Here is a 57,143-nt window from a genome sequence, read left to right on the forward strand (position 1 = left end):
CCGGAACGGGGAGGAACCAGGGTCTGTTGTGTCTATGCTGCTCAGGACGGGCTTTGTTTGCGGCCGCAGCCCGAGGGACTGAGACCTGACTACAGGGTTCGGGTTGTGTGTCCCGGGCACGGTGGGTGCTTTTCGGCAGAGTCGCTTTGGACACAGTCCGTGCCCACGATTTCCAGACGTGTCCGGTGGCCGGCTCATCTGCAAGGAGTTGGTAGTAAGCGATCGAGGGCGGCTGTGTATGTGGAGAGATGAAACCCGTCATCGACAAGGGACAGATGGCAGCTGGCCTCAGACTCGGACGTTCCTCAGCTTGAGTTGCCGGCCTGATACTTCGCGTCCGCGTGGCCTGGGTCCCTCGCCCCCCCCCCCCCCCGCTGCTGCTGCGTCGTCTGTCCCAACGTCCGCACTCGGCACCCGTGACGTTGTGAGACCAGGGATGCCACGGAGGGTCTCCGTGTCGCGGCGAGCACTCCGTGAGCGCTGCGAACACGCTAGTAATAAAAACTGCAGAACGGATTAGAAGGCCCAGGAGGCCATGGGAGGAGGCGGTGAGGTGCCTGTCACCAGAGGGACAGGGGAGGGGCCGGGAAGCACGACCCCTACAAGGACAGTCAGCTGCCCCGGGTGCAAGGGAGCCTCGGTAACGGCCCCTTCGAGTCTCCCACCGGCAGGAGGCAAAGCCACTGGTCTCCGATGTGCCTGCTTCCGGAAGCAGAGGCTGAGAGGCTGAGAGCGGGCCTGGCCCCGGTGACACCGAGGTGACCTCGCGGCGCTGACGGAGCAGAGGACGGGCCGGGGCGGTGTCGGAGCCGTGCACCTGCCGATGGGCGAGCTCTCCCTCCGCCTCGCGTCGCCTCGCGTGGACCGAAGCTGCCTGCACGCTCTTCTTTAGTCCCCGCTGGTGAGCCCTTCCGGAGGGCGTCCTGGGAGCACGTGTGAAAGCCACGCCCCCTGCGTCTGCTCCAGGTGACAACTTCCTCCACAGGCAACCTCAGGAGCCAGCTGGACATCTTTCTTAAGCTGGAAACCAGTCATCACGGCGCAAGAGATCCAGAAAGGGGGCTCTCGCTCGCCAATTCCTGTACGCGTTCCTGTCTGCTGGGATCTTGGCCCTCCGCTCCCGGCCCTGGGGACGCTGTGTGAGCTCTGCCCTCGCGTCCTCATACGGCATCATCTTAGGGGTCTGACTCTTTAAGTAGCCCTTGGGCGCTTTTCCTCTTTCCCACTAAGCGACCCCACTATGGATTAGTGGGGACACCAAAGTTTCGGCACAGCCGTGTCTGTTTGGGATTCGCTCTGCTTCATTTCGCCCCGTGATGAACAGGCATCGGGACAGAGCCCACGGCAGGCTCATCTAGGGAGGACAAAGCGCGTCACGGGGCCCCGAGGCGGTGAGGTGGCAGTTACACCCGCCCACCTTCTGTGTCTGCCCTGGCCCCACCGACTGTCGGGCCAGGGCCTGGGTCTGCGTGTGAGCCTCGCATGGCCTCACGGGGCAGCTGGCGGCACTGTGCCTCCTGACTCACGGGGGACGATGGCCTCACGTTGCTGTCATCTCAGTGGGGACACACAGGCCGCAGGGCTGACGGGCACCGACCGACCACTGTGCCAAGTACGGAGTTGTTCCCACCCAGAGATGCTGCCTCCTCGGTGTCCTGCTCACGGGGGTTTCTGAGACGAACCGGGGAGGGGAAAGGCGCCGTTTCTGAGGCAAAGACCGCCCGCTGCAGCGCACCTGCCGTGAGAACGCCGAGGCCAGACGGGAAACCGGGACGCTGAGAGGGCTCGGCGCTCGCCCGAGCACAGAGCTGTATCCGGGCGGCAGGTGCAGCGAGGCGATGGCTGTCCTCGTAGCTCAGGGACATTTCTGCCAGGCTGGCTCTTCAGGGAGGAATGCTGGCTGCTTCTTCCGCCTTCCTCGGGGCGACGAGCTTCCGTCCACTCCGCCCGGCGCCCTCCCGCGCCTCCCGCGGACACATCCCGGGAAAGGCCCTGGTTCTCCGCGCTGCAGTCAGCTCGGGAAACAGATGTGGCAAAGCAAACGGCCACGGCGTCCCAAAGATCCAGCGTGAAGGCACCTAGAGACTCCACTTACAGGCCAGCCAGACCCCTGCATGGTGGGGAGAATCCAGGCCGTCCCCCGGGTTAATTTAACCCTCAGACGAGGCTCTTGGCAGCCCTCTGGGTGGGTTTGCACAGCAGATAATCGGGATAGAATTATTTGAGTGTTAGCTGTTAGAACCCTGTCATTACTAAATATGCATCGTTCTCTTTGGTCTCCCGGCTTCTGTTTGACATCTTCCGTAAGCACAGGTGCGTAAACTTACAGATGGTGAAAATACGGACCCTAGACACAGCCTTGCAAGGCGCCAACTTACTCTCCCTCCTTTCCCCCCTCAGGCCCCCCCAGACGGCTTGGCCCCGGTGGGATGAGGCCCCGTAGGGGTGGGGGACAAAGAGGTCCAGCGCGGGTGTCAGAGCGCACGCGTGGGGCCCGGCAGGACACGGACCGGTCCCGGCTAGCTCTGCTGACATCAGAGGAAGTCACAGGTGTGGAGAGGGAGAGACTGTAGTAACCGCCGTGGCGCTCGACTGGCATTGGCGCCTTCAGCGTGAGCTCCTTGACAACACGGGTGGGCCAGTATAGACATCGATGTAGAGGTCAAGTGTCGAAGGGCGTTTTTCTGTGCCAGAAACCGAGGAGATGCTCAGGCAACGGCAGGGCCGCGTGGACAGACACGGAAGCCAGCCCGAAGGGCTCCCACCGGCCAAGTCGGGGGCTATTTGAGCACCAAATGACGAAAAGTACTGGGTAATAACTCACGGGAAAAGGCAGGAAGCCCGAGCCCACGCCGACCTAAATGACTAAATTAGTAGATTGGAAATACAACGATACTTATGTAACCGCAGAGTCCGTCCACACAAAATAGTTACTAACAAAGAGGAAGAAACGAGAAACCTGACGGTGCGGAAGCTGCCAGATACACGCCCGCCGGGAGCCGTGGAGATCAGGTGCCCCAACGGGACGCAGGAGACCAGGCCCCCCTCTCCCGCGGGCTTGACAGAGCAGCACACCCTGAGGAAGCACCAGACGAAGCCTACATTACCATCTGCCACGTGCCAAGGACACAAGGGTCACAGAAGTCCCGAGGAACCTTCCAGATCGAAGCACACCAAGGGGCAGGGCCACAATATGCAAGGAGGGGTCCTGGGGAGATGCTTTTTCTCTAAGGTGTTGGTGGAAACGGAGCGAGGTCTGCAGGTCGGGGGGCAGTGGGCCATCATCCCAGTGGCGGTGCAGTGAGAACCTAAGAGAACGTCCTTTGTGGGAAACACACCCGAGGGTTCAGGGGTCGATGGGCGTCATGGTGGCATCTTACCCTCCAAGGCCTCAGAGGAGAGGCATTTTGCACCGTTCTTGCCAACCTTCCCGTAAACTTTCAACTCTTCAGGAGGAAGATATAAGGTACAGGTGGCCAAGTGTCTCCGAGCGACTCGGGGACGGGGCGGGGGTAGTTCACTGGTCACCACATTTTCGGCTCCGCATTTGACGATTCCTCCACTTCTGTCCATATTAGCAGTAACCCCTGTGTCAGGGGGTCTGCAGAGAAAGCAGGAGGTTTATGACAGGCCGAGGCCTGAGAACCTTCCTCCCGTGTCCAAGGGCAGGAAAAGGACTTTGCCCTTCTTTTGGCTTTATATTCCATCAGGCCCCCCAGGGATGGGGCAGTGCCCCCCACGGACGGGACGACGCCCCCCACGGATGGGACGCTGACCCCCACGGACAGGACTGTGCCCCCCACAGATGGGACGGTGGCCCCCACGGATCGGACCGTGCGGTGGTCCCCACGGGTGGGACGGTGCCCTGCACGGTGGCGAGGGTGCGTGTCTTTACCCGTGTACGAGTCAAACGCTCACCTCCTGCACAACCACCCTCACGGACACCCCCGGTGACGATGCTTGCCAGCTCTCCAGGGGCCGGTTGCCCATTACAACCTGTGTCTGTGCGTGCTTGTTCTTTCTTGGCAGTGGAAACTTCCGGGGAGCCCCGCAGGGAGTCATATCATTAACTCCTCATTCGTTCCTGAGAAAGAGAACAGCAGAAAGTCCGTCAGACAGAGACCCCAAGAATTCGGGTGGGTGGGTGGCTCGCATGAGCCAAAGCTACCTTCACTCAAAGCATGCAGGGGCGCCTGGGTGGCTCAGTCGGTTAGGCATCCAACTTCGGCTCAGGTCATGATCTCGCGGTCCGTGGGTTCGAGCCCCGCGTCGGGCTCTGTGCTGACAGCTCAGAGCCTGGAGTCTGTTTCAGATTCTGTGTCTCCCTTTTTCTCTGACCCTCCCCTGTTCATGCTCTCTCTCGGTCTGAAAAATAAATAAACGTTAAAAAAATTAAAAAAATAAAGCATGCATATTAGTCTGAGTTCTCCAGAGAAACAGAACCAGTAGGGTGTGTGTGTGTGTGTGTGTGTGTGAGAGAGAGAGAGAGAGAGAGAGAGAGGAGACCCCTTCTCGCTCCAGGGAGGTCAGCCTTTTATTCTATTCGGGCCTCAACTGACTGAGTGAGCTCCACCCCCTTTAGGGAGGGCAATCTGTGCAACTCAACGTCTACCCATTTAGAAGTTAATCTCATCCAGGAGTACCCTCATAGCAGCATCCAGAATAATGTTTGACCCCATCTCTGGGCTCCGTGGCCCAGCCAAGTTGACACAAACAATTAACCCTGACGACGGATCAAGACGTTTGAACGCAAGACCCAAAAGGAAAGCAGAACAATTTTTCAATTCTTTGGGGCCACGGTTTCACGCAAGAGTCTCATTATTTGAATACGGAAGTGGTAAGTTGCCTGAACGTCACAGCTGCGGTCCGCTGTAAATGCCGGGTCCCCGTTCTCCGCGTCACCGTCTATGACAAAGGTGCAGTGGCCCACGGCAGCTGTACAGACGACACAAGGGCAGGCCCGTCCCGAGCTCAGCTTAAAAATCAGCGAGCAGCCTACGGAAATTAAGCGGAAGATGTACCGCATCCTTGAGAGGTTGACGTTCTCCCGGAAAGTCACCGGTGGGGGAAACGTGGATCCCATCGGACAGGGAAGGCACAGATATTACCAGGAAGGCAGAGGCGAGCTTTATAAAGGACACAACCTCGGGACGTCGACAACCCCTGCTTCTGCATACAGACTAACACAGCAGCCCCGGAGAGGGATCAAGAGCTCCTGATTTTAACATTCGAGAAGCCTTGCCGGCCTGAGTGAAAGCTAGCTGCCATCTGCCCGCCTGTCATCACCTTGGAAACTGTCATCCCGATTTACAAACACGGTCGTCGTCGCTGGGAAGATTCCCTCTGGCCACCTGCCTAAGCGGTGCTCCCTCCCAGCCCCGTGATGAAGAGGAGAGGAGAGGACGGGGCTCCGCACACACTTTCCCAAGTTCAAGTCGGCTCGCCAGGCTTGGGCGCCTCCACACCCAACAGACGCACTGGGCAGAAGTCAGATTCGGGAAAACCGAAGTGCGACACGAGGCAAACGGGGCACAGTTTTGCTTCCAGGAGGGCTCACGTTGCCTCGGGGCCTCACCCCCCAGAACGCGGACGTCGGTGAGCCCTTCCCGAGCTTTCTGTGTCTAAGCAGGTGTCCGTGCAGTCCGTTCCCGCCGCCCGGGACTTGGTGACCGCAAGGCCACGCGGAGCTTGGGGGGGCGCAAAGCTGGCGTGACGAGGCCTGAGTCACCACGTGCCCACCTTTTCTCGGCAGGAACAGCAGAGAAAAAGGCGTCGCACAAATGCCTTCGCTCTAAGTGAGAGAAAGTGCTCAGTAATTGAATGCGTTCCTGGCCAGCGGGTCCCCAGAGGGAGCCTGGGTCTAAGCAGGAATAGACTCCCGGCCTCGCCGTGTCCTCTGGCCCTCGGGGGGACCGCACTGCCTACCCCCCACCCGGGGGTTGAATGGCACGGCTCCCCCACCGAACACCTTCCTGGAACTCGTGCGCCCGGGTTTTGCTCCCCGGGCAAAGAGTCACCCCTCATGCTCTGCTTGGGGACGTGCCCAGGGTCCGAGGCCCTCTGTATGTTGGGGACGCGGCCCCTGGGCCCACTGTGTCCACTAAGTGGGGGCAAGGCCGCGTTCTGCTGACTGCCGTCCTCTGCTGGCCCAGGACGGCCCTGCCTCTGCCCTGCCCCATGGCGGCCTCCCCACCCCTGTCACCTCTGCAGGAGCGAGGGACCAAGGGAGCCGGTGACAAGGCCACACCACAAGCCCGCCTCACCGTTGAAGGAAGCTGGAGGATGCCAGCCACCGGCGGCTCTCCACGTTGGCCTGGAACCTGACGATGCCCTCAGTTCAACCGGGCAGGCGCCGGCGGATTGCACGGCGCGCGGGTGGGTGTGGGGGGCCACGCAGCGAGACGCGGGTGCCATTATTTACCCATTTACGCCTTTCACAGCAGACCTGCTGTGCGATAGGGGCGTGCTCAGCTGGTGTTTTCAAAGGTTCAAGTGCCTTTCTTAACGCCAGTCGCCATCTGTGTGGTAATCAAACTGTGCCCCTGGATCAAACTATACCTGAAGACAGAGTTTTCAATTACTGGAGCCAACTAATTCACTTCAATTTTTTAAAAAATATCTTTTTTACTTTATGTTTATCTATTTACTGTGAGAGCGAGCGGGGGAGGAGCAGAGAGACAGGGAGAGAATCCCAAGCAGGCTCCACGCCGTCAGCACGGAGCCCAACGAGGGGCTCGATTTCATGAACCTTGAGATCATGACCTGAGCCGAAATCAGGAGTCAGATGCTTAACTAACTGAGCCCCCCAGGCGCCCCTGACAGCTGCTTTCTTCCAGAACCTTCCCAGACCGCGTTCTTTAAAACACAGCCCTTCCCTACCCCCCCCCATACTCATCACCATTAAATAGACCAACCACAGTCCTTATTCATTGTCTGTTCCTGTAGGGCCCAAGAGGAAGGGCTTCTGTCTATCTGTTCACAGCTGGGTCCAGGCGCCGGAAGCCTGCCTGGCTCACGGAAGCGCTAAAACGTCTGTTGAGTGAATGAAGAAGCCCCTGGTCTAATGGCAGGTGAGGTGCAGCCCTTGTCGAGGTGAGACCCCAGATCCCCAGACACGGGGGCAGAGTGCTGTCCAGGAAGTCGGCAGAAGATTCTGAGGGTCACAGTGGAGCTGGTGTGAAAGTGGACTTGTGGGGGGGGGGGGCGGTGGTTGGGGGCTGCAGGAGAGCGTGCCAGGCACACAAAGCAGGGACACTTCAGGCCATGGGGACGTGGTGGCCAGACCCCTCCAGAGCCCGCCGAGTGCTGGTGCTGCTGTGGTGTTACGGCGGAGGGGACTGGGGGGGTCCCTGGTGCCCACACTAAGGACCGCAGGCCTGACCCCATGGCAGAGAGCCCCCTGCTGTGATTAAGTCAGGTGACACAGTCCTGAGGTGCACTTGGAGGAAAGATCGGCTTGGAGCCAGTAGGGGGGGGTGTCTACGTGAGGAATCCGGGGGCTCTGAACCAAGTCCTGCTGGAAAGGAGAAAATGAGTGCAATTCAGACACTTTCTGACTGAGGGCAGCAGAACGGAGGACAAGAAAGTTCCAAGTTAATGCTGGGGTTTCCTGGAGGCAGAGGGGAGGGGACGTTCACGGAGGGGGACAGCAGGCCTCCACGGGAAGCAGAGGCCGGACACCATAATCACTCACAGATGATGCGGGGGGGGGGGGGCGAGCACCAGGGGCCAGGGCCCTTCCCCGCGCTGGGGTGCTGGCGGCCCCGAGGTCACTCCCGGACTTCACTGTTCGTGTCTTCCCCTGAGTCCATTCGCGGGCCCTCTTCCCATGGTGCTTCGGGCAAGGGGGTCTCCCCGACGCCGGCCCTCAGCTCTGGGGTGGGGGGAGCGCCCTCGGCCGTGAGGGAGACCCCTGTCCCTGCCCTCCCGGCTTGCCCTCTCCCAACCGCTCCTTCCCACCCACTGGGCGCTGACTCTCCGGGGTGGGGGTGGGGGGGCCCTTGGCCCCACCGCCCAGGGTCTGCAGCGAGAAGGGCGTGGGCAGAGCTGGATCCGGTAGACGAAGCTTTGGGCTGATGGTTGGGGTTCGTGGGGTCCAGAGCCGAGGGCCAAGAAAGAATTCTTGAAGATGTCTTTGGTGTATAAGGTGATTTTATTAAAGCCTGGGGACAGGATCCGTGGGCAGAAAGAGCTGCCCTGTGTGTGTGTGTGGGGGGGGGGGAGTGGCCATTTTATGGAGTTGGGGAGATAAAGCCAGGAGGGAGTTTCCAAAGAGGCTTTCACAAGCTCAAGGCTTCCTGGAGGCCTGGCTCTGGTCAAGCCAAGGTTGTTTTTCCCTCTAGCAAAGCATCAGCATCAAGACAGCAGGGAGTCCCTGGACTTGAGGCTGTGATGGGATTGCCTTTTCCTGGAAAACTGGTGGAGACCTTATCCGCTTAACCTTCTGTTTTGTGTCCTTTCCTGGTTTGGGGGGACGGGGGTGCCGTCAGCCTGCCCCACGCTCCCTCATCACAGTGAGCGATGCGCACACACGCTTGTGTGTCTCTGGACGGGACCGAGCCCTCGGAGGGCGGACGTCTGCTCCTTCCCGTGTCCTCGGCCGCCGCCGGGCCGGTACTCGCTGGCATCGACCCAGTCACCGAACAGGTGACCGCCACCCTCCACCCAGCTCCAGGCCGGGAACAGTCACTCCTTCTGTGCCCCTGACCCTACTCGGCCACGCGGCAGCCCGAACCTGGGCCCGAACCTGGGCCCGGCCTCGCCGAAACCCCGCCGGGTCCGTCCACCCGCAGGCAATGCCCACAAATACGCCCTAAGTAAAAAGATAACGGCTCATCAGAACAAAGAGAAGGCAGACTTTAGATCCGAGGGTGTCTGAGCCGCAACCGGTTTCCTTGATTCCCCGGGGCTAGAAAATAAATACAATTCAAACGTGAAGTTTGCTCGAATTCACTGGCTAGGCCGGAAATAATGAAGTTGAAACCCTAGCCTCGAGCCGCGTCTTTGCAAAACGACTCAAAGGAACAATAGCCAGCTTTTCAATGACCCTCTGGGGTACGAAGTTTCTTTGTCTACTAAGGACAGTGCTGGAGGCGACCAAGGTGATGAGGGACTCCAGCCAGTGTAGACACAGACAAAATCCCGGTTTCTGCTTCACCCTCTGCCTTTGCACAGACAGGAGACACAGCCGGTCCAAGCAGAAGAGAAGCAGAGACACGGGCCAGCAGGCCGACAGGAAAGCCTGGGGCGAGGGGCGAGGACCACCCACCCCTGCCTCCTTCCTGGGAGGCTGAGCCTGGGCCCCGCCCACAGCTCCTGGAAGGCAGCGCGCTGTCCCTCTCCCCGTCACAGAGACAGAAAAAGGGGACTGCTTTTGATCAAACTCCGGATACGGCCACTTGACCACCCAAGCAGAGCCATCACTTAGCCTTTAGCATCTTTGTCTTGGGAAACCAGGTCTTACTTAGCATCATGCTTACTTTTATGCATTCCCAAGTACCCTGCCTTCCGCAGGGCCTTGAATGCTTCGGGGAGTCCAATTTCTGAGGCTGGGGCACCTGCTATCACACTGATGAGGGAGCCTCAGGCAGGCTGAGGACAAAGTACCCCAAGGTGGGATGTGTGTGACATTCCTCGGGCTCTCCTGGCTGCCCAAGAACAAAGGAGAGGAAAGGAAACAGAAGGTTCACTGAACAGAGATCACAGTCATGCAGGACAGGAGTCTCCGTCAGCTTACAAATTAAATTACAAGAAAAAGGCAAGTTTATCAATAGCCTCATCTCCAGAAACTCCTAGAGACTCAGTTTCCTGGAGCCCAACGTCACCCTCCCCTCCACAGTGATGTGGGGAAGAAAGGCAGAAGGAAATGGCAGTTAATTAAAGTCCTTATAACCTGCAGCCCATTGACAGATACTCGAGGCAAATGGAGCGAAATGTTTCTCCAGACCTCCCTACTATTGTCGTAATGCTAATGCTCCCCAAGAGGGAAAAACAACCTTCGCTGGACAAGAGCTAGGTCTCCGGGATCCAGGTGAGCCTTCCTTAGCATGCGAAAGCCTTTTGGAAACTTCCCCTTATGTTTACCTCCCCCAGCTCCCAAATATATAACCAGTCTCCCCCCTGGTCCTCCAGCGGGGGGGGGGGGGGGGGCCTCTTTCTGCCCAAAGGTGCTGTCCCTGGAATAAAACCACCTTTTTGCACCAAAGATGTCTCAAGAATTCTTTCTTGGCCATCAACTCCAGACCACCCACCCACACCCCCCCCCCCGCCATCACCCCAAAACTTCACCAATACCGTCTCCCTTTGCCCGGTCCCTCTCTGTCCCTCCCTACCTGTTGCCTTTCAAATCGCTGCGTTTCAGGCGTGTCTCCTTGACATTGTGGAATTTGGGTTTGCTTCTGAGCCATTTAAAAAAGCTTCTTTTTCAATGGGTAAGTGATGTGCACCCATGTGTATTCATATGACCGGTATGTGTGGTCTCAACTCGGTCACTTATATCATGTGGCAATTACTGCGGGGGTTATGCTACCGTTAATGTGTCCTTACCTTATTTGGTGTGTCCTTTTTGCGAGAAATCCATTTTGGTTCTTGGGAAGGTTTGTGTTTCCGCTCTAGCGGTCACCTTTGGATTAAGACGTCACAGCGTTCACGTGGTGTGCCTGAAAAATAAAGCTTTCACAAGGTAACAGAACTCACCTCTACAATTACATCCCTCGAAGACATTCCAGAGATAAACGATGCGAATGTACACACTGGAAAGGACCCGCGGGGTGCCAGGAGAAACTGGCCCAGAATGATCCGCTGAGACGTAGCCTAGCAAACCTCCACGGAACTAAGTAAATACCATGTCCTCTCTCAATCCGTTGCCAGGGTCTGGCTGTCTGTGCCCTTCTCTGCCTTCCAGAAGTTTACTGATACATCTGTCAGCTGTCCGGGAGCAAGCATTCTTGTCCCCTTCAAAGGTCCTTCTAACTGAACTAAGAATCAAATTGACATGAGACAGGTTAACAGGAGAAAATCAAATTTAATAGCGTACGTACGGGGAATCCACACGGACAGAAATCCCAGACAGGCCAAACGAGGTATAAATGTCATTCTGAACTAAGGAGAAGCGGGCAGGCGTCTGGGACTTCCAGGAAAGAAATTCCATTCACAGGAGATGTACGAGAGTAAATGTTTGGTAAAAAAAGAAAAAGTTTTCATGGCCACACAGACACAGTTGGGACACAGAGGACTTGGATCAAACCGGCTGTGCTAGGTTCCTGCTCCCCATCTACACCCCTAGTTCATGGTAGAACTGTGGTTATTTACTGTGAGCCCTCCTGGAGCAGGGCCTCGGTCTAAATTCTTTCTTCCACCGTTGAGGGGGACTTAAAGAGCTTTCCCTGAATCTTGTGTGTTTTGATTTTTTTTTTTAACGTAAAAAAAAAGGTTTACCTTTGGGGGGGGGAGGGGCAGAGAGAGAGGGAGACACAGAATCTAAAGCAGGTTCCAGGCTCCGGGCTGTCAGCACAGAGCCTGACGTGGGGCTCGAACTCACAAACCACGAGATTGTGATCTGAGCTACAGTCGGACGCTCAACTGACTGAGCCACCCAGGCGCCCCTTGATTGCCTTTTTAAGTCAAAATAATCTTCATGCCAACGTTGATGTGGAAATGTTGGGGTTTGTTGTGAATGGCTAAGAAAGAATTGTTGAGACATCTTCAGTACAAAAAGGTGGTTTTCTCATAGCACCGGGACAGGACTGGAGGCAGAAAGAGTTGCGCTGGGGTTGCGGGGAGTGACCAATGACATCCGTTCAAGTTGGGAGGGGTTAGGGACAGCACAAGCTTTCAAGGAATTTTGGAAACAAGATTTCCAGGACCCTGAGGGGGCTCGCTATCGTTAGGAAAATGTCATTTATTACTGTTTACTAAGAACTCAGTCATGAGACCCTTCAGATGTCTATGAGGGGGCCATGAGCTTAGAGTATGATTGTCAACATATATCTAGAGGGACTAGAGATAAAGAAGTTTCCAAAGAAATTTCTAAATGTTTCTAAGTCCTCAGAGGATTTTTGGGGGGGTGGGGGGTGGGGATAATGTTAAGCTAAGGTCACCTCTTGCCCTCAGCAAAGTGCCATCATCATCTAGGGGCTGAGCTCCTAGAGAGAGGCCACTCTGCCTGTTTCACGGACCCGGACTGGGCTGGAAACTGTAAGGAAATTTAATTTTTGCTTTTGCTTATGTTTCCCACATCAAAGTGACCCATCCGGTTGGGTATTAACTCTTCACGTCTTGAACTGTACCTGTTGAGAATCTATTAAGTGCTTTCTCATTTGTAGTCTTTGTGTGTTGCCAGAAAGGCAAATGTTACAAAGGATAACCTCAATCTTGTTTAAAAAAAAAAAAAAAATCCCTGTAGCCCTGATCAAGTCAGCCAACTTTACTGCACGGTGTTAACTGTGCTGAGATCCTTCAGAGACCTCCCGTCCAACAATTCCCACGGTCCTCGTTTTGGTAGGAGGACCGTTTTCCAGTGGGCTCCTCTTTGGAGTAATGGCGTCACAGTGTGTAAGCCCTACTCTACAGAATCCAAACACCAGCAGCCAGACCAGCGTTGTCCATTGGGGTCCTGGGTCCCCACCCTTGTCCGGTTGGTAGGGGTCTTGGGGCCCCATCCCCAGGACCTGTGAACATGACTTCATTTGGAAGAGGGTCTTTGCAGATGTAATCAAGTTAAAATGAGGTCGTCGGGGTGGCCCTCGTCCAAGATGTCTGGTGTCCTCCTCAGAGAGAGGAGAGGGGGATCTGACATGGAGACAGGCACACACAGCGGGGAGCCACGGGGAGAGAGAGGCAGGGGCTGGAATGATGTGTCCATTTGCCAAGGACCGGCAGGAGCCACAAGAGACATGGGAGGACTCTCCCTCCAGCGTTCAGAGCAAGCGCGGCCCTGCCCACACCGTGGGCTCAGGTATCTGGCCTCCAGAACGAGAAGGCATTTCTGTGGTTTTAAGCCCCCCAGTTTGTGGTCCTTTGTACGGTGGCCATGGGGACACGCACAGAGCCTTAAAGATTCACCCTGCAGGGAAACAGAATCAAGACTAGACTCTGATGAGAAACTCAGCATCTTATTAAAAACCTTTTTGCAGGGCGCTTGGGTGGCTCAGTCAGTTGACCATCCGACTTCGGCTCAGGTCATGATCTCACTGTTCATGAGTTCGAGCCTCGCATCAGGCTCTGTGCTGACAGCTTGTAGCCTGGAGCCTGCTTCGGATTCTGTCTCTCTCTCTCTCTCTCAAAAATAAACATTAAAAAAATTAAAAAAAAAAAAAAAACAAAAAACCAAAAACCTTTTTGCTGTTGGAATCGATCGCACCCACCTGGCAACCAACAATAATCAGAAAACGTGAGAGGAAGCATCAGTTATCCGAACAGCATCACCTTTGACGGCCACTCAGTTCGGGGGGCTTCTGTTATAGACAAGGTTCGGAACGTGTGGGTGGTCTTAGGGTCAAGTAAGCCAACGTTCTGAAGGGTCGACCACAATGCCCGGCACCGAGTAAATTCTATGTTAAGTGTTTGGTAAGGAAAAGAACCAGGACAGATAGATGGGTCGGATTTCAACCCACGCGGCCAAACACGTGTGAAAAGGGCCGAGAGCGAGGAGGAACGGCGTCGAGGGTCCCCAAAGCTCGGGAAGCCCATTTCACAGAGCCCTCCGTGTCCTCCGTTCATAGATGCGCCAGGTGGCGAGTCTGGGGAGCGCCTGCGGCCCCAACCGCCCAGCAGCAGAGCCATTTCGTCCTGCACCCAACGGAGGGGCGCGGTGTCCACGGGGGGAGCCCTGCCCTCGCGGCTACCCCCATCATGGTACTTCTGAGGACTGATTTGCCGGTGGCCCCCGCACTTCTGTGTCTGGGCTACGTCCTCACAGAAAGGAACCGAGGCAGGATTTGAACCGGTCTTCAGTCTGCAGGTCAGAGCACCGACGGGGCGGGCACGCCGGCCGGCACCTCGTCGCGCACCCAGTGTCCCCCGCGGCCCCTCAGAGCATCTCGCCTGCCAGCACCAGGCCCTCAGGGGACACACCCATGCGAGGCCATCGAGGGGGAGGGGGGGACGCAGGTGAACGTGTCCTGCCCCCTCTGGCCCCGAGGAACAAGACGCGTCCCCCTGAGGCAGCTGGCGGAGACACCCGGCCTGACGTCGGATCGTCGGCCTGATCCCGGCGTGAGGGCAGGAGGCCTCCCCAGCCCCCGGCAGGTGCCCGAACTCCGAGGGCGCCCGCCTCGTCTCGGATGCCGAAGCGCTCAGTAAGGGAGAAACAAGGAAAATCTGTATCCTTTATTCCAACCGCAGAGTGGGCGAAGGCCTAAGCCATTTCCTCCCCTCCGTGTCCCCACGCTGCACCCAGCCCTGCGGGGCCTGCGGATCGGCTCCCTGCGGCGAGGACGGCGAAACAGACAGGCTCCTGGGACGGCCATGAACAGACACTTCCGCTCTGGAGCTGCTTGTAGACATGCGGCCGTCTGTGACTCTCCCGCTTTTCAGTGTTTCCGAGTCTCGTCGGGTGGGGGGTAGAAGGCGGGGCCGTCCTCACAGACCTCCAGCCCCGGGCCCCCCGCTCCGGGCCGGCGGGACGCGGGCTCCTCGGGCTCCCCGGGCTCCGTGCAGTTGCGAAGCTGCAGCCCCTTGGTGAAGCACACCTCTATCTGGCCGATGGTCTGCACCTCCTCACCCTAGGAAGGGAAAGGGAAAGACGGAAAAGGATTCTGATCTCAGACGGTCATCGATGGCGTTGGAGTCCCAGGCCCTGAAGAGACAAGGGGTGACTGCAGACCCGGGGCTCCAGGCGCCAGGAACGAGCCCCTCTCTCCAATGGCACCACCCAAGGTGACGGGGCAGTGGGCCGCGGGGCCCGCCATCCGGCTCACCACCCAGACGCTCCCCGTGCCGGCCCGGCAGCCCTGTGTGCAGAGACACTGCTTAGACCCAGACACGCACACCTCTATGCACACAGCGGGTGTGTCACGGCATCGGGACGGGTGGTTTTGTACAAGAACTGGGTCCCTGGCATCCTGGTAAAAGGATTTAAGTCTTTACCAAAGCCGACGGAAAAAACTACAATTCACCCATGAGACAAATACCCACGACTGACGTGACCGAAACTAACGTAAACCCTGAGAAATTTTCTGACTCCGAACGTTCCAGACGCCCACCTCCCTGCTCCTGTCCCCCAGCAGCCCTTGCAGAACGCGCGTGCTCTTCTGCCGGGACGAAGTCTCAAGAAAACAAACCCCATCCTAGTGTGGCGTCAAAGAACAACCCGCTTTACGTATGAACAGAATCCCGGGTGGTTAACACACAGTGTCACATCGATTTCTGCTGTGCGACAGAGTGACTCACAGTAATGTACGTCACCCGGTGCTCATCACAGCAAGTGCCCCCCGTAACCCCCACCCGTGACCCCCCCACTGTCCCCTCTGCTGACCATCAGTGTGCCCTCTATAGCGAACACTCTTTCTTGGTTCGCCTCTCTTCCTTTGCTCGTTTGTTTCCTAAATTGCGCATTTCACTGGAGATCATGTGATATTTGTCTTTCCCTGACTGACTCGTTTCACAAGGCATCACACACTTGCACACGGCAAGATTCCATTGTCTTGTGGCTGTGTGATACTCCACCGTATAGACGCTACGTCGTCTTTATCCGCTCGTCAGTCGACGCTTGGGCTGCTTCCGTGATTTGGCTAATGGAGCTAACGCTGCTAGAAACATCCAAGAACATGTGTCCCGTCCGTGATGTGAAAACAGACATGGAATGTGCCTGTGCGCACGCACGCCCACGCCCCCCAACACACGCACACACAAACACACACACGCACAGCTCTGGCCCTGGGAACTCCGTGGTGACCACAAAGATGTCAAAGGAATTGAACTTGTCTCCTTGATAAAGACAGAAAGGACAACAACATGTAGCATATCTGACCGATTCTGGTGGAAGGCACTGGACTTTAGGGATGACTCCATATATGCTGGCAAGGGCGTCTTTAATGTCTGAAATCTGAAATGACACACGGTGCATTAGAAATGACACTTGGAAAAAAAAAATTAAAAAGATTCTGTGTCTCCCCGTCTCTCTGCCCCTCCCCTGCTCATGCTCTCTGTCTCAAAAATACATAAAAACATTAAAAACAAAGAAATGACCCTTGGCAAGAGGCAGTATGATGGCTCTGCCCCACGCAGACGTCGCTGATGCGCACAGCTGACACCAGGGCTCGCAGACGAGGCTCGGAGGTGCCGGGGAAGGGGCTGTCGCCTGCTTGGGCTCCACCCAGTGGCACCCACAAGTGCCCCCCCACAGTTTCCGTCCTCCCCCCGCCCAGCTCTTCTGTCCACACCCAGAGCCTGGGTGCTGCGCCCAAAAGCAGAGTCTCCCGAGTGCGGTCAGATCAGCTTTCGCCGCCCGGGGACTTCTGTCTGGGTCACAACCTGCTGCCTCTGCCACCTAACAAAGCGCCTGCAGCACAGACGTCCGACGTCTGTTGTCCTCGGTGCCAGTATGTGCTTGAAATCAGTTCCCCGATGGGCACATTCTGGGCAGAAAGGAGCCCAGGGGACCGACGGGGCCCCGCAAACACCCTCTCGCAGGCGCAGCTGACGCTCTCGCCGCAGGGTCACCTGCCACCCCCGCTCTCACTGGAGGGAGGAGAACAGGGGAGCAGGAAGCCGACTGCGCAGGGGAGCCGGTTAATTTCACAGTCAAGAGACCTGCGAAGCGGCCCAGGACGCAGCCATGACGCTGGAGACAAGGAGCCGCTGAAACCAGTCACTTCACAGCTTTGTGTTAACCCCCGGGGACCCAAGTAGTTTAAATAGCGAAGATAGGCCCTCTAAAGCGGGAGTCAGCAAGCTTATTCTGCCAAGGCCCAGAGTGAGCGCTTCAGGCTCCGGGGGTCACTCAGACGCTCCCCGTCCGACCCCTGAGCCGTGTGGGCGACCGCAGGTGGCCGCGGAGAAACGGCTGTGGCCGCGAGCCGGGAGGAGCCTGTTTATGAAAACGGGTTGTCCTGAGCGACGACACTTAGCTTCCGTATTTGCCTCCCAGACAGCACGATCTGGTCGCGGTTACACGACTATCGTTTTACTAGGACAACAAAATCAACTCCTGGGCCTTCTTCTTCACACAGAATACCGCGAAAACCGAATGTGCTTCTCAAACGCATCCGGCACCTGCCCTGCGCGAGCCCAGAACTCGCTTCTCACCAGGGGACCGCGAGTCCGTGCTTCAAAGTCATGGGCGTAAGCCGTTTTCAGTTTACATTCAACGTGCACAGGGAAGCAGAATTCACATAAAATCTATCGGAAACCTAACAGCGGAATAGGAGGGGGCCTGTCTGGGTCACTGCAGAACCCCAGTGTCACTCACAGGAGGCAGTGACGCGGGGCCGCTGCCGGGTGTCCCCGTGCTGGGTCAGGGGGCTCCACGTGAGACTTACCTGGTAGTAATTGATAGACGGCTTTATTCCCAACTTTTGGAGCATGCTAAAATTTAAAGGTAGAAAAATTACTTGTATCGTGCGGTACGTTTTCCTTTCTTGTTCTTCTCAAACATCCTATTTCATAACAAAAATTAAGACAGTCGGCACAGAGAGCACTTGCCGTCTACACCCTGGGCGATAAGCCTGTGAGCAAGGACAGCAAATAAAGAGCGCTCGTGCTCCCCGACCACCCCTCACCCTCAGCGCACACTGCCGATCCGGCTCTCTCTCGAGCACGGGGTCCTTCCCAACGGCGTTCCGGAGGGCAGGATGCCAGGGGGTTGGCACACACGGGACCACCTACGGGCCACGGCTTTTCAAAAGATAGTTAGCAACTGATTTGGGATCCCAGGCTTCTCCCGGAAAAACCACACCTGAGCAAACCCTTACGTACATTCAAACACCCACAGACCCGACTCATTTCCCAAAGCACACGGTTTTGACCAGCCACCCCGTCAAAATAGCATATGGCTAGCTCCCTCATTCAGTTATGGAGCAGGAGATCAACAATTCTCAGATTGAGAATCCCCAGCCGGCACTCGAGCCCCCATCATGCCCCCGCCGCTCCCCCCCCCCCCCCGCCCGATCATCTGGGCTACGATCACACAGAGCGGACACAGAGACCTGGGCTGCCTCTCTGGACGCCGACACGGCCAGGGAAGCCTGCTCGAGGAAAACCAGACTGACCAGGGCACGCCTGCTCCGGCCGCGAATTCTGGCAACGCTATCTGCCGCGTTAACAGGGCAGTTTTTGTAAAGAGGACCCCAACAAGCATCTGCATCTCTGCTGGAACAGGCAGGACGGGGTAGTGGGCAAGGTCCTTAGGGCCCTAGAAATAAACGTGCCCTCGCCTTATCCACGCACAGTAAACACATTTCAAAGCCTCTGTGCTCTAGAAGTACAAAACTTTGCAGATTTTTAAATATTTCTTTCAAGTTGCAGCATTAATGTTCTGAACATATTGGGTTAAGTAATACAAAACTTGGGGCGCCCGGGCGGCTCAGTTGGAGGAGCGTCTGGACATGGGCTCGGGTCGTGATCTCATGGTTCGTGGGTTCGAGCCCCACGTCGGGCTCTGCGCTGACAGCTGGGAGCCTGCTTGGGATTTTCTCTCTCCCTCTCTCCGCCCCTCCCCTGTCTCTCTCTCTCAAAATAAATAAACATGAAAACAAAATTAAAACAAAAAAACAAGCACAAGCTCTGAGGCCGTGTTTGCAGGCTATGCCCCTGCAATGCCGTTCCCCCCAAAGGCACCGCCTGCCCATTCCAGCACTGGGCCGGTCCCGTCCGAACCCCGGGGGCTGCACGGCCCTGATGACAGTGAAACAGAGGACCAGCTGTGCGGGACGGGACACTCCCCTTGCGGGCGTCCCTGCACGCCGAGGGAGCAGAGCGGGCGTCTAGGGAACGGACGGAGGCTTGTGCGTCTTCTCGGCAACCGTGACCTCAGAGCTGACACACAGGTGATCGGCACGGGTGCCTGGTGGGATTCTGGCTTGTTCTGACCAGAGCAGATGGTAGAATTTCCTGTCGTGGCCTTGAAAATGAGGTCACAAGTGTATTATGACTCAGGTGAGGAAGAGTACGAATTCCTCGCACGCTTGGTCCCAGAAGCGTCTGGATGGCGGCCGGCCAGCCTCCCCACCCGATCTCTCGGTGACGGGCCGGGCCCTGGTGGGCGGGAGGGGGGGCCCCCGTCCCCGGCAGGGACATCGGTGGCCGTGAGCCAGCCTCCTCTCGTCTCCGGAGTGCAGGCACGGGGCAGGCGGTGTGGGATTCCGGGTCGGGGTCACTTTGACCGCGCCAGGAGTCCTGCCCGCATCCCCGCCCTGCCTGTTCCAGGGCCACCACAGCAGGGCCCCAAACGCTTGGTGACGCGCAGTCGACACAAACTGTCGTCGTGTTAGCGCAAGATCCCAGCCAAAAGATGCACGCCCCGGTCGGTCTGGTTCCCTCAGGCCTACTCTGTGTCCAAGGACGTTAGGGCCCAGAGGGGCCCTCGGTCTCCGGACGGCGCGGTTCCAGGCTCATCCCCAGGCCGGAGAGCCGGCTGCGGAGGGTGGCACCCACGAGGCCCAGGCCCCAGAGGGTCCCCTACCTGTTAAGCGCCAGCTTCTGGTACAGGTCCAGGCCTCCCCCGAAGTATCTCTTCTGAGAGTTGAGGGTGTCCACCTGGGCCGCACACGTGCCATGCTTCTCCCACTCGTGCTGCCTGTGAGAGAAGTTTTGCAAAAACCTCGGGTTAAAAGTCAGGAAACAAATTCGCAAGGAAATCGTTCACGCCCGGGACGGGACGTTCAACACGCACGACGTTTCTTACACAAAACAAGAGGGTAAAGTTCCTTCTGTGCGACACACGCGGTGCCGGATTGCCCTGCAGGGGGACACGAGGCCCCAGGGGCCATGAGACCCCGTCACGCCTGCACCGTCACCCCCTGCCCAGAGACCCTCACACAGCAGCCCATTAAGCAGGTGCTGCTGGCAAACACGAATACGTATCCCAGAGAAACATTCGTATCGATAACCACTCCTCGGGCTTCGCTGCAGATTTAACCGCGAGATGCTTTCACACTCCTCATTCGCGCCCACAACTCTGCAAGGCGAAACTACCACTGGCTTAGAAATGGGGAAACTGAGGCTCAGAGGGACTAGCCAGGCGCCCCGCTGAGGCCAGTCAGCCAGGAAGCCCAGAGTCCACGTGCAGGGCCCTATCCGGACGCCCGGCAAATGTGAGGTGTGCCGCCCGCAGGGGACGACAGGGGCCGCTCGGGTGTCGGCCACCCGCAGCACAGAAGGACAAGAAGGCTTCCTCTAGATCATCGGTGATTAGTTCGTAAGGTTTCAGCGAACCGCGTTCACGCCGGCACTCGTAGGGGGGTCGTATGCCGTCTCACAAAACACAGTCCAAAGTGCACTCGTCCGCTGGTGAAACCCCCACGGCGGCGGCTCTGAGTGACCACAGGGCTACAAGCAGCGACTCTCTCCAGACCACGGAGGCGGCGGGAAAAGACACACACGTGTGAACAACTTTCTTCGTCTAGAGCAGCTTCCAGAATGAATCGTCTGACAGCTGCCCACGTCCTACGGGCTAGAAAAGGAGGGTCTTGCCAGCTGCACGCTTCTTTTTGGAGCCCGTGCAGGAGGGCGCTGGCGGACGACGCGGGACGAGTGCGGAGGCCTAGCACACTGGCCAAACGGCTCCTGGCTTGTAAGAAATACCCAGCGAACGTCAATCATTGTTGTTTTGGGATCAAGCTTAACTCAATACCGCTGAAGGATCAGAATCTATTATTGTTAACGTGGTTCCAACATTTAATCCCACGTCACTTGGAATCGGGCATCTTTCATCTCACACAGAGTTGCCAGTTACCACTGGGGAGTGACCACCGTGAGTGGACCTGGGGGCCGCCATCCCGGGCTGCCTGGCCCTCCTGCAGGACGGGAGGCGCGCGCCCCTCCGGGCGGCCGAGGCCCAGGGACACCTCCCACGGTGAGGCCGCTCGCCTAACTGGGCGACCCCAGCCCTCGTTCTTTTCCATACAAGCATCAAAAACCATCAGAAACCAAAGAAAAATCCTACTTTGCAGAGGGCTGTGTACGTGGTATTTCTCATAGGGCTAATCTTACTGATAGACTTGATCTCAGAGGATTATCTCAAGGGGGCAGTGACACCAAGACCCCGGACTCTGCACCCCCGACTCCCATCTGGGACTAAACAGGACACTTTTCCTCCAGGAGCCCTCCTCGGCCTCCGGCTCCCAATGACAAAGCCGAGGCAGACACTCTCGAAGCTCACACAGGAGAGGCGACTTGGGCAGCAGGGGAGCGGTGACCCGAACGCCACACTCAGGAGGCAGTGACGCAGAGTGGTGCAGTCAGTCCCCGCGTGTCCCCATCCCCGGGAGCTCTGGGGAGTATAAATACCATTAGCGCACGATGTTTACCTTTGGGCTTGGAACTGAAGTTTTCAAATGTGCCGTTTAACTATCCAACCTGAAAAAGTATCATTTTGCCTTTATTAGAGCCCAAAACTACATGTGTGCTCTGCCCACGTTACTCGGATTAAATGTTCGAGGGCCCCAATCAGACAGCCCTCTTTACGCGTACCTGTTGATTTATTTTTAAGTCACCCGGCAGTCTGCTTGACTCTGTCACAGAACATTGGAACAAGTGGAAAAGCTGTATTTTGCACACTTAGCCCAGATCCGTCATTTGTTCAGTACGATGTGAAGGCCTGGGCACTTTTTCCACTGTGTTTCCATCTCGACTTTATCTACCGTGAAACCGTTTTCTAGAACACAGCTGTGCAGCACGTGCCTGGAGACCTGCACCATTCACGTCCCAAACTCTGAGTGGTTTTCTCCGCCAAAGAGACGATTTCGACCTACAGACCTGGGTACGTTAAAGCCGCGTCCCTGCCACACACCCGGAGTGAGATCTCAGCCGGGGCACCGGGGGGTGGGGGACGGGGATGGGGGACTGGGGGTACAGGGGGTGCGGGGGTTCGGGCATCACTGCCACTCTACGTGGTTGCAGAAAGCTTCTGTCTAAATTGAATTCCTTTCCTGAACAGTCTTCACAATATCTCCAAACGGAATTAATCATCTTGGACAACATCTGAATAACTGTAACGTGAATCATGAGTTGCCACATAGGGGCAAGACAGAAAATCATTGTTTTCGGTTAACCTAATGTAAATAAAAGGAATGTTAATTGTACCTTCTTCAAAAGCAATGATTTAAGAAGCGATGCTGAATTAAACACAGCATTTTTCTCCTTGGCTCACCTCCCGCCACACTCAAAAGACGGTCCTGGGCCAGACCACGGACTGAGCCACAGGTGGGACCTCCCTCTCCTCCCTAAGTCATAGCATGAGACAGCCACCTTCGTCGGCACATCTTCTCTTTGCTCGACGTGTCTCGGGACAACAGCACAATGTCTTTAGGAAACACTCTCTGCGGGAGTTGCAGTGACTGCCTCTTAGATACGCACATACCTATCTGGGTTTAGTGAAACCTCAGGAGAGGAAGAGTCTAAACAAAGTGATGAATGAAATACGGATGAAGCACAAGCCTAAAAGGTAAATTCCCTTTGCTCTCATGTTTTAGTCACCGGAGAAGGGCCCCGAGATAACATGCCAAAGAAAAGCCCTGCTGAGTGCTCCCAAGGCTCACTTGGTGCTTCCCAGCCCCGCTTAGTGCTCCCAAGGCTCCAATCGGTGCTCCCCAGCCCCACTCGGTGCTCCCTAGCCCTGCTCACTGCTCCCCGGGCCTGCTCAGTGCTCCCCCGGCCCCTCGCAGTGCTCCCAAGGCTCCAATCGGTGCTCCCCAGCCCCACTCGGTGCTCCCAAGGCTCCAATTGGTGCTCCCCAGACCCACTCGATGCTCCCTAGCCCTGCTCACTGCTCCCCCGGCCCCACTCGGTGCTCCCCGGCCCCACTCGGTGCTCCCTGGGCCTGCTCAGTGCTCCCCAGCCCCTCACAGTGCTTCCTAGGCCTCACTCGGTGCTCCCCAGCCCCACTCGGTGCTCCCAAGGCTCCAATTAGTGCTCCCCAGACCCACTCGATGCTCCCCAGCCCTGCTCAGTGCTCCCCCGGCCCCACTCGGTGCTCCCTGGGCCTGCTCAGTGCTCCCCCAGCCCCTCACAGTGCTTCCAAGGCCTCACTCGGTGCTCCCCAGCCCCACTCGGTGCTCCCAAGGCTCCAATTAGTGCTCCCCAGACCCACTCGATGCTCCCCAGCCCTGCTCAGTGCTCCCCGGCCCCACTCGGTGCTCCCTGGGCCTGCTCAGTGCTCCCCCAGCCCCTCACAGTGCTTCCAAGGCCTCACTCGGTGCTCCCCAGCCCCACTCGGTGCTCCCAAGGCTCCAATTAGTGCTCCCCAGACCCACTCGATGCTCCCCAGCCCTGCTCAGTGCTCCCCCGGCCCCACTCGGTGCTCCCTGGGCCTGCTCAGTGCTCCCCCAGCCCCTCACAGTGCTTCCAAGGCCTCACTCGGTGCTCCCCAGCCCCACTCGGTGCTCCCAAGGCCTCACTCGGTGCTCCCCAGCCCCACTCGGTGCTCCCCAGCCCCACTCGGTGCTCCCAAGGCTCCAATCGGTGCTCCCCAGCCCCACTCGGTGCTCCCAAGGCTCCAATTAGTGCTCCCCAGACCCACTCGATGCTCCCCAGCCCTGCTCAGCGCTCCCCCGGCCCCACTCGGTGCTCCCTGGGCCTGCTCAGTGCTCCCCCAGCCCCTCACAGTGCTTCCAAGGCCTCACTCGGTGCTCCCCAGCCCCACTCGGTGCTCCCAAGGCTCCAATCGGTGCTCCCCAGCCCCACTCGGTGCTCCCAAGGCTCCAATTAGTGCTCCCCAGACCCACTCGATGCTCCCCAGCCCTGCTCAGCGCTCCCCCGGCCCCACTCGGTGCTCCCTGGGCCTGCTCAGTGCTCCCCCAGCCCCTCACAGTGCTTCCAAGGCCTCACTCGGTGCTCCCCAGCCCCACTCGGTGCTCCCAAGGCTCCAATCGGTGCTCCCCAGCCCCACTCGGTGCTCCCTAGCCCTGCTCACTGCTTCCAAGGCCTCACTCGGTGCTCCCCAGCCCCACTCGGTGCTCCCAAGGCTCCAATTAGTGCTCCCCAGACCCACTCGATGCTCCCCAGCCCTGCTCAGCGCTCCCCCGGCCCCAGTCGGTGCTCCCTGGGCCTGCTCAGTGCTCCCCCAGCCCCTCACAGTGCTTCCAAGGCCTCACTCGGTGCTCCCCAGCCCCACTCGGTGCTCCCAAGGCTCCAATCGGTGCTCCCCAGCCCCACTCGGTGCTCCCAAGGCTCCAATTAGTGCTCCCCAGACCCACTCGATGCTCCCAAGGCTCCAATTAGTGCTCCCCAGACCCACTCGATGCTCCCCAGCCCTGCTCAGCGCTCCCCCGGCCCCACTCGGTGCTTCCGAGGCCCCACTCGGAGCTCCCCGACCCCACTCGGTGCTCCCCAGCCCTGCTCAGTGCTCCCCCGGCCCCACTCGGTGCTCCCTGGGCCTGCTCAGTGCTCCCCCAGCCCCTCACAGTGCTTCCAAGGCCTCACTCGGTGCTCCCCAGCCCCACTCAGTGCTCCCAAGGCTCCAATTGGTGCTCCCCAGCCCCACTCGGTGCTCCCAAGGCTCCAACTAGTGCTCCCCAGACCCACTCGATGCTCCCCAGCCCTGCTCAGTGCTCCCCCGGCCCCACTCGGTGCTCCCTGGGCCTGCTCAGTGCTCCCCCAGCCCCTCACAGTGCTTCCAAGGCCTCACTCGGTGCTCCCCAGCCCCACTCGGTGCTCCCAAGGCTCCAATTGGTGCTCCCCAGCCCCACTCGGTGCTCCCCAGCCCTGCTCAGCGCTCCCCCGGCCCCACTCGGTGCTTCCGAGGCCCCACTCGGTGCTCCCCGGCCCCACTCGGTGCTCCCCGGCCCCACTCGGTGCTCCCCAGCCCTGCTCAGCGCTCCCCCGGCCCCACTCGGGGCTCCCCGGCCCCGCATCCTGCTATGGACTCAGTGGCTGCTGCCCTTACCAGAAATGGCTGTGATTTAGCGGATGGAGCACATCAGGCCAGTACATCTTCATTTCCGGCAGGAGGTCCTGTGCGGGGGGGAAAAAAAAATCTGTGTAGGACCTAACAGCTCAAAACCTACCAGGCAAATCTGACAAACTAGTACGTTAGAAGAGATGAAAAGATTCTGCCTCACTCTGCAGGAGACTTTTCTTAAGACACGTGTGAACACGAAACCTGACTAATCACAGAAGTGTGTTTGAAAACGCAAGCGCTCGTAGGTGAGTGGGTGAAGCGGCCGTGCAGACAGGGAACACTACTGCCCAGCTCTAAAGAGACACGGCCATCAGCCAGGAGGGGACGCGGGGGAGCCTTCAAAGCAACAACCAAGCGGAGGCAGCCAGTCTGAAAAGGCTGAATGATTCCAAGCGTGCGACGCTCCAGAGAAGACAGAAGATCGGAGACGGTGGAAGGGTCAGTGGGGTCAGGGGCTGGCGGACGGAGGGGGGAGTACGTGGAGAACGGGGGATTTCCGGGCGAGGCTACCCCGTAGGATACAGCGGTGGACACACGTCATATGGGTCAGGACCCCAAAACTACATGACACGGAGCGCACCCAATGGGAACCGTAAGTTCTGCGAGTGATGAGGCACCGATACCGTAACGAGGGTCCCGCACGACGCCAAGGCGTTAACAACACACGACTGTCTGCGTGTTGGGGGCACATACGTGGGCAGGCTGGTCTCCACTTAATTTTCCTGCTTTAGGTTTCTGAAACTGCCCTAAAGAGTAGCATCTACTCGTTAAAAGGAACAACACAAAATACGGGCTCCGTGCGGGCTGGGCAGTCTGCGCCCCCCGTACCACAGTTTCCCTAAATTGAACGGTGCTCAGGCTTATGTTCCAATTTCCACAAACTCCCGGGACCAGAAATAAAGTGAAACCGTGTGGAAACAAACTCAGGACGACTTGGCTCTACCCACCAGTCGCGGAACCACCGGGCCCCCCCCACCCGCTCCCCCGCCCCAGCCAGCCCCGTCTTCCAGAAAGCTGCCCGTCTCTCGGTGTCCCCGTCCCCGTCTTGCACCCCCCACACTCTGGCTTCAGCCCCCGCCAGCACCGAGGGGGCGGGGGGAGCGGCCCGCTTTCCTCAGGGACCACCGCTGCCCTGGGCCGTGTGCGACAGAGCAGGTGCCCCGGCACCGACCTGAACGCCTCCCCGCTTTGACCCCCAGGCCGCTCCCTCCAAAGGGTACTTCCAGCCTTCCTTTGATGAACCCCCATCCCCGGCTCCCCCCCGCCCCCCCTTCTGGCTGCTGCTTCACAAGCCCCGTCTCTCCTGCTTCTCTGTCCTGCTTTTCTCTGTCCTGCTCCTCTGTTAACCCTTCGGCTGCCCCAGGCTCGCTCCTGCTGTCCTCCCCGTCCCCGTGCTGAATTCCCCAGCCGCGCACTGGTCACACCGAAGGTCCTCCCCGGCCCACACCTCTCTGCTGGCACACACACGTGACCCACCCGGACGTTTCTGGGGCACTGCACCTGCAACAGGCTGCCTGCGGAAGCCCAGTCCCCTGCCGGGCCCGTGTCAGGAAGGAGACGACACCCGGCCTCAGCTCCTGTCCTGAGTCCCACCTGATGCTCCCCTCCAGCCAGTCCCCCAGCCCTGTTCATTCCACTTCCGGCTCCCCTCTTGCCGTGCATTCCCACAGCCTCTCCCCGCTCAGCTCTTCACCCCTGCCTCGTCCCCCCATGCCCGCCGCCCAGCCGGCAGCCAGGGCGGCTGCTGGGACACGCGGGTCACGTTCACTCTGCGGCCTGAATGCTCTGGGCACTCAGCGCCGTCACAGCACCAGTGACCTTGTATTTCCACGCGCAGGTCACAGGACTCTAGTCACGAACGAGCCCGCGGGATCGGGCGAGCTGACCCGCGTGCGGGAAGGATGTCTGAAGAGTGGGACGTGACCAGGCTTTGGGGCACACTAATAATTCTTACAGATGGTCCTCAGACCCCGGCCTCCAGGCTCAGGCGACCGAAGGTCCCTCACAGGAAGGGAGGAGGAGCAGAGGAAACCCTTTGGACTAGAGCAGTTAGAACGATCTGTTAGAACTAACTGCCTTGCCCTTTTGGGGGCCGTATCTTCACGGGAAGGAACCTAGTTTTAGCACATCCTGATGCTACCCCATGTTTTCAGGGAGGCCCCAGCAACCTGTAAACCCAGGTACTAGTTAGATCACACACGGGGGGTCGCCCGCATCCCACGAGGAAAGGTAAGCGCCCCTGCGGGTGTGCATACGCAACGGAGACCTTCTACGGGCAGAGCTCGCCAAAGCCACTCCCTGGGCTATTCTGTGACAGGGGCGGTTGTGCTGGAAAGGCCCAACCCTTCCTCCCTGGCCCTACTCAGAAACCCACCCGCCACAGCCAGAAAGGACAGGCGTGGTGCCGTGTGTCTGTCCTCCGAGCCAGAGCTGTCTAGAAATGCTAACCACAGCAAGCCGACCAGGAGTCACAGGGGACCGGGGACTAACGTGGGCTGGCAGGAGACGGCCAGGGCCGTCTCCGCTCACGTCTGCTTTCACTTTGTACAGTTCACTTGGAATGGTTTGCGCCCAGGGCAGAGGAGACCACGTAGTTCGAATTTAACTTGTGGGACTGTCTTAGCTATCAGTAGATACGAAAAATATGCCAAGGGTTCAATCTTGGTGAATAACGCTCGGGAGTCCTCATTTTCAAACATGACCTTGAGGGCACGCTTGCGGAGAAGAGAGTTAACTGAGTCCAATGCTCTACAGCAGCGACACGACTAAAAGTTTGTACCTTAATCTCTTGGAAGTTAAAGTGCCACGATCTGTTACACTCTTCCGCTTTGTCAGGCCTGGAAATTAAAATTAAAAACAACAGAAATTAGTCTCGGTCGAGATGGGTTCCAAAAGGCAGGAGGAAACACTTCCATTAAGGTCTGCAGAGAGCAAAGGAAGAGAAACCGTCACATGGTGCGAGTCGCTTAACAAAGACACTCAGGTATCAGCGGTCCCGGTTGCGCGTCTTTCAAAGACATCGTCCAGGAGAAAGGCCAACAGGAAGCAAACTGAACAACCCGGTAGGGGGCGCTCTGGAGTCAGGGTGGGGTCTAAGTCAACTGCCCTCTGACAATCTCCCCTGCTGCTGCGCAGACCAGCAAGTTCCCCTCTCTTCCAATGGCGATGAGGGCGAATGAGGACATACGTAACGGGCTCAGGCAGTGGCTGGCAACGACCCGGGATCGGCTAGCACGATTTCTTAAACCACCAAGCAAGCGTACCCTCCGACTTCCCTTTGTCTGCCTACTTCGGGACACGCCAACTTCCTGTCTTCAGATGAGTTCCCAAGGCCACCAAATCTACTTTCCGACCCCTGAGTCAACAGGCTGGCCCAGCAACCCGAAATCGGTGCAGCCCCACGGGGACGAGAGCAGTGCTGTGCACCGTCCTTCCAGCCACAAGCAGACTGGCAGGTACATCAGCAGGACCCAAGAAGGCCAAGGTCCCGGAGACGAGTGTCGGGGTCACTGGTGAGTCTGGGGCGAAGGAGGGGCCAGAGCCCGGGCCCCAGTCCCCAGTTTAATTTGCTTCCCACAAAACCCTGTTCCTGAGGAGCAGGCCTGTGCCAGCAAAGGCCAGCATGGCCCTCCTGTCATGGGAGCGGCAGGATGAGGCACCCCTATGACGGGGCAGAGTGATGTGTGCGGTTAAACATCACGAGAATATGCACAAATAGGGAAACGATAAACAGAACGCAGGCAAAACCAGAAAAGTGAATTTGGGCACTGTGACAGGTGCCAACGTAGATACGTGTAATAAACGAGTGGGTCACTTGGGTATTTACTTTTATATATCTACTCGTTGCCCCCAAAAGAAGGACGAAATGAGGAAATTACAGTTAGTCGTCTTAAAATGGGCCCAGAGTCCCTAAATGCATGTTTAAGCCAGATCGTTACTGTCCTATCAAGACAGAACCGAACAGCAACAAAATCAGGGTTATTTCGGAAAGACTGAAGACGCCATAAATAAGGATTTGGTCTAGCGAATAAACTCCTAACAAAAATCACGAGTGTAACCGTTTGGACCGGCCTCAAGCTACTTTCAGGTTGGCTAGCTTCTTTTTCCCGTTTCAATTTTTTTTTTTAATTTTTTAAATGGTTATTCATTTTTGACAGAGTCAGGGCCTGAGTGGAGGAGGGGCAGAGAGAGAGGGAGACACAGACTCGGAAGCAGGCTCCAGGCTCCGAGCTGTCAGCACAGAGCCCGACGCGGGGCTTGAACTCACGGAACCGCGAGATCATGACCTGGGCTGAAGTGGGACGCTTAACCGACTGAGCCACCCAGGCGCCCCTTCCTGTTCACATCGGAATCACACTAAGGGCTTGCCATAATCCGTGTATCGTCCAGTAGTCCGGAGGGTCTCTGCAGTCCTTTCCAACTTCCTGCAGAGAAAGGAGAACACAGAGCAAATAATCAGTTTCACTGTTTATTTAGATACACGTAGCACCTTTCCCTTCTTTTCAAATATACCACCAGCCATAGGCAGGACCCACACAAACCAGCCCCCAGGGGATCTGGGGAGGATTCCGGTGCGGCCCTACATGGGGGGGTGTGTCGGACCTGGAAGGAGGGGTCCAATCTCACACAATTACTCGACAGAACTGAAACCTCAGTTTTGCTTTGCCTTTCTTCTTTTTAAACGTGTCCTCAGATTAAGTCAGCCTGATGGAAGCACTCACTTGCCCATAATTTTCGTGACGTGTAACCCAAAATACCCGTGTGGGGATGACGACACCCAGCTAAACTCAAGGGCGTTCAGGCTCCAGGTCCGAACGCAGTAGTGCTACAAGTATGGAAACTGCGAACATTCCGAGCAAAGACACCAAGGTGAGGAAGGGACAATGAAGATAAGTTCACAGAGGTAAACCCCAGTGGCATACTCTCCCGGGACCTCCAAAGTGTTTAGCTAAAGTGGAGTTTTTCCGAAACAGCCGACCATCAAGAACTACACTGGCCGTCAGACCAGACGAGACCCAAGTCCTGCCCGTCGCCCCAGCAGGGAATAAGCCAATGAAAAGCGGGTGTGGGGGTCTAGTGAGGACAGGCGAGGCACCACGCGGATTCTCAGGCCTTTCCTCTCGGGGTCGCCTGGGCAGGGAGCAAGCTTCTGTCCCAGGTTGGTCTGGAAAGGAGGGAGGCTCTGGTTTAGGAGACCGGCCTGCGGAGGCATGAAAGGTACCCGCCACACGCCGAGGGGGCAGAAGGGCAGGACGACGCAGGGCAGGACCAGAGCAGGGGGCGTGAACCTCACCTCTCCCAACCCCCAGTTTCACCCCCCAGGAAACCACCACTGGCCACAGGAGCCCAGTGTCTCAGACGAGCCTGTAAGGGGGCGCTGGGGCGGCTTTTGTCCACCATCGGCAAGTACCAGTCAGTGCCCGGCATGTGCCCGAGGGCCTGGGCAGAGCACCGAGGAGGGTCGGGGAGAGAAAGACACATCCGTCGCCACACCTGCAATGCCCATGTCACTCATGCGGGGAAGGAGCCCAGAGACAGCCCCACTGCCCAGGAAGCTGCTCTGGCCAGAGTAATGACAGGTCCCCTCGTCAAGGCCACCCTGGATTGAAATTCCCTAACAATGACATTTCACGAGGAGTTGATTTTTTTTTTTTTTTTTTAATCTCAGTTCTAAAGCCTCAAGGGAGGAAAGCACTTCTGGTATATTTACAGTCAGGGCCCAGGAACACACCCACATTGGGTCACAGTAAGCCTCACCCACCAAACGAGCTTGTTCCCTGCCCCAGGGGCAAACCTTCTGTGTTCCCTAAGACTGGGGCTGTCCACACGCGGCCCCTCCCACCGGAACCTGGGGCTTACAAAGCTCACAAGGCCGACCTGCTGGGGGTGTGGGGGGCAGAGCCAGGTCTCCAGCAGAGCTCAAAGCTGGTCGCCAGCAACCCCGTTCGTTCTCCTCCCATCCAACACTCTACCCGGAGCTCGGAAACAGCACCAGAGCCAGAAAGACAAGGTACGGTGCGAGGTTCGGAAAACCAAAACCAGACAGAGCAGCCTCAGTGAGAGTAAGCGACAGATGGCCAGAAATGACACACCAGCTCACGAGGAAACATGCGTGTAAACGACTCTGCATGGGGCTTCGACGGAGGACGGCGGGGGCGGGGGGGGGTTGCGGTGTGGTTGAGATCAGAAAACTCACCTTGCACACTGTTACGGGCCAGTGGTGAACCATAATTAGCTTTTTCCACTCATGGTTGTCACTGTTAAAAGACAAAGGACTTACTTTTCAAGAACTGTTTTAAAGCTAAAGAAAAGTTAATTCATCTATCCATTCACGCCATTGTTCGTTCAACAAACACCGAGTGATTGTGACAGGCCGGGCACCACGGGGAACAAGGGACAAGTCCCCAGGCCCTCCTGTGGACAGAGGCGTTGCTGTGAGCAGGGGACCAAGTCCCAGGCATTCTTGGAGCACACATGGCAGTGAGGGAGACAGTGACGGTGGTAGCCAAGAAAACACACACGGTACCCCATGGTGATGAGTAACAAAGAATATAGGGGCGCCTGGATGGCTCAGTCAGTTGAGGGTCCAAGTCTCGGTTTCTGCTCAGGTCGTGATCTCACAGATGGTGACTTCGAGGCCCAAGTCGGGCTCTGTGCTGACAGTGCTGACCCTGCTTGGGATTCTCCCTCCCTCTCTCTCTCTGTCCCTCCCCTGCTCATCTGAGCACCGTTTCTCTTTCGAAATAAACATTTAAAAAAAAAAAAAAAGGAACATAAGTAAGGAAGAGAACAGGCATGTCAGCAGGGAGGAGGGGAGCTGAAATTTTAGACCAGAAAGCCAGGGACGGCACGGAGGGACGGGGAGGGGGGGGAACCATAAAGTGCCTTCCTCCTAAGGCTGGCCACGAGCCTAGAAACAGAACCATCACTGTCCGTCAACCTGAAAAGAGGAAGAACCAGCACTTCCCAGATACTACTGGAACCTAACCTAAATGCGCGTCGACAATCCCCGACGCGCCGCTCCCGCCCGCACCTGCACCCGCAAGGGCCGCGACCCCGACCCCACGCCCCGGGGCGCCGCGCGGGCCGGGCTGAGGCCGCACCAGGCGCTCGCAGCCGTGCAGGGGGCTCACCTGCTCGCGCCGCCCACGCGGCACATCGCCAGGCACAAGGCGCACAGGAGCAGGCTGCGAGCGGCTGCAGGCTTCATCCTGCCCGAATCCGGGGGGAGACACACAACGTCCGGCGCCGGGCCCTGCGTCTCCCTGCAAACGGGCAGAATTCCTGAAGCCCACCCACCTCTGACCGGCTGCAGGCCGCGTCCGCCGTCCCGAGGGGGCCCCCAGCCCGCCGTCCGGCGTAGGCCTCGGCCCCCGAGTCCGCCGTCCCGAGCGGGCCCCGAGCCCGTCGACCCCAGCCCGGGGAGCCGCCTCACCTGAGTCCCCCAGCCGCGCACGCGTCTCTGCCAGGGCTGCACGGCGACCCCCCGCCACCACTTCGCGGTCGCCGCAGCCCAGTCGCCGCCTCGAAGTGCGCCTTTCCGCTTCTGGGCCCCCGGCCCCGGACACGCCCCCGTAGGCGGGCACGCCCCCGGCCAGGCAGACACGCCCCGAGGCCCCTCCTCCAGGACACGCCCCCGGCCGGGCAGACACGCCCCCAGCTCGGCAGATACGTCCCTTGACGCCCGGAAGCTCCTTCGGCCTCGCAGACACGCCGCCCCCCGCCCCCTCCCGGCGCCTCGCCTCCGGCCCGGCCGCTCGCTCTCCACCCGCTCTTGCTCCTTGGGGAGGAGGTTTCCGCTTCGGCCTGGGTGCCGTCTGGCATCGTGTCCCTTCCTGTCCCGTACCGTGAGGTCGGCTTTAAAGGCCACCGTGTGCGGGCTGTTTGAATAAAATATGTATGTGGCTGTTCCGTGATGTCTGCTTCTCGCCCCGCACCGACCCCTTCCCCGGGGTGGGGGGTGGGGGCTCTGGCGCCGCATGGGGGGGGGGGGGAACGGGGTCAGGACGAGTCAGGTGTGGGAACCGGCTACCAGGGGCCCCGCCGTACCGTGGTGACCAGAGGTGGAGGCTCTGTGGCCCTAGTGAGACTGGGGAAGGGACGCTCGCCCAGGGGGTGCGGGGCGGTGGGGGGAGAAGCGGGTTTGTCCCTGCAGACGGACGTGGACGCTCGGGCTTTCTGGAAGCTGGCCCGCGGCCACGTGACAGCCACGGGGGCCTCCGCACGAGGGCGTGGGGAGGTGCCTGAGGGTGAGCCACGGCTCCCACAGGACATCAAAAGGGCAGGTGGGGAGGCGTCCGAGGAGGGGCAGCTTGTGAGGGAGCAGGTCCAGGGAGGCAGCGACCAGCAGCTGCCACTTTTGTGAACACATCATCAATGCTTACGCCTCACAGACTGAGACTAGGGACAGCTTCTGGGCGCTTTCACTCCTCCTGGTTTCCCCTTCCCAAGTCAACCTTGACAGGTCACACTGTAATGACGAAGTGCCCAAGCCCCAGTGGCTCCCACCTCCTCCCCGCCCCCCCCCCCAGATTGACCTGAGCTCTGGCTTCTAATGGCCCAGCAGTGGGGGAGCCCCGCCGTGGCTCTATGCCCTGGGGGTCTGATGTCCCATCGATTTTGGCCCAAACAGGTCACATGGCCAAGCCTGGCCTCAGGAGAGTAGAAAGTATCCTTCTCAGGGTGGGGGTGGGGGCTTGCAGCCACAGGGCAAACGTCTGGGACATACGGGGAACGGTGGCAAATAACTGGGGACAGCAACATGGTCTATAAACGAGGAGGCAGAAATAGGACCTCAAGCAAACCAGGTGGGCAAGTGAGGGGTGAGGCGTGTGGTCGTGTGGGATTGGGGTCAGAGGGCCCTATGCCGCTGCACAGAGGGGCAGCCTGCCGGGTGGCAGTGGGGGAGCGGGAAGCACAGGGGACACTCACACTTGACTGAGCAGCTGTGCGTGGGCAGGCAGCATCTGCTGCTGGGGAATTTGTCAGATGCGACTAATAAACACCAACACTCAGTTGTGGAACAATGGAGCGTGCGGAATGTCGGGGTGCAGAGTTTTCAAACATGTTCCTCACTGTCTGTGTGTGTGCTCCAGGAACGACACCCCGGGAGCCTGCAGGGTCCCGGCCAGCCCGGGAGAAGGGCCTCGTTGGGCTCAAAGCTCGTGTTTACTGGGCGTCTCCCAAACAGACAGCCTTGACCTAGGCCAGGGGGCTCAGGGTGGATGAGGGCTTCAGGTCAAATTCGCCTCGTTTTGGAGCAGGAGGCGCACAGAGGTCAGGAGCGTGTCCTCCGACGGCCGATCGTCTGGTATAAGTTACCATTCTCCCACCTGTTACCTGTGTAAACCTGGCTCCTCTAAGCCTCGGTTTCCTCGTTCGTAAAGTAGGAAAGCAATCCTCTCTAACAATGTGTCGTGATGATCAAAAGGGATGTCACTAGTGGCTTGGCACGAGCCCACTGAGCCCGGTGCAGGCTGGGAGTTCAGGGCTGCGTCCTCTCTCACCGCAAGCTCTCTGGACCCTGGGCTGGAGGGACGGACAGCAAGGTGCTCCAGGTGGGAGCTCTGCAGCTTGTTTCTTGGCCCTGAACCTGGCTTTGGGGGCGCTGGTTGTAGACCTTGTGTGTTAAGGGTGTGAGGGGCGACTGTGGCCCCCGTCTCTGCTGTGCTCATTCAGGGTTCTCAATCCCTAAATAACTTTGTCACCCTCCGGGGAATCTTATTTAAAAAAAAAAATCCTCTGCATTCTAAGTTATTTGTATGCTGAGATAGTTAGGACACTTTCCAGATGTTTTCCCTCTGACCTTTCTCGTCTTTTACTCCCAGGATGTGTGGCCTCCCCATGCAGTGTGGCTACGACCCTGGCAACTATTTTGTGGACGTGTTTGTTGTGGGCAGTGTCTACAACGCAAGAGGGATGGGAGACGAGCAGGGAGGCCAGACCAAGGTGTCTCCGGGTAAAGTTTCTTGAAGATGTGACTAATAGTTGGAACCGCAGGGAACAGACTTTCTGGAACAGAAAATGACTAAGTCAAACAGCATGAGACTCTGAACTGCGAAATAAAAGAGTATACAAACGGGGCTGCCTGGGTGGCTCAGTCAGTTAAACATCCTCGATCTCTGCTCAGGTCATGATCCCACGGTCCGTGAGTTCAGGCCCCGCGTCGGGCTCTGTGCTGACCGCTCAGAGCCTGGAGCCTGTTTCGGATTCTGTGTCTCCCCCTCTCTCTGACCTTCCCCCATTCATGCTCTCTGTGTCAAAAAATAAATAAACATTAAAAATAAATAAATAGGGGCGCCTGGGTGGCGCAGTCGGTTAAGCGTCCGACTTCAGCCAGGTCACGATCTCGCGGTCCGGGAGTTCGAGCCCCGCGTCGGGCTCTGGGCTGATGGCTCAGAGCCTGGAGCCTGTTTCCGATTCTGTGTCTCCCTCTCTCTCTGCCCCTCCCCCGTTCATGCTCTGTCTCTCTCTGTCCCAAAAATAAATAAACGTTGAAAAAAAATTTTTTTAAATAAATAAACAAACAAACAAACAAACAAACATAAAAAAAGAATATACAGTTGACTCTTGAACAACTCAGGGCTTAAGGGCATCAATGGTGTGCAGTCAGAAATCTACGTGTAACTTTGGACTCCCCCCAAAACTCAACTACTAATAGCCTGTTGACCAGATGCCCTACTGATAATGCAAACAGTTGATTGATACATATTTTGTATGTTGTACATACTGTAGTCCTAAAATAACGCAGAGAAAAGAAAATGTCATTTCTACGCTTGGATGGATACAACTTTGAAAGAACTGACTGGTTTAGTAAAAGAAGTCTACCCACCCAGAAGCTAGAAAGAAGGGCACACGCTTCGATTTTGCAATTGTTTTTACAGATCCTAAAAGACCTGGCTGTCCAGCAAAGCAGGTTGGCCGCACCATGTCCGGGAGGAAGGGGACTCATGACTCCATGACCCTACAGTCACAGGATTCCAAATAGGAGACTGTCTGGGCGTAGCCATCACCCCTCCACATGGGGCACCGCCTCCTTCAGGGTGCATGAAGCCGTATTAAATTTTATTTACTATTTCTTGAATTGTTTTGCGTTCAGTTATGTAAAATAAACTTTTCCCTCCCCTCATCATTGCCATCAAGCCTTTAATTTTTTTTTTTTTCAACGTTTATTTATTTTTGGGACAGAGAGAGACAGAGCATGAATGGGGGAGGGGCAGAGAGAGAGAGAGACACAGAATCGGAAACAGGCTCCGGGCTCCGAGCCATCCGCCCAGAGCCCGACGCGGGGCTCGAACTCCCGGACCGCGAGATCGTGACCTGGCTGAAGTCGGACGCTTAACCGACTGCGCCACCCAGGCGCCCCGCCATCAAGCCTTTAGACTCTAAACAAATCGCAACGCGTCTGTTTAGGAATTCGATTTGGCTGTGTTGGATATTAATAGAAAGTCCACGTATTTTTGGTCCTTCCATAAAATATGAAGAAAAGTGCTCTTAGCATCCTATATAAAACTGTGTTGTTACATATATGTGTGCAATCAAAAAAAAAATCATAAGGAAGAGAAAATACATTTATAGTGTGTACTGTGTCTATTGAAAAAAACCCACATGTAAGTGGACCCAACCAGTTCAAGCCACGTTGTTTAAACGTCAACTGTATTAACTTTATTCTTTGATGACAAAGTTTAGACTTCAAGGCCAAGGAATTATTACCAAGTGTTTACTCAAAGGTGTATTATTTATGGTATTTCTGACTGCTCTCATAAAAGGCTCTGAAGACGGGAAAGCAAAAAGATGAGTTCACTCACCTACATGTGCACATGCGTGCACACAGCCAGACACACATTCACATGCCCTCCTGCGTAGATATTAGAACAAACAGTTTACTTGGCTGTTTTTAACAATGACTTACCGTAAAAGAAATAAGCTGTTGTAGACTTCTCAGGGATTCCTACGGAACTGAGTCGTCCTTCAGAGAAATAGTCTGCATTGTGAATAATAGTTGAATATTGCGTTAACTGTTAATGTAGTAGATATTCTAAACATTTTGGTCTTGACCGATTGTTTTTTAGTAGCTTAGAGAAATACAGATAACTAATGCCTGGGCTTATTGGAAAGAGCACCAGCTCTAAAGCCAGCCATCGAGTGGCACCCTGTGGCATTAGACAAGTTCACGTGAGGCTGGAGATGTGTCCCTCAGGCCCCGGGGTAAGGGTGAGGGGGTCTGCTATGCTGCACTGTGCTCGGTCGTTCCACCCACCCTCACCTCCTCTGGAGAAAGATTTCCTCTGTGAGCTGGGCAGGGGCCCATATGCATTACGCATGAGGCTGCCTGCACAGAGAAGCTTGTGCTGTCTTTGAATACAAGTTCCATAATAACAGCTATCCCTTATATAGGAGCGTTTACAAGTCAATTAAAAAAACTCTCAGCTCATTCAAAGAGAAACAAACGTCTTCCCCCGGAGTAGATGGAGAAAAGAGGGCTCCTACTGGTCTGGCCTCAGCCCCCCCATACCCACCCCCCCATCCTGTACTCTCTGCCCTGCCCCTTTTCCTCCTTCTTAGGGGACCTGTCCCTCCTCTGTCCCTCCTCGACAGCACCCTCCTCCTCCGGCTTCCCAGATCCACTGTGACATGGAATGCTGCTATATAGCTCTTCCCTTTTTCCTCCTCTCTCTCTTTTTGTTAATTAAAAAACATTTTTTATCTTATTTTATTTTTTAAATTTACATCCAAGTTAGTTCCCATATGGTGCAACAATGATTCCAGTAGATTCCACGGTGCCCCTTACCCATTTAGCCCGTCCCCCCTCCCACAACCCCTCCAGTAACCCTCTGTTTGTTCTCCATATTTAAGAGTCTCTTATGTGTTGTCCCCCTCCCTGGTTTTACATTATTTTTGCTTCCCTTGCCTTGTGTCCGTCTGTTTTGTATCTTAAAGTCCTCATATGAGTGAAGTCACAGGGTATCGGTCTTTCTCTGACTTACTAATTTCGCTAAGCATAATACCTTCTAGTTCCGCCCACTCCTCCTCTCTCAAAGCGTTTAAATTATAAGGACAAAAAATATCTCATTAAAATGTGGTGGCACTTTGTATCGCTGAGTGGCCTTGGCCTTCTTTCCAGCCCAGAGACTCTTCCAGAATCTTGCCTTGCTCTAACGAGATATGGAGACCCCCTCCTCCCCGTGAACCTGGAGGGGATTGCTGACCCCTGCCAGAGAGAAGGTGGCAGAGGGGATCCCGGGTGGCTCCCGAGGCCACACGGCTGCCACGGCCCGGGATGCTGGCTGTGAGGACGCCACCAGCAGGCTGTGGGGAAGCACCCGCTCGCACGGACAGAGAGACAGAGAGACGCCTGGGGAGGCCCATCTGGACGGGAGCCGAGAGCCAGCGGCGGCCGCCTGTGGGTGACCCGGGCCCCCTGGCCTTGGCCTCTTCCAGCTGAGGCCTGCTGTCATCACAAGGCGGGGCCGGTCATCCTGTCGTGGCCTGTCTGGACCCGTGGCCCGCGAAGTTAGTGAGGTTAATGAACGGCTGTGCACCCCACTAACTTTTCTGTCGTTTGTTCCCAGCCCTGGAAAGTGGGACAGATAGATGGTTCTCAGCGCAGGGAGCTACGGAAGGGGGCAAGGAGGGAAGCCAGGATTCTTTGAGAGGAGTTGTTCTGTAGATTTAACTTCGGAACAGTGTTTTAGGCAAGAGTTTAATTCTTAGAAAGGCAGCCTCTAGTAATTAAAAGCGAAGTGGAAGGAACGTAACTTGGTATTGAATAGTTGTGTGCCCACACGGAAGAATTCTTTGAAGCCACTTTATTTTTTTAGAAGTTTATGTATGTATGTTTGTATGTATGTATGTATTTAGAGAGCGTGTGCGAGAAGGAGAGGAGTGAGGAGAGAAGGAGAGAGAGAACCCCATGCAGGCTCCACACTGAGTGCAGAGCCAGACGTGGGGCTCGATCCCACCAACTGTGAGATCATGACCTGAGCCGAAGAAGTCAAGAGTCAGGTGGTCAACCGACTGAGCCACCCCGACACCGCTGAAGTCACTTGAAACCCAGTGATTGGACTGTGCTTCCCAGGGGGACACATCCTAAGGCAGAAAGAGCTGGGAAGGCACCCAGCTGTTCCCAGAGCCCCTTTTGGTAGCAAGTGCATGGTGCTGTTGCTCAGAAGCTAAGAAAATAGATACACAAAACAAGTCGAGAAGGATATGAACGGCACTGGCGATGTTTTAAGAACAAGAGAAAGAGAAAGTAAGACTTACAGAGATAAAGAAATGTGCTCAAAGTTAAGCAGAAGTTCTGGCATTCTAGATCCAAGTTGTGAATCTTATCACCAACTCAACGTATATTTTCTTTTCTTTTCTGTTTTTGTTTGTTTGTTTTAGTTTATTTACTTATTTTGAGAGAGACAGATTGTGCTTGAGTGCCCAAGCGGGGGAGGGGCTGAGAGAGAGGAAGGGAGAGAGAGAGAGAATTCCCAGCTGACAGCACAGAGCCCAACACGGGGCTCGATTTCATGAACCGCGAGATCGTGACCTGGGCCGAAATCAAGAGTCAGACGCCTAACCAACTGAGCCCCCCAGGCGCCCCTCAAGTATATTTTCTGTAAAAAGAGAACACAAAGCCAAGCAAACAAAAACCTTGTTACCTTTCCACTGAACCGTCCCGGTGGTGGTGACCAGCTGGGACCAACCCGCACCACGACTGGAGAACCCCAGCTTCCAGGCCGGGAGAGAAGACTGGTCACGGAAAGCCCGGAGCACGGTGACACTGGAGAGAGAGAGGGGACGCTGTCGAATACCGCCCAGCTCAGGAGCGCACCTGAGGGCTCCCATTGGCAGAATCATACTTCTCCGAGCATCAAAAAAATCAGAGTGGCAGTGGGCTAATACACATTAAATATGTTAAAATCTGTGAATGCTTCAGTCCTTCGGGGACCGCGATGAAACCAGTCCAGTATCCCGAACACCTGTGATGAACGAGTGAAAGTCACTCGTTCACTCTTCCTCGATGAAGCACACATCTGATTCGTCAAATAATTGATCAGGAAAGTTCTTTATAGAGTTGCGGCTAAAAAAAATGAAGAAGGAATAATAATACTACGACATTGCCATTTTGAACCCAAAATAAAATAACACACCTGGCATTGAGCGTCAGCGGAGGCTAAACCAGTAGAGGAGAAGCAGAGGGGCATTTACAGGGGTCGGATGGGTATGCTGACCCCTGCAGCCATGCTCAATGTCAACATCAAAAGAGACAGACGAGGGGATGTGACGTCCTCTGGATTCCACACGGCAGGACACCCGCCGTGCCATCTGGGTAACAGCCTGGCCCCAGTCTTGCACTTCTGTGTATCTTGCTTTCGAGTCATTTGGTGTTTTGGCTTTTTCTTTATAAAATTCCCCTGTATCATGAAAAAACGTCTCCCCGTTGCTCTTTGCCGTGGATTCCACATCCGTTAATGTGCACCCTGCTTCTGCTACTGCTCTTTGTTGAAAGGCCTCCCGAGCCCTCGGCCGGAGATCTGTACTCAGAGATCTTAGTCCTGGAACTTTTTGCCCACGGGGCGGCCACTGTCTCCAGGCCTTGCGGAGGCCCAAATCTAGGACATACGTTTCGTTTGTCCGTTTGTTTGGTTTCAGCTTTAAAGAAAATGCATCACGGGTTCACTTCCGAGTCAAATCTAGGACGGACGGGCTCATGTTGTTACTCTGTTTTCTGCTTTTGGTGTATCTTTGTGTTTCCCTTTCGTCCCTTTCGAGTATGTATTTGGCCACAGAGTCCTTCGGAATACAGCTCGTCATTAAAGCAATCTACCCTTTGCCGCGGGGCTGATTTCGGTCTGCAAAGCCGGCCCAACCACGAAAGACTTTACTTGGACCAGATCCAGACGGCCACTCATAGTTTGTCTTAACTGGCTTAAAGTAAACGGGGGTTCATCATAATTCGGCTTTCATCATTGTCTTAAAAGGTCTGTGTCACGGGGGACTCGTTTCGCCCGCCATTAATTCATCCCCTTACCTGTGTTAATACAGCATCGAACGCAGCAGGGGAAGCCAAGAGTTCGGGGTGCCGGGGACCCGCGGAGGCTGCCTCCTGCCAGGCCGGCGGCAGGTCTGGGGCCTCGAAGGGCCACCCGGGGCTCTGAAGCCAAGGCCATGCCCTTTCGCCATCGTTCTTTGCCTGTCTGCCGGAGGCCCTCCGCGCCAATAATCCTATCCGTTCACAACGCGAGGCACGACGACCACAGTTCATAATGCGCTATGTCACATTTGAAAGTGGCTGGCAGAGTACATCTTAAAAGTTCTCATCCCCAGGAAAAGAAATGTGTAACCCTGAGGCAGGCAATTGACACACTCTCGCTAAGGAATAAATGCGGCCCTGCTTCATCCATTCAGCCAAAAGCCTTCTGTTCACAGACGGCCCCTCTAGAGGCCGACGGACAAAACAAAAACACTTACATTGACGCAGCCGTTTCAGGATTAGAGAGCGTTTTGCTACAATTATCTTCTTCAGTCTTCCCACACGCCGACAGGCCGGCCCAGCGGGTGCTTGCGTCCGCGTCTCAGACGAGGAACCTGGGGCCGTGAGAAGCTGGGCAGGTGCAGGAGAGAGGTCCCTGCTGGGTGAGCCCGGTGTCCTGAGTCCTCAGAGACTTTTCTCTCCTGCGCCACAGAAGTTCTGGAAAACACTTCAGAAATGTTACTGGGGCGCCTGGGTGGCTCAGTCGGTTGAGCGTCCAACAGCGGCTCAGGTCATGATCCCGCGGTCTGTGAGTTCGAGCCCCGCGTCGGGCTCTGGGCTGACGGCTCGGGGCCTGGAGCCTGCTTTCGATTCCGTGTCTCTCTTTCTCTCTCTGCCCCTCCCCTGCTCGTGCTCTCTCTGTGTCTTTCTCTCTCAAAAAAGAAATAAACATTGAAAAATTGAAAACTGATAAAACTGAGAAACGATTAGCTGCGGTGTGGACTCTGAATTGCTTGTGCTCCGTCCCCTTGGAAGACGGCGCTCTGTCCGGAATCCTGAACACATCGCTTGTCAACGTGCGGCAGGCGGAATGACGGCCCTGGAAGGCCTCCACCTCCCGTTCCCCCAACCTGGAAATATGTTGCCTGACTTTACAAAAGGGACGTTTGCTGATGCGCTTGTTGGGGACGCCGAGGGGAGATACCGCGGCGGAAGAGAGTCAGGGGGACACGGCATGGAAAGGACTGCCCCCGGTGCTGCTAGCTTTGCGGACGGAAGGGGACTTCTGAGCCAAGGAACGCGGAAAGTCCAGGCAACAGGTTCTCCCCTGGCGCCTCCAGAGAGGACCTCCGTCCGGTGCGGTACCTTGGTCCCAGCCAGGGGGACGCCGTCAGGCTGCATCCGTGGCGTCGGCCCCGGGTTTGCGGTACTTTGTCACGGCAGCGATGGGAGGTTCGTACGGCACGCGTGGATTTGTAACATCACGCACCGGAGGTTTGGACCGCAGTGGTGCACCGGGATATGGGCAGGTTTCCCCGTACAAGAGATGGGGACGTGTTCGTTGTCCAGCATCCGAGAGGCACCTTCCTGAATATCACACTGACCTCCTCAGACGGCTCTTTAAACGCTAGGGAGCTTTCGGTGCCCACGGCAGATGCCAGCTTTCCAAAAGTTTCATTTGAAACCTCCACGGTCACCGTTGACAACGAGTGTTGTTTTGCTTGAAGTGACCGCCTGAACGCCATTCGTTCTGGGGGGGAAACTGGCTTCTAAATACTGACGTCTGAGTCAGTGTCTTATCTGTCAAGTTGTTCTCTCAAATAAAGATGCATTTCAGCCAGCAGCTCGGCCCCCGTGTGCTTTGTGGGGGGACAGCGAAACGCTGCCCGGGGTGGTGAGGGGCTGTCCACTCTGTGGCCCTACAGGGTTTGACACCCCAAGACGGCGCCCGGCAGAGAGGGGACATCTTTGTTATCCAGAGCAGGAGAAGGCTTCCTATTCTCAAGACTCCTTGTCGGGGGGCTCAGTATTAGGAAGAAGAATCCTTGGAAGGCGGGCACACGGAAATCGGTCTTAAATCTCCGCCACCCCCTGCAAGGTGTGCCCGCATCCCCCAGGGTTCGAGCATCCTCTCTGTGACCTGCTGACCCAGAGGCTTTGCTTCATAGACTGAGGGTTCCTGGGGAATGCCCTTGACAACATTCTGTTTTGTGTTTTTTTGGTCTGTTATATATGGGTGGGGGGAGAGGGTGTGAGCAGTGGAGGGGGGCAGAGGGGAAGAGAGGATCTCAAGCAGGCTCTATGCTCAGTGTGGAGCCCAACGACAGGGCCCGATCCCACGACCCCGGGATCGTGATCCGAGCCGAGATCAAGAGTCGGACGCTCAACCGTCTGAGCCACCCAGACGCCCCTAACATTATTTTATTAAATTTTATTATTTATGCCTTAAGTCATTTAGTAATTTTATTAAGAGGCGTCTGGTAGAACACGAGGGCTCAGAGTCAGCGCGGTGGCAGAGTGGCTGTGAATGGCCCCCGTCCGCAGTCACGAAAGAAGCCACAGTCACTCTGATGGTTGTGCCGCCTGGGCCGAGGTTCACGCAAGTTCCCAGCACCAGCAGCGGTGACCCAGTCCTTTGAAGTACGGATAACGGAGAGCAGGTGACATTAACCCAGGGAGTGCGAAGCGTGTGTGAGGAGACGCGTGCTTTGGGACCGAAGACCACTGATTGCTTCCTATCTTCTCAGAGATGGCATTCGCTGGAGGCTGACCCCTGAGAAAAACCGAGAGGCGGCTCGTTAAGAAGGACACGGAATGTGGGTCTCGACACTGAGGCTGATCTGGATCTCGCAGCAGAGGGAAGCTGGGTGTTTGTACTCAAGGAGTCCCGCAGGAGGAAGGGCAGCTGCCTCTGGGGGTGGGGGTGAGGAACGTGCAGAAATCAGAGCTACCCTGAGCACCGGCTCATGGTCCTCCGGCTGGAGGGACCCATACGTGGAAACCGTGCGTGATTATTCACTGCTATTAAATACAGATCTGTGTGTGTTGCAGGATCGTATGCAAACGCGGGAGGGAGGAGCGTGGTGGGATGGAGGAAGAGGTCAAAGTTCGGCACCCAGTGTCGCCGTGTGCTGGCCTTGGGCTCTCGGGCCCTCCTGTCTAAGTCCGGGGGTGCAGCCCCCGGCTTGCAGGCTGCCCTGTGGGGCTCGCCGATCTGTGGCTATGAGCACATGGAAGTCATGTGAGGGCAAGGACTGGGTAAATGCAAGTGAGAAGAAAAGGGTGGTCTCAGAAACAGGCACCGTTTCCCTAGGCCAAAGTCTACCGACCGGCCTAACCCCTCGCCACCACCTGCGCCCAGCCTTGACATCCACAGGGCCCGTTCTGTGCCAGCCACGCCCCCTCGGTTCTGTTTTCCCTCCAGGCTCAGGACCAGGTCTGAGCGTTTGCTCCTTTGCTGGGTGGGCAACCACCCCACGTTCTGCAGCGTGGACCAACGATTGTATCATGCCCACGGGCTGGGTGGAAAGGCCCATTTGGACGGCTGTCCCGAGTGGCGTTTGAGTGGCGTTTGAGGCTCCGTTGGTACCTGAGGCCTCAGGCGGGAAGGCTCAAGCCGCTTTCGGTCTGTTCCCATGACTGGGCCCTGAGGCGGCTGTTACTGGAGGACGCACTTTCCACCTGCCCCCCACCCCCCTCCCGCCCCCTGGGAGGAGGGAAGGCCCAGCTGGCACTGTCACCAGAGCCCCTCCCCGTGGCTTCCCCGTGGACTCTCGGCCCAGTCGGCTCCTCCCAGCGTGACAGGGGTTCCAGGAGTCTCCGTACTGTTCTCCCTGGTGGCCGGACCAATTTGCATTCCCACCCACAGTGCAGAGGGCTTCCTCTCCACGCACTGGCACTCGTCACACTCACACTCCTTTCGTGTCCTTTGGGTAACAGCCCTTTTGACAGGTGCGAGGTGGCATCTCACTGTGGTTTTCCTCTGTCGTGTTGACCACCTTCCTTTCTGTTCCTGCTTTGGTTTGCTTAGACATGTGAGCAGCTCTAGGATATCGCCTTGACCGACAAACAGGGCTGGAGCCCCGAGCTCTCTGCGATTATTATTATTATCCATTCGATGTTACTCAGGTAATTTAACAATATAATGAGGCATCGAAGCTTAGGGAAGGCTGCTCCTCCAAAGTGAGAGACTTCTTTAGGAGCAGATATGGACCGAAATGCGGATGCTGTCATGACATGTAATTGTGCATGGGCGTGTGTGTGCACACCTCTCGTGAAGACCGACATGGCTTCCAAGCTGAATTAGATGATTTCTTGAAACTTAACAAAAAAGAATGCGATACAAACACAGGAGGATATGTTCTACCTAGTGATTGACCTCTCTAGTTAATTTCACCGCTTAAGACTAAAATATCCCAAGGCAAGATTGGCCTTACTCATCAGTCGGTATGGGAGAACATTCTAAGGGAAGGGTTGTCTTCCTTCCCTCCATTTAGTATTCAAAAGGTGGTCAATTACCATTTGTAGGACTCTTGACCATTTAGCTAGTATGTAACTTATTACTCCGCACAATAAATGTTGAATATATGAGCTTGATTCAGTATATACTGGCTCACACCCTAAATCTTAAAGATGAGAAAGTTACCAACCCCCAAGTTAAAATCTTTCAAGCTGCATGAAATGGCTGATTGTCTATCAGAATAGTACGTTAATTAACTGTACTGGTAGTCTCTGTGTCATGACATTTGGGAGCCAGGGGCTTTGCCACGTGAAAATTACAATATATGGTAAACACAAGAAGCGAATTGAAAAGCGTTAACTATGACACTAACAACACTTGAAACAACACTTCACTTGTTACAATGTTTTCACCTAATGAAGAAATATTTTTAAAGAAAGACAAAAAAATTTATATAGAGATAAAAGTGGGGCACACTTTGTGTCTAATATTTAAAATATTCATTTCTTTTCTATCCTTTAACATTATTTAAAAAATTTTTAATGTTTATTTTTGAGGTGGGGGGAGGGGCAGAGAGAGAGGGAGACACAGATTCCCAAGCAGGCTCCAGGCTCCGAGCTGTCAGCACAGAGCCCGACGCAGGGTTCAAACCCACAGACCGTGAGATCATGACCTGAGCCGAAGTCGGACGCTCAACCGACTGAGCCACCCAGGCGCCCCTACATTTATTTATTTTTGAGAGACAGAGAGAGACAGCGTGAGCAGGGGAGGGGCAGAGAGAGAGGGAGACACAGAATCCCAAGCAGGCTCCAGGCTCCAGCCGTCAGCACAGAGCCCGACGCGGGACTTGAACTCACCGACCGCGAGATCATGACCTGAGCCACCCAGGCGCCCCCGGAGTAAAAGTTATTTTAAAATATTACAGCGTTCCTCTGTTTGGAAGCATGACTTTCTGGCATGATGTACTACTTACAGGATTATTTTTTATCCTCTTTTTTTTTTCTTGTAACGACTCTGCATGGGGTTTCACCTTCATCCTTTTCTGTGAGGCGTCTTTGTGCAACACTAGTTTTCCTGAACACGTGGAAGGGAAGACTTACTTAGGGTGGTTTTTCTCATTTTATCGTTTTCTCTCTCCTCTGCTGTTGACTTCACCATCAGTGAAAATTAGTAAAAGGAAACTTCGCTTAGGCCAGTAGGGGGAGCTCTCAGCCCCTACCACTTGGCATCATTTGCAGACCCAATAGGAAGAGAGCACCTGGCGAGTTAGTACCCCCTTCGCTACTAATTTATCGCCCCTGCAGAGGAAGAAAATCTTCCTCCTCCCCCTAGCAACTGTCCAGCCAATGAGAGGCAGTCGTCGTTCAGCCAATGAGAAGCCTTTGAAGTCCCAGTGTACTCCAATCCGCTTTTGGTTTACAACAGCCCCGCCTCCTCGCCTTTGGTCTATGGAACGTGCGACTCTTTCGTTCTCTAGACCTGCGTGTGGTTTTGCTGTAGCTTGCTTGGCCTGGGTTGCAGTTCTCTGCTATATTCCTGAATACACTTGTTTTTTTGCTAGTAAAATGACAGTTTTATTTTTTAAGGTTCACACTTAGGCCCAGGCAAATTCCAGTAAGTGTTTTCGAGGAACTTGATAAGCTAATTTAACATCTTACCTGGATGAGTAAAGGCCCAGCCAAGAAGAGCTACAGCATTCCTGAAAAAGAAAAATAAAGTGGAAAATCGCCCTGTCACACACCAAGCCCTATTATACAGTTATAGTGACTTACCTGTGTTACCGGGGTAGTTACAGGCCGACATGCAAATGGAACAGAATAGAGACTTCAGGGGAGAACTCACGTATGGAACGGTGATTTATGTTAGAGACCGCGTTGCCGGTGAGCGGGTAAAGACGGGCATCTTCAACATAAATAACAGCGCGATAATTGTTTGTGTATGTGGAAAAGTGAAATTTGATCCCTCCCGCACTCCAGCCACAAAAATCAATTTCAGATTGGCTAAGGATTTAAATATGAAATGCAAAACCTTAAAACTTTTGGAAGAACACATTGAATAATAAGTTTCTAATCTTGGGTTACATTAGGCTTTTTGAAAAACAAAGCCCCAAAAGTAGTAACCATTAAACGATGGTAAACAGAACTACATTCACATTTAAATTTTCTGCAAACACAAAGAAACGGAAGAGGTAAGCCATCATCTGCCACGGCACACTACCAGCAAAGGGTTGGTGTCCGTAACATACAAAGAACTTCTGGAAATCGGTCAGCAAAACACCAGCTATGTGAAAATGGGGCAACAAGAATCTCAGAAGAGTGGCTGCGTGTAGCTCAAGCAGGTGAGAAGACACGGAACCTCAATAGTCACTGGGGAAGTGCAAATTTAAAACACAGGCCAAAAGCAGGGGGCACCTGGGTGGCTCAGTCGGCTGAGCGTCCGACTTCGGCTTGGGTCATGATCTCACAGTTCGTGGGTTCGAGCCCCGCGGGGGCTCTGTGCCGACAGCTCGGAGCCTGGAGCCTGCATCAGATTCTGTGTCTCCTTCTCTCTCTGCTCCTTCCCTGCTCATGCTCTGTCTCTCTCTGTCTCAAAAATAAATAAAAAAAACATTAAAAGGATTTTTAAACACAGGCCAAAAGCAAACAGAGGAGTTTGTCATATGTGTTGCAGGATTTTTTTTTTTTTTACCTCAACACCCAGATTCGTCGTCTCGCTGCTTCGAAGAATGAACAGGTGGACACAGAACGAGCAGCAGGCATAGGTTTATTAGAAAGGAAGAATATCAGGAAAGCTCTCGCTACAGAGACGGGGCATTGAATGCCCTCGGACTGTAGGCAAGGGTCCTTGTTTTCGAAGGTTCTGGTCGGCCCTCCCCCCTCCCTTCCCTCTTGTTCCTTCCCAGGTCCCACCCTTATTGGCTTGATAGCTCTGGGTGCTGGGAGGTCCATTCCTGATTGGCTCGTCTCGGTTGTATGAGGGCTGGTCTATGGCCATATCATTCCTTGTGGGTCATATGTTTCATGGTCTATTTCTTATTTTTAGTTAGATCTTTTGTCAAATTCCTGAGGGGAACCTGAGGGGGAGTAGGTGGGGTCTGTTTCATGCTGGAGAGGAACCTTACCCTTGAGGGGGGTCTGCAGTGGTCAGACCCTCCCAGCATTGTTCCAAAATGTGTTTTTCTCGACCCAGGGACCTCAGGTCCCAACCTTTCCCCCTCTGCCTATTTTACTCTATCTTTCGCCATCATATATGTGCATATACAAATACACGCGAAAGACATTTTAAGAGGCTAGAGGGTTCTTTCAACGGATATATCCTGATCTTTGTGTGTTGTGTGTATTTTAACGTTCTGGAGTATTTTGTAGAGTCGCCAACTGAATGAACCCAATTTTTGATTTCACTCACGTTATAGAAAATCAACGCCCATCCATTTTGGAATTAAAATAGTACTGGCATCTCATGGTTTTAATCCATTTGTTTTTGTCCTAACGCATTGCTCAAATGCTGAGCTTCAGGGTCAAAGCTATTTAACCAATGGCTGAAAACAGTGAATCAAAAGCAGTAGCAATTCAAAGTAATTTTTAAAAATCCCGATTCTTCAAGTCTGAGTCGCACACGGCTCCTGAAGCCCAGAGAATGTGTATTTCCAAGGTGTGAATGCACCACACACCGATGCGGTACCAAAGCTCTGGCTTCTGGACCAATCAACCATGGGGAGATATGCACTTGGCCACAAAAATGAGTAAATGCGTAAAGAGGAGAGGCACCCGGCTGGCTCGGTCGGTGGAGCGTGTGACTCTTGATCTCGGGGTTGTGAGTTTGAGCCCCACGCTGGGTGTGGACATCACTTAAAAAAATTTTTTTTTTCATCTAAAAATAAAATAAACTCAAAAAGAGGGCTATGCGTTGCAAAGCTAAATAAATACTCAGAAGTAGCGGAAAGAAGGAAAACACTTTCGCGTTGTTCTCGGTATTGAAGAATACCTAGCTGAAAGGCACCGGTTAAAGGGAGGGTCCATTAACTGATACCAGTGGCCATCAGCCAGCCTCCAGGTCCTGCCTTTGAGAAGCTAGCGAAACAGGCTGACAAAGGGGACCGCTGCTGTTTGTCCTGGTCCACACTGCCCTCTGGTGGCATCGACTGTGTCTTTGGGAGGGTGGAAGCAACTTTCCTAGTTCTTTCATTCCTACCGCCTTCATTCAATCCTTCTGTTCTCTTTTAGCTAATTAAGTTACGTCATGTGAATTTTGTAATGCTAAAGAATCAGGAACTTTCTATGCCAAGAGCATGCAGGTGGGGTGTCTGAAGGAATTTCCCTACGGTAGCCTCCAGAATTCATTCTCAGAATCTAGGTAGAGAGTTTGCTTTTGTGGCTCATTCCTGTCTTTCAAACCATCTTCCGTGCCCGTTCATTTCTGCAGCCCGAGTCCAGACCCTTCTTTTCTTTTAAAGCAAGTGGTCTTTATTTTTAGGGGTCAATCAGAGCTACATCGAGTAAATATATATTCGCACAAAAACTCGAGTTGTGTGTCGAAGCAGCCTTATACATGATAACCCAAACTGGAGAATAGCCTGTGTGTCCATCAATCTATGAACGGATACATAAATAAATGTATCCATACAATGGAGTATTACTCGGTAGTAACGGTAATTCATTCATCGCTGCTAAGAAACGAAGTCAGACACCGACTACAACATTGATGATCCTTGAAAACATTATGCTAAGTGAAAAAGGCCAGTCACAGGAACTCACATGTTATATGACTTCATTTATAGACATAGATCAGAATAGGCAAAATCACAGAGACCTAAAGCCCGTCGGTGGCTGCCTCGGGCTTCCGTGACTGCTAGCGGGTGGGGGAATTCTCGTGGGGAGGACAGAAAAATTCGAAAACTAGAATAGGGTGATGTTGCCCACTTTTGTAAATATGCTAAAATCATTGAATTGTACACTTTAAATGAATGAATGCATGAAATGTGAATTACCCCTCGATAAAGCTGTGAAAAAAGAGCGATTTGAACGAACAGCTTGGATAAAACAAAACGACAAGCTGTCCATTTGCAGTGTTCTCCGACGAAACACGGACACGAAATTCGAGAGCACAAGAAGCCAGGTGGGAAGCACATAATCAGTAACACATTCAAGGGCATCTTTTCCATTGTTTCCTTTTAAATGTTTTTTAACCCAGGGGCGCCTGGGTAGCTCAGTTGGTTAAGTGTCTGACTTCAGCTCAGGTCATAATCTCACGGGTCCGTGAGTTCGAGCCCCGCGTCGGGCTTGTGCTGACAGCTGGGAGCCTGGAGCCTGCTTCCGATTCTGTGTCTCCCTCTCTCTCTGCCCCTCCCCCGCTCATGCTCTGTCTCTCTCGGTCTCTCAAAAATGAGTAAACGTTAAAAAAATAAAAATTAATAAATGTTTGTAACCTTTAATCCATCCGCTTTGGTGAGATATGAAAATTAATAAATTATTAGCTCTCTTACCTCTGAAGACAGCCAGTGAATCATTTTCCATTTCTTCCTCCTCAACTCGAGGCTTCTTTGGGACATCCTTTGACTTCAGTGGTATGTTTCCCTTCAATTACTAAATACATTTTAAGCAACAGTATTGAAAACCTCACGTTGACGAATGCACAGATAGTGGTGTCTTCAGCCTCAGGTTGCTCAAGGACATTAGTGTCTTTGCACAGAGCTCCTAGCAGATTGCCTTTGCCATAGGAAAATCACACCCATTGGAGGGGAAATTCCCTCCTTGTCAACTGCTCTCTGGGAGTAGAGGAGGAGGTCCCTTTACTCTTTTGATAAAGAAGCCATTGAAATGATGCCCTGGTGACTTAGAAAGTTTTCTTCTAAAGCTGCTAAAAGAAACAAAATGGAGAACTGTGGTTTAGCTGAAAGAGGAACTCTAGCTGCTGACCCAGAAAAGGCCACATAAAAGCTGGCTTCTCCTGGTCCACTGGGCTGGTCAGAGCAGTTCCCCTCCCCCTTCCCATGGCTTCTGGTCTCCACTTCCTCCCTCCCCCCTCCCCTCCCCCACCCCTTTCTCTCTTCCCCTCTCTCCCCTCCCCCACCCCTTTCTCTTCTCCCCTCCCTCCCCTCTCTTCCTTCACCCCTTCCTTCCCTCTCCCCCACCCCTTCCTCCCCTCCCTCCCTTTTCTTCCTTCACCCCTTCCTCTCCTCTCTCCCCCACCCCTTCTTTCCCTCCCCTCCCTCCCCTCTTCCACTCCTCCCTCCCCTCTCTTCCCTCCTCCCACCCTTCCCTCTCTCCCCCCCCAACTTCCTCTCTGTGCCTCCCCTTCCCCATCCCTCCCTCCCTCCCTCCCTCCCTCCCTCATTTATTGCTGTCTCCTCAGGAAGGGTTCATTGAGCCCCGGCCACATGCTGAGGACATGGTTCTCTTGCTGGGCTGCTTTCCCTGCTCCTTTCTTACTTAGCATGTTCCCAGAGCTCCTGTGCCGGCAGCCCGGGGTATTAGGCAAAGCCCCTCCCTCTCTCCCTCATTTCAGCCTGCCAACTTGTTGCAGGAAGTGGGCCACACCGTTTCATTCCTTGGCTTTCTGAGTGGATTTGATCTCAGATGCGCATTCCGAGTCCCAGCTGGGTGGCCAGAGGAATAGTAACAATGATAGTAAAGATAAGATAGATGTTCGTGGTTATTGTGCAGAGTTTACTGATTTAATTACAGAGCTTAATAATGGCTCATTGTAGACAGTAAATGACAACTTTTTATTGAAGTCCCTCCGTATACATACTACTATACCGGGTCACAACTTTCACAAAAGAAAGAAGTGTTTTTGAACAGACCTCCTTTTACTGTATTGAATGAAATCTCTCGTAATCTCTGGCTGACTTTTAGAAACTTATACTCTTTTTAAAATTACAATAATTTAATTTTATTAGTTCTTTTATTACACGGCATGTGGCAACATGTTTAAGGAAGTTTGAGCTATCCCGTAAGAAATTAGTGAGCTTTTGGGGGCGCCTGGGTGTCTCAGTCGGCTGAGTGTCCGACTTCGGCTCAGGTCATGATCTCGCGGTTCGGTTCGCGAGTTCGGGCCCCACGTCGGGCTCTGTGCTGACAGCTCAGCGCCTGGAGCCCGCTTCGGATTCTGTGTCTCCCTCTCTCTCTGCCCTTCCCCCGCTCCCACATGTTCTCTCTCAAAAATAAATAAACATAAAAAAAAAATTTCGAACCCATGTTGTGGTGGACGAAGCCCTGGTGACCCGGTGGCTTCCACAGCCAGGGTTCCGCTTCCAGTGCTGACAAATGGGTGTCCGGCTGCCTCCTGGAGAGCCAACCCTAGGTGTCGATCGATCATTGGTTCCTTCCCCCAATGACACGCTATTACCTGCCTCCTGGAGAGCCAACCCTAGGTGTCGATCGATCATTGGTTCCTTCCCCCAATGACACGCCATTACCTGCTGGAACTGCCCCCATTTACTTCTGTCACCTATACGAACTTTGCCTCTGTGCCCCACTTTCCTCCCCACGCACAGCTCTTGGCTCTCCCCTGCCTGAAGTCTACAGGTAGGAATTTCCTCCCATTTTCTGCACATCCAGATTCACTGGCTCCCCTTTTCTCGCACGTGTCCTAATCCCACGTTCGCCAACACGGGCCATACTCCCCAGCCCTCTCTCTTACTCGTGTTAACCTTTACCTTCGGAATGACCTTTATTTCTTTTTTTTTTTTAATTTTTTTTTCAACGTTTATTTATTTTTGGGACAGAGAGAGACAGAGCATGAACGGGGGAGGGGCAGAGAGAGAGGGAGACACAGAATCGGAAACAGGCTCCAGGCTCTGAGCCATCAGTCCAGAGCCTGACGCGGGGCTCGAACATACGGACCGCGAGATCGTGACCTGGCTGAAGTCGGACGCTTAACCGACTGCGCCACCCAGGCTCCCCAAGAATGACCTTTATTTCTGATGGAACTGTTCTCCTTAAGGCCAATCTCAGAAACCAACTTCTCAATAGATCCTTTCTCGATATCAGGAAATAGATGTGACTTCCAACAAGCGGTCTTATTTTACGTGGCCAAACTCTGCGGGACAGGTTGACACTTCACAGCTGAGGGGCCTGAAGCTTAGGACTAGAGGCTTTGAGAACGAACAGACAGAATAAACCCTCAGGTCCGGAAGCAGAGTGAATGCCAAGATGTGCTAGTAGAGGCTTAACAACTGACTCTCCCTTTATTTATTTTTTTTATTTTTTTTTCAACGTTTTTATTTATTTTTGGGACAGAGAGAGACAGAGCATGAACGGGGGAGGGGCAGTGAGAGGGAGACACAGAATCGGAAACAGGCTCCAGGCTCCGAGCCATCCGCCCAGAGCCTGACGCGGGGCTCGAACTCACGGACCGCGAGATCGTGACCTGAGCTGAAGTCGGACGCTTAACCGACTGCGCCACCCAGGCGCCCCCTGACTCTCCCTTTAAATACGAAGCCCTACTTTATAGCAGTTGCGGATGTCCATAGAGTTTCCTACTGCAGTGGATTTCAAGCTGCCGATGGGATGTCATGGGAGTTTCTGGCTCACAAGGGCTGTTTTTTACACCAGGCCCTGGGGTGATAGTTGGTTGATTTGAACCTTTCATCCTCTTCCCTCAGCTCTTTGATATCATTAAAAAAAAAAAAAATCTGACTCCAGAATCTTTAAAAGTACCATTTTCCCCATCTCCAATGCTAGAGAGGTGGCCCAAGCCGGGCCCCCCTCCCTCCACGTGTCCTCTCCCACTTTGTCCTATCCACCTGCCGCTGCACCCGCCAGCATTGAGACCACCCCACTCCCATCAGCAACGGCTCCTCCCTGCCATTTGGCTGGTGAGCCATCCAATTCCGGGGCCCCATCCCTAGGACCTGCTTTCCATGACCGAGCCTGGGGTAACTGTCTTGGTTCCAGTGCCCCGGAAGCACACCCTACGACATAAAATTGAGAGGGGACCCCAGCAAACGGCACAGGGGGGCGGGGGCAATGGGACAAGGCAGGTTGGGATCCCGTAGAGGCTGTGCTATCAGGCAGATTTCTAGTTAACTGGCGCTCAGGTCGGGACCTTGGAGGCTAGTGTTGAAGTGCCCTCCCTTCCCCCACTGGGGAGCAAGTCGCGGGGCCTTATCCACTCACACCAGGGGTTCAGGTGCACTCAGGAGGGGGTGTTTCCCTGGCACTGCAGGGCTTCCCCAAACATGGGCAGGGCAAGCTCTGGTGGCCAAAAACCCGCAGGGAGATCACCTCGGGGTCTGGCAGTCGGAGGATGGTCCAGGGAGCAGGAAAAGGTTTATTTCAAAGGCTTGTGGGCTTTGCCTAACAGACCTGTTACACCCCTAATATTGTGAATGCTGTGGATGGTTTTCTGGTCAACCTACAAAGTTTGAAAGATGTAATTAGGGAAAGAATGTAAATTCTTGACAGTATAAAAACAAGAATCAAACTGACAACATTAGGACCGGTGACGTGGGGGAGGGAGGGGGCGGGGAGCCGAGAGAGTGCAGATATGCTAATTTCCACATCTCCCAGGGCGGGGAGGCAGCAGGTCATGTGTGAAATGGACAAATGATGATTTAGGTAGACAGTTCAAAGTCACACAATCCCCACCCGTGAAATGGAAAGTAACACAATTTTAAGAATTAGGAGTTGGAAGATAAATTTTTATTCTTTGAAAGACACCATTCCTGGTTGGGTCAAGATGTAAGTGTGTAGCATTTAGACTGATATGAAAAGAACCAGGGGAACTAAAAACAAACTTTATGGTGGTTGGGTCTAGAGTGTGGTCCTGGGTGGTGGGTAGGTGAGCAGGAAAGATGTGCACACTTTTACTTTTAATTTTTTCCCATTTTGTTTGGATTTTTTGGGTAGATTCCTCAACAAATATTTTATAAATACTTAATGATGAATAACCTGAGTGTTAGGACAATTGTATTTTGCTAGAAAAGATTTTCTTTTTCAGTTCCAGTTGGTTAACGTACAGTGTGATATTAGTTTCGGGTGTTCGATATAGTGATTCAGTCCTTCCCTACCTCACCTTGTGCTCATGACAAGTGTATTTTGTTCGGATTTTTAATCATCAGTACGCATTACTTCCACGGTAACCAGAACAAATTCAAACACATCCTAGCGTAATTACAAAAACTAGTATTTGGAGCACCCTTACACCAAATACTATGCGGGAATTAAAGAATGAGGTAGAATCTATGTGTACATAGAACCTATGTGTACAAAATCAAGATAGTCAGGACTTATTAAGTGAAACCAGTGAATTAAAAAGTAAGCGTAGGATGAAAATTATGGAAGGGGAGAAGTATGTGTGTATGTAACATTTCTATATACAATTTTATTTTATTTTTTTAATGTTTATTTATTTTTGAGACAGAGAGAGACAGAGCATGAACGGGGGAGGGGCAGAGAGAGGGAGACACAGAATCTGAAGCAGGCTCCAGGCTCTGAGCCATCAGCCCAGAGCCCGACGCGGGGCTCGAACTCACGGACCGCGAGATCGTGACCTGAGCCGAAGTCGGACGCTCAGCCGAGTGAGCCACGCAGGCGCCCCTCTATATACAATTTTAAAAGACGCTACTGGTGGGGAGAAGAGGCGACCCAGTGAGACCCAGTGAGGGTCCCAGGGTGGGGTTCTAGAATCTGCACTTTTTCTTACCAGTTTCCTCATAGTTCTGGATTTCCTCACCTTCCCAACACATTATTGCAAAACTATGGAAACATGCAGAGTGCGAGGAACGGCACAGCAGCACGTTGAACGTTCGCGTAAACTGCATTGTACCCCAGTGTAAATATGCACTTTCTCACTGTGCACACGCGCATATTCACACATACACACGTGTATTGTTAACCTCAGAAACAGAAGTCACAGGGGGCGCCCGGGTGGCTCAGTCGGTTTAAGTGTCCGACTTTGGCTCAGGTCAAGGTCTCCTGGCTCCTGCATTGGGCTCCTTGCTGTCAGCCTGTTAGGTCGAAGCTGCTTCCGATCCTCTGTCCCCTTCTCTCTCTGCCCCTCCTCTGCTGGTGCTCACTCTCTCGATAAATAGATAAAACATTAAAAAGACTAGAAGCAAAAAAAAAAAAAAAAAAACCCCACACAAAGTAGAAGGCAGTTATTTTCACCAGCAAAAACGGGTTTATTTGGGAATAACAGAGAATTGCAATTTAGGACATGCAAACCTCGGCAAAACCATAGTAAGTCCTCCAAACAAAGGATGGAACGTTATTTTGTGGAGAAGTGGGGGGATTGGGAGGGGGTGTTTTGAACCAAAGTCCTCTGGAGAAAAGCAGGAGTTCAGGGTGGTGATGATTTCTCACTGGCTGAACTGCAGCAGAGGCTGATTTTTTCTAGACGATGCAGTGCAGTTTTCCTTGTTGGGGCCTGTGATTGATGGTTCTTTCCTGTTGACCACGTTTCTCGAGACCTGCAACGGACAATTCTTTCTATAATTGACACTGAATAGTAAGTCTCCCAGTACCTCCTTTCAGTATATCCGGTACATGCTCCCGGGCTCTCTCTCTGTGACATGTGCACACACACACACAGGGACGTATGCACTGGCTCCATCGGTGAGCGTGTGCACGCACATACCTGCATGGAAGTAGAGGCTGTCGGGAAGTGCGTGTATATACGTGTGTACGTGTCTGGGCACGCTATCTCTCGGTGAGCGCGTG

The 57,143-nt window shown here is 54.6% G+C and overlaps 1 protein-coding gene and 1 long non-coding RNA gene across 4 annotated transcripts; both read right to left on the bottom strand.

Moving 5' to 3' along the window:
- Nucleotides 1-14,313: 14,313 nt before the first annotated feature.
- On the bottom strand, nt 14,314-32,617 carry RNASET2 (ribonuclease T2). Of its 2 annotated transcripts, XM_047093124.1 has the most exons (10): nt 32,493-32,617; nt 32,191-32,322; nt 31,254-31,314; nt 29,426-29,481; nt 27,837-27,894; nt 25,043-25,110; nt 19,622-19,735; nt 17,481-17,526; nt 15,971-16,045; nt 14,314-14,723 (listed from the first exon to the last, which is right to left on the bottom strand). In XM_047093124.1, the coding sequence occupies exons 2-10, from the start codon at nt 32,265-32,267 to the stop codon at nt 14,532-14,534; spliced, it is 747 nt and encodes a 248-aa protein (XP_046949080.1). In that variant the 5' UTR covers nt 32,268-32,322; nt 32,493-32,617; the 3' UTR covers nt 14,314-14,531. The 2 variants fall into 2 exon arrangements, with proteins under 2 accessions (XP_046949080.1, XP_046949081.1); XM_047093125.1 differs by lacking the exons at nt 29,426-29,481; nt 31,254-31,314 and having other exon boundaries at nt 32,493-32,616.
- Nucleotides 32,618-43,471: 10,854 nt separating this feature from the next.
- On the bottom strand, nt 43,472-47,950 carry LOC124522004 (uncharacterized). Of its 2 annotated transcripts, XR_006964639.1 has the most exons (3): nt 47,139-47,950; nt 46,454-46,554; nt 43,472-43,794 (listed from the first exon to the last, which is right to left on the bottom strand). It is a non-coding gene; the product is annotated as an uncharacterized LOC124522004 (long non-coding RNA). The 2 variants fall into 2 exon arrangements; XR_006964638.1 differs by lacking the exon at nt 46,454-46,554.
- Between the last annotated feature and the right edge of the window lie 9,193 nt (nt 47,951-57,143).

Source organism: Lynx rufus, unplaced genomic scaffold (assembly GCF_022079265.1).
Source record: "Lynx rufus isolate CCGP_SWC_20201006 ecotype Redwood Valley unplaced genomic scaffold, mLynRuf1.p SCAF_32, whole genome shotgun sequence".
Taxonomy (NCBI): domain Eukaryota; kingdom Metazoa; phylum Chordata; class Mammalia; order Carnivora; family Felidae; genus Lynx; species Lynx rufus.

Bases quoted from the DNA above. Each gene is read 5' to 3' on its own strand.
- RNASET2 (XM_047093124.1), bottom strand. From the start codon at position 32,267: ATGAAGCCTGCAGCCGCTCGCAGCCTGCTCCTGTGCGCCTTGTGCCTG. The intron at 19,736-25,042 runs GTAAGGGCAGCA...CTTCTCTCACAG, and splicing joins CTAAATCACAGCCATTTCTG to GCAGCACGAGTGGGAGAAGC. The intron at 14,724-15,970 runs GTCAGATATGCT...TTCCCTTCCTAG, and splicing joins AGTGCCTTCCACCAGAATCG to GGTGAGGAGGTGCAGACCAT.